This window comes from Cryptomeria japonica, chromosome 2 (genome assembly GCF_030272615.1).
Source record: "Cryptomeria japonica chromosome 2, Sugi_1.0, whole genome shotgun sequence".
Taxonomy (NCBI): domain Eukaryota; kingdom Viridiplantae; phylum Streptophyta; class Pinopsida; order Cupressales; family Cupressaceae; genus Cryptomeria; species Cryptomeria japonica.
The window spans coordinates 262,707,573-262,779,661 of record NC_081406.1 but is presented as its reverse complement, the minus strand read 5'-3'; the positions used below and the strand labels follow the sequence as shown (position 1 = coordinate 262,779,661).

Here is a 72,089-nt window from a genome sequence, read left to right as displayed (position 1 = left end):
TATCAGTCACACTTCTTTACATTAACATGAGGTAACCATATTGTCATATGAGGAAGATCATATAGATTCAAGTCACAAAGGCCATGCAATTGTTCATCATTCCAAGGAGGAATTCAAAGGCAAGGACAAACAAGTTCAAATTAGTCCCTATTTTCTGTGCATGAACAACAATGACATGTCTTCACTCTCTCATGATATGGAAACCTTTAATTATAGAAAAGGAAGTTACATAAGTGTTACTATGGTGGGTACACATGATGGAAGTAGAGGACATGGAAATTTTGATGTTGCATCTCATTTAAGGTCAAATTTTAGGCACTTTGGAGCAGCTGATATGGAGCAGTTCCAAAGATTGATTGATGGATGGCTAGAAATGGAAAAGCAAGACACGTTGTTGGTTCAACAAACCAAGTTCTATCTTCAACACATTATGACATTCAACACTCCATGAAAAATGATAGGCAAAGTATGTCTAATTCTAGAAATTTTGTTGAGGTTGAACATTCTTTTGAGGGTGATGATAATTTTTGTGATGACACTAATAGTGGATCAACCACTCAAGAGTTGTCCTTGGAGGGTAATGAAGGCAGCCACAATCCATCTTTGGATTTGTCACCCATTTCATATGACATGACAACTATCTACCTGTTGGTTGGTGAATTAATCTTCTTAGATTTGTCATTGATTGATGGCTGCCCTACTTGGGTTCCCATTACACATCTTTCTTTGGTATAATTCACATCAGCTATTGAGTTGATACAACGGATTCAGTTAGTGGTATTAGTGCTAGTGTTACAGGAGCTCTTTGGTGATAATAGGGACATTACACATATCTTCCTTTGGGATCCAGGTGGAGTAGAGTTTTCTTTACATCTGAGATTGCTTGGGGACAAGCAATTTTAGGGAGGGCGAATCGTAATGTCCCCATTTTTTGAGGTAGAATAGTTAATTAATTTAATTAATTAAGTTGTCCCAATTAATGATATCTTAATTGATTATTTTAATTAAAAGTATTAAGTTAATTATGTATATTTAGTTATCAAGTAAATAAAAATTAAAAGGTAACTTTATATTTAATTAATTTAATAAAGTGACTTAAATTAATATTATATCATAAAAGTCACTTAAGTGAAATAATATTATTTTAATATTATTTCTAGAAGCTTCTTGAAAGGCTGGAGAAAAAGTATAAAAGAAGGTCAAGTTAAGCTTATAATCATTGGGGATTTGATATTTGATTTGGAGATCTTTGTGTGGAGAAGGAACCAGTTTGGGTTTCTGCCATTATCAAGCCTTTGGGAATGTAAACTCTCATAGGTTAAGCAATGTTGAGGTTGTGAAACTATCAGCTGAGATTATTGTAGATTGGGAAGGATAACTTAGTCCTTTCATTGGAGCTTAATTGGTGGCCAAGGGCCAAATATTGCTAGGGTCTGATTTGGAGAACATTGGAGGCATTTGAGGTGAGGAGTCCTCATCAATTTTACTACCTAAGAGTTGATTGCATCTATCCATTTCCGAGTTCTCATCATAGCTCATTTTCAGACTTTATATCAGTTGGAGGAATACCACAATTTTGTTCATATGGCCTCATTCGGATGTTATTTCTTTGTGGGTATTTGAGTATTCATCTTGGGAGGTCATAGCAATCATTTTGGATTATCTTGGAGGAGCTATTAGCTTTCTGATAATTATTTCCAAGGGCCTGATAAACCATTGCTAGGGCATCACTGGAACATACTTTGTTCATATCTTCACTTGGAGGCATCCTTTGGTTATGGGTATTTGAGGAATCAATTGCTATTGTCTTGGCAATCATTTTTATACCAATTTGAATACCTTTTATTGCTGCATTTATTTATTTATTTAAAAAGTTTCAAGGCAATAACAGGGGCGACATATGTAGAGGCATAATTCGAGCTTAAGGAAGATGTTTGAGGATTGTTTGGTGGCTGCCATATCATCATTAATATAGGCACTACAATAAACTATGTTTTTCATGTTACTTTGCATCCATTTATGATTACATTAAATAGCTATAGTGGCTACCATTTGTACTCAGATTGTAGAAGTTCCTTTCATTGAAAATCCAAGAGTCTTGGTTATTCGAATCAACACATTGGCATCTGAGCTTTTAACCAGTCCATTACATACCAGTATTTCAATTTGAATAAGAAGGATTGAAGCCAATTTTGTATGCCATATGTTTGTCTAAATGCCTACTGGCTATAAGTGACTATTTGCATAGAGTTTTACATGTCATGACAAAGTGTCGTTGTTGTACCTTCCTTTTGGAATTGAGCTCTATATGTGTTATAATAAGTTTGGTATTCAAATTCTAAGATGCAAGTCAATTGTTTGACAAAATGTCAATTAGCTGAATAAGATGATGGTATGCTTTGTTTATTAGTAATCCATTTCAGTTCATTGCATTCATATGATCAAATATCCATAGCCCAAAGAAAACTACACAACATACAAAGTTATACAAAAGTTGTCTAGTGTCAATAACATGCAAGTTATCAGTCTGAAACTTGTTAAAAATAGATTGAAGGTTAATAGATAACTGTTTGTCAATATTTCCTACTGTAGACACCCGAAATTGTCATGTCTAATTAAATAAATATTTTATTTATTTAATTATCTAAGCCTAATTCTTCTATTAATTAAATAAATCTTTATTTATTTAATTAATTCATTTATCCTCTTCTAGCCTTATTTCTCATTTAAATAAATACATTTATTTATTTAAATTATCCCTTTCCTAAATTAAATAAATATTTTATTTATTTAATTGTCCTACTTCTTATATTAATTAAATAAATCTTTATTTATTTAATTAATTCATTATCTTTTTCTACACATGACACATGTCATTCATCTCTTATTTCCTACACTACCTACCCCTTTCATTATTTTGGTATTTCTTATACCTACCCTCTAATCCTAGCCGACCTCCTTTTTACACCTCTCAATCTTAACCCTCCATTTTCTATTGTGTCTTCTATTTAAGGAGATGCTTTCTTCATTACCAAACCCTAACTACTGGATCAATTGACTACACTACAATTCTACTTGCAACCACATTCCGTTCTTTGTTGAGCTCTTGTGCATACAAAAATCTGAGAGCAAGCATATCAAACAAGATCAATGGAGATAGGAAGAATGGAGATCAAAACCCTAGTGGACATGTGATGGTATAATCTTTGTGATTTTTGAGTTATTTTGCATTGTCTTAGGTTATCTTCATATGTTATGGTGGATCTTTGTTCATTGTTAGGCTAGGGTTTGGTGGTTGAATCCATTTTAGTCTTTCAATATTGTTGTTTATTGCTATCCATTTTCACCATACACATTTTGGCATGCCCGGTGGGACCTTTGTCCCTTTGCATTTAACATTTTTGTTGCAGATTTTGCATTTTTGAAGTTGCAGATCGGACGATTTCGACGACATTTTAGGTTTTTTCCGCGTTTGCGAGTGTTCGGATCGCGTTTTTGTATTTCAGAGGCGTCTGTGATATCTTGGATCGCGTCTGTGTTTCTGTCATTTTATATTTTTGCAGGTTTTCGAAAGTCGCGTCTGTGATCCCGAATCGCGTCTGTAATCCCTAATCGCGTCTGTGAACAATCTGATCGCGTCTGCAGAATATAGAGGCGTCTGTGTTCTTAAATCGCGTCTGCGAATCACAGAACCGCGTCTGTGTCGGACAGACGCGTCTGTGTCTGGTATAACAGCGTCTGTGCATTCTGTTTTTGCAAATTTTTTTTAAGTTTTTCGATTCGTCTTTTCGGATTTTGTACTTAGGGTTTCAGATCTGGTTTATTTTTGGCTAACCTTTGCAGATCTAGCTAACCTGGTTTGTGCAGCTTGCTTTGGAGGCAAATACGTTTTTGTTGAAGGCCCCTTTTCACAAAGTCTTTTTGGGTTTTCTTAAAATTTACCTAACTTGTGTGCTTGCAGGAAGGGGTTATCATTTGAAACAACCCAAACTACTAACAATTTTGTTGCAGGGCCTTAGCTAGGGTTTTGTAATTTTATTTGTGTACCTTGTCTTCATAGCTTAGCAAACACTTCAATTGGTGCACTAAAATTGAATCATTGTCTTTTGTGTTTTGAGCAATAGGCTCTTTTTGTTTACTCTTTAGAGGGCCTGTCTTCCCGTGTGGTCATTAGGACTACTAGTGAGAAGAGAACGACCCAAGTGGTAGCAAAAGAAAAGCCATCTTCTTCCAAGCCACTATAATCAAATGTATTCATGGTGAAAACTATGAATAACGTGTGCTGATTAGTTCATACCGACACTATGTCTCCCCATAAACCCGTTTGATCAAATTTATTTGATCATTTGTAGGGCGTAACCCCTACCGGCTGGGAGCCTTCTGTATTTACAAAGCTGAAAGTGCCGCATGTATGGCCACACGAGCGGATGCCCTTACTAGCACCTCATTGTTTTAGATGCCCAAATCCTTCTAGTTGTTGAGGCAGGAGGTCGGACCTCTGGTAGCGGCCCACACACATACGGTTCTTAGTAGAGATACAAAGTTCGCCATGGGGAGTTTTCATGGGGACTGATGCTTGGCTGACCCGAGAAGTGAGTGCCGAGGGTGGAGCCAGTGAGGTCAAGCATCTAAGTATCCGCTCTGAATAGCGTAGCCTCGGGGGTAAAACCCCATGTGGGATCAACAATTATTGTCCTGGCCAGCCATAAGAATTGTGCTTGACTTATGATAAACATTCAAACAATCAAGGCAAAACAGCAAAACATTGTGTCTTTTGTGTCTTCAAGTGTATGCAAAAAACTTTTTTTTACATCAAACAACACACTTTTTGGAGTCTAAACAGTCTGCAAACATTGGGTCATCAACACTGTGTCCTCTTGTCACGAAAAACAGTCGAAAAATCAGATTTGGTCACAGCAAAACAAATTCACAGATAGGAAAGATTGCACTAAGGTTACAGAAACGCGTCTGTGTCTGTTAAAACCGCGTCTGTGTCTGATAAACGCGTCTGTGAAGTATAGAATAGCGTCTGTGTTTTTATCAGTGTCTGTGTCGAACAGAGACACGTCTGTGTCTGGAAATAACGTCTGTGAAGTATACAGGCGCGTCTGTGTCCACAATTGCAAAAACTGTTAGTCTTAGCAAACATCAACAGGAAATCTCAGAATCACGTTTGTGTCAAACAGAATAGCGTCTGTGTCTTCAAACCGCGTCTGTGAAGTATACAGAGGCGTCTGTGTCAGGATTTCAAAAAAGTTTAACAGTCAAGCAAACAAAGAAATCAGTTTCGGCACACTTGAGCTTCCTAGGTTGTCTCTTCAGGTTTCATCTAGCATTCAGCCTGTTCTAAGGTCTTACACAGTCCATCATTGCTTCATACTTCATTTTTACATTCATACTTGTCTAAACTTGAGTCAAAAGGTCACTTGCTTGTCCTCACTATACTTTGTCAACACACTACATACTACAACACTTTGCTAAGTGGTCCCTCATCAAGGTTTCTTACCTTTGGGTCTCATTTGGTCTTACTTAGAGTCAAGGTCAGCTTACCTCATCAAGAGAAACTATCCTCTCTTTGGAAGTCACACCTACTCTACAACATACATACTTGATCTTACACTTTGGACATTGCAAGTAAACTTCAGATTCATTTACACTCCATACAACTCTTGGTCTTACATACTCTTGTCATTTTCGTCTAAGTCTCTCACATATTGGTCCAACACCTAGTTCATGGTTGAAACCCGTCTTCAAAAATCTAGGAGAAAAGCTAAAGAAGCTCAAGGGTCCGTAAACATGAGTTCTTATGAGTATGACAATGATGTCTTCTACAATCCTGAGCACACTACATTACCAGACATGAATGTTTATAGACACAATCCAAATGTGGAAAGCGCAAACGCTATACACAACGCTACACACAATGATAATGTGGACAATTCTTCAATACTATCAGCAGACATACAAGAATCTATAATGGATCCTCAATTCAATAGATTGGTTGAAGAGATAATGAGGAGAGATCGTCAATACTTTCTAAACATGATGGCACAAAGTGGAGCTAAAATACCACATGATTTTGACTTATCTCAACTTATGGAAAGTAGACCTTCACAACAAACTCAACCTAATAGTGGAGGACCAAATAATATGATGCCGGAGTCACCATCAGTTTTGCTTCAGAAACCAGCAATCCCACATACACAAGCTCAAATGCATGATACTTACACTCAAAGAAGGGAACGCTCTGAGGGGCTTGGTTTTCTAAATCCCAAGATTCAAAACAAGAGAACAAAACAGATATGGCGAGTCAAAGTGGCTGAAGTTCAACAAGAGGATAATTATTCCACAGACTCCAATGAGTGGGAATGGGGTTCAGACAAATCCTCCAGCGACTATGAACTTAATGAGACATTTAGAGAGCCAGATGAACCTACAGAGGAGGAGGAGTTTTACAAGAAATTCAGAGTTGGTCAAGAACCGACCCATAAGGATCCCGCACAAGCTTCGTTTCAGGGCCCTAGGTCAGGATCACATAGGATGAGGACACCTGTCCCTGAAGGTGCTACTAGTGATGATAATTTGGACTCACTCACGATCGACACTGATGAGGAGAGTGCCATTGACGACCTCGATGACTACCTTGACATACCTGAATATAACCACATCTTCACTATTAGCCTTGCGGACTCTAAAAACACTAAAGACCTTCCCCTCGTTCACCCCCAACTCATTGACTGGGATCAGGATGGACCACCACAGATTGATACATTTCAAAATGACGAAGCTATTGTTGATTATCTTGGCATTCGCGATGATCTTCCTCTTGGAGACCATAAAGCAGGATACGCCATAGAGCTAAATAACATGGCATACTTTGGTGAGGGTGTCGGGCCTTCTAGTCGCAAAAATGTGAAAATAAAGACAAAACAAGGGTCTTATGGCGAAAACCACACTGTGGCGCTCTCTGACTCTAAAAAAGTAAAAAGAAAGGACGTATCTGAGGGTGAAAACCTCTCTGAGGCGCCCGAAGATGGAAGGCTTGACATTCTCCCAGCATCATACGAGGAAAAATCATCCATGTTGGTAGAAGAGACTATAAAGACAAACATTGGTACAGCAGAGGTTCCACACAATATATTTTTAGCTCAATCATTGACAGAGACCGAGAAAGCAAGGTTCATAAGCTTCTTTAAGGAATGACAAGTCAACTTCGCATGGTCTTATGCTGATATGCCTGGACTAGACCCCGAGTTAGTAATGCATCATTTAACAGTCAAACCGGGGGCAAAACCAGTAAAACAGAAATTGAGGAAAATGCATCCACAGGTGGCATTGCCAGTCAAGGCAGAGCTGGAGAAATTACTAGATGTCAGATTCATACGCCCAATTGATTATCCTGAATGGATTTCCAACTTAGTGCCTGTTAGCAAACCAGATCGCAGCATCCGAATATGTACAGACTTCAGGGATATCAACAAGGCTTGTCCAAAGGACGATTTCCCATTTCCAAACATTGATTTAATTGTTGATCTCACAGCAGGCCATGAGATGTTATCTTTAATGGACGGATTCTCTGGATATAATCAGATCAAGATTGCACTTGAAGATCAACATAAAACATCATTCACTTGTCCATGGGGAACCTTCTGCTGGAATGTCATGCCCTTTGGGCTGAAAAATGCAGGTGCCACGTATCAACGAGCCATGACTACTATCTTCCATGATCTCATGCATGTAAAGGTGGAAGATTATGTCGACGACCTTTTGGTTAAATCAATAGACAGAAATACACACTTGGACATACTTTCAGTTGCTTTTGATAGGCTGGAAAAATACAAGGTAAGATTAAATCCAAAGAAATGTGTCTTTGGAGTAACCTCCGGGAAGCTCCTAGGATTCATTGTGTCTAAAAGAGGAATAGAAGCGGATCCAGCAAAAGTCAAGGCTATCTTGGACATGCCGCCACCCAAGAATATCAGTCAACTTCGGTCTTTACAAGGGAGACTCCAGTCCATACGAAGATTCATAGCACAACTTGCAGATAAGTGTAATCCTTTCCAGCACCTGCTACACAAAAACATTAAGTTCAAATGGGACGAGAACTGTCAACAGGCTTTTCAGGCACTTAAAGACTATCTTTTGAACCCGCCAGTTTTGATGCCACCAATTCCGGATCAACCATTGCTACTTTACATATCAGCTACTCCAACAGCACTGGGGGCACTACTAGCACAGCAAATACCTGACGGCAAGGAAAAAGCAGTCTACTATATCAGTCGCACATTGGTGGGATATGAGCTGAACTACACACCAATTGAGCGTGCATGTCTCGCTGTGGTCTTCGCTTCACAAAAATTACGACATTATATGCTCACTCACAAGACCAAGTTGATTGCCAGAATTGATCCACTAAAATATCTGCTCAACAAAGCTACACTTACTGGGCGACTAGCCAAGTGGGTAATGATTTTGAGTGAATTCGACATTGAATACGTGGACAGAAAAGCCATAAAAGGACAAGCCATTGCAGATCAACTGGCAGACGCTCCCATGATAGATGATGTTCCTCTACAGTCAGAATTTCCAGATGAGTCCATTCTAACAATATCACCTGCAAAGCCATGGCAACTATACTTTGATGGCTCATACACACAACATGGGGCAGGAGCGGGTATACTCTTTATAACTCCCCAAGGTGATTCTATACCAAAGTCATACCGCTTATCATTTCCTTGCACCAACAATATAGCGGAATACGAGGCATTAACAACTGGGTTAAGAATTGCAGTTCAGTGGAAGATCCAAGAACTTCGGGTTTTTGGCGATTCTCAACTTGTCATCCGTCAAGCCACTGATGATTATCAAACAAAAGATGAAAAGCTAATGCCTTACAAACAACTGGTAGATGATCTGAAACAACACTTTGCAAAGATAGAGTTTGAGCAAATACCAAGAGAACAGAATCGCGCTGCTGATGCCATGGCTACAATTGCTTCACTCATTGACCTACCGCAAAATGAGACCTGCTATGAGTTCCTGGTTGACAACCTGCTGATTCTGTCATATGAGATCACTCCTACGGAAATGATATGTGTTGTTGGTCCTGAATCCCAGTTATATGGTTCCATATTCACATACCTTCGCGACAACATCTTACCTCCCGATTTATCGAACAACCAACGCCGCACTTTCATCCGCCAATCCTCCCGATACGTTATCCTAGCTGATATCCTATACCGACGAGGTCTAGATGGCACCCTCCTTAGATGTTTAGAGAGTGACGAAGCTCAGATTGCGTTACGAGAAGTGCACGAAGGGATATGTGGTCCGCATACTAGTGGTCCTACCTTGGCCAAGAAACTCATCAGGACTGGATATTACTGGCCTACTATGGAAAAAGATGCATATCAGTTTGTCAAGAAGTGTAAGCAGTGTCAAATTCATGGAGACCTCATACACGCACCAGCACAAGAACTACAGCCACTTGCATCTCCTTGGCCCTTTTGTCAGTGGGGACTCGATCTCATAGGCAAGATTCACCCTCCTTCTTCCAATGGACATAAATTCATTATCACAGCCACAGAGTATTTCACAAAGTGGATTGAAGCCGTGCCTCTCACGCAAGTTACTGGGAAACAAATTGCTACTTTCATCCTGAACTACATCATTTGCCGATACGGGATCCCTACTTCCATTATTACCGATAACGGGCGTCCTTTCAAGAACCAGGATGTTCGTGAACTCTGTGAGCGCTTCCATATCTCTCATCGTTTCTCCACACCATATTACCCCCAAGGTAATGGCCAAGCTGAGGCGTCTAACAAAACAATTCTCAAAATACTTAAAAAGACAGTCGACGACGCTGGCCGTAACTGGCATGTCCAACTCAATCCCGCACTTTGGGCCTATCGTACCAGTGTCCGCACACCTACAGGGGCTACACCTTACTCACTTGTCTACGGTGCTGAAGCCATCTTGCCTATTGAGGTCGAGTTACCTTCTTTACGGGTCTCCTTGAGAAACATAATCAACGATGAAGACTACAGGGTCTCTCGCTTACAAGAACTAGAACTGCTGGAGGAACGACGACACACTGCTTTTAATCATCTCAAGGCTTACCAACAATGAATGAGTCGCAGTTACAATCACAAGGTCAAGCCTCGCACATTTGAGGTAGGTGACTTAGTCCTCAGAGAGAACCCCAAGAATCAGCAAGAGAGAGAAAAGAAGGGCAAATTTGAACCCAACTGGCTTGGTCCTTACATCATCACAGCAGTATATGGATCTGGGGCATATCAGCTCTCAACTACAGAAGGGGAATCTTTGGAGGATCCTATCAATAGCATGCACCTTCGCAGGTTCTACACATAAGCTCTTTTTGAGTATCCTAATGCAAAAATACAAAAAAAATCAAAAAATGCAAAAATACAAAAAAAATCAAAAAATTCAAAAATACAAAAAAAATTATAAAACAAAAAAACCGTTACTTGGTGAAAACCTGGCAAACAGGCGCCTTGTGACAACAAAAAAAAAATTGCAAAATCCAAAAAAGTAAAGAGAAATAATTTCGTCCAACGGTGAAAACCACTTCGGTGGCGCCCTGGGCAAGTACCATGGTGAAAACTGGGTCACCAGCGCCATGCGTAGGGACTTTGCTCCTCCTTCCTTCAGGACTCTCTTTCATCTTTTTCACTTTGCACACACTCACAACTTATTCGCTCACAATAAACTTACCCGTTCCCATCATGGCTTGTTATTGATCTACCCAAGATTGGTTAGCCATTCATAATAAACCCTCCCTTTTCACTCTCTTTCCATCCATAATAAATCAGATCCTATCTGTGACTACGGCCAATTCCTAAGTCTAGTAATGGGTGTGGAACTAAGAACATCACATGTTTTGAGGAGTACAGTTTCTTTCAGCTCTCTTCAGTCTATCCGCAATAAAGCAGCACTTGCATCACAGATCCGCAATAAAGTTCCACCTTCTCCGCAATAAAGTATCAGTTTCATGGAATCAGTCAGTTTCAGATGAGACACAGCAGCAACAATGGGTTTCAACAAAATCAAATCTTTCAACAGACTCAGACAACATATGGTTCAGTGCTATCTATCCTTTTTGTGAAAGTGAACATTGTGACCACAATCAAAATTTGACTTAAACAAGTGACAAGAGACACAAACTTGAGGACTACAGTGGATGTTGGTGTCGAGTCTTGGTTTTCTTTTGGTTTTATCTTTTTGGTGACATGTCTTTTAGCTTTTCCAGGATGTCTTTGACTAGAGATTTTATCTCCAGGATGTCTTTGACTAGAAAGGCGAGGATGGGGTATCGTCACCTACTTGCATTTGCTGTCTGTGGATTGTCTTTTAGTAATGCTATGACTTGTCCAAGGATATGAGGACACTGTGAGTCTAGTATGAACTGGGGCATTCCTTGTTTGTGACTGTCTTATCTCCATGCAAACAGGTACAATGACTTTCTGGGCCGAACATATGCCTCGATTGTCATAACCTATTCTGCCATAATAAAGCTCAATGATGATAACGCACAAGAAGCTCTTTCACGTTCATATCTTCTGTCTTCCATCCCCCGTTCTTGATTGACTTCCATTGTCCTTCTCGAGTCCGCGTAGCCCGCTATCACATGACTGAGTATAATGACACACCAAAAACATTTGCATTTCATATAGTTGCACCTGCATCACCACATATAAGCATTTCATACCTATAGATATCACAATTGCATCACATCCTGCACACAACACATGTTAGCACATCTCACATTTTCATTATGTAAATAATCATTTGCATTATCATATTCATTTGCATCACATACATTTTCATTTACATCATGCATCACATATACAACATAAAAAAAACAAAAATATATGGCATTGCATCCTATAAGCATCCATATCATAAAACATGCATCACATAAGAACATCTCATCACATAAGGTACACATGCATATAGCTGCCGCAAAAGATGAATCATCTCATATATATAATCAAATGTGTCATAATACAATGATGTCAAAAGAATCATATGGCTACAAAAGAATCACCCGCAGGTGTCTACAATACAACAATGATACATCTACTGATACAATGGGAGCCCACTATAGCTATGAGGAACTCCCTCCCTCGGAGCCGCCTCGCCTCGACGGAGTCTGAGCTATAGATGGACCCGCCCCAGGATCCCCCTGTCCCTCTGGTGGTGGTGGAGGCCCCATAACCCCACCGCTGGATGCCTGTCTCCTGCGGCTCCCTCCTGTAACCGTCGCTGTGCGCGACGATCTCTGGAAGCTCCTCGCCCGCTGCTCTGCTGGCACGGCTGCATAATATAGATCCCTCCAGTAGGCAATCTCCTCTCTGGCTCGCAAAACATATGCGTAGCCTGCCACTGCATCCTCTGGTGCTCGCCTACCTGCCCTCAGAGCTGTCTCGGCCTCGGTATATCTCTGGATGGCCTGATCCCTCTCCCGCTCTATATCTCGGACCCTGATCCTGAGGTGGTTCCTCTCTCGAACCAAATCCTCAATCTCATCTGCCTGGCCCTGGCAGATCTCCCGTAGCCTAAGCACCTCATCCTCCTCAGAGTCTCCGCTCTCCGTCCCTGCCTGTGGCTCCTCCTCTACAGGTGCCTGTCCCTGTGCCTGTATAGGTACCTGTGGCTGTACCTGTCTCTGTCCCTCTGGCTGCACCTGTCTCTGTCCCTCTCTGGGACCCTGTGCTGCTGGCACCTGTAGGGGCAGTCCACCCCGTCCTCTCACCACTAGAGCTGCTCTCTCCTGACCTCCCTCCCTCCGAGGTGCTACCCGTCTCTCTCCCACCACTCCCCTCTGCCTCCGCCGGCCCCTACCTCCATCCCCTCCTCCATCATCATCATCTCCTCCACCCTCTCCATCCAGTGGCTCTGCCGGATCTGTCAACCTAGGAAATGGATGCTCTGCCCAGTACGCAGAGTACTCTGCGTCCATCCCTGCATCATCTACCTCTGGCCACATGTCCCATGGCATCGGCATCATCTCCGCTAGCTGCATCACTGCCTGATCATAGGATAACAGTGGGCCAAACTGCACCTGATCTCTGACCGTACGGGCATACATGCCCGAGCCTCGGGGCATCCTCTAAATCCTGCCATACTGCCTACATACCCTGTCCACCAGCTGTCTCTCTAATATATAGGGCGTCCGCCCAATCAGGTACCTGCTCTGGAAGGTGTAGGGCAGCTCCAGTGCATCGTCCTCCCACTCCTCGCACCCCAGGTACGGCCTCCAGATCACCATGTCAATGTCATCAATGACTCTCCTCCAGTGCTCCAATCTCCCAATCCGAGGCTGGGATGTAATCATCGCATATAGGTGCACAAAACTCTGTCCCTGTCCTCTGCCTCTGAAATGAATAGGCCGTGTGATGGGAAGGTGCTCATAGGCCCACACCTGCAAGAGAGTCACACCACAGCCCAAACCCACTGATCCATGGTATACAAACTGATGCAGCTCATAATACAAATGTGCTAGGACACATGGCCCCCATGCATACCTAGTGTGCTCTGCCATCAGCGTCTCCAAGGCCCCTCCCCAGCCCACTGCCAATCCTCGTGTGGCCCTGTCTGGACACAGATATCCACTGATAACTCCCCCAACAACTGTCGGCAATGCTAATCCTGTGGCAGTCATGGTGTCCCAGGCTACATGGCCTGCTCGCATCTCCAACTCAGGATCCTGAAAGACCCATCTCAAGGCCTCCCTGTCACCGTCACGGTCGTAGGGGATCAACTCTCCATCAATGGGAACATGTAATATCCTGTATACATCCTCCAGTGTCACTGTCATCTCACCCATCGGCAGGTGAAACGTGCATGTCTCTGAGTGCCATCTCTCGGCCAACGCAGTCAGCAACCCCATGTTTGCCCGAAACTCGGGCACATAGAGCATATGTGTGAGGCCCATCTCCTCAACGGAAATCATGTCCTGGATAGACAACTCCGGTCGCAGTCTCTGAGTCGATGGGAATCTCTCCCGTGACTCCAACATCGGCAAATACTCCTGCAGTCACGCAAATCAATCTTGTCAGTTATCGTGGCATTCACTGTTTATCACAAAATGCTACTTGCTACCTAAATGCATATGGCTATCTACCCTAGTGACACTCACTGTTCATCACAAAGTGTTGCTATTTATCCTAGTAGTGCTCCCTGTTCATCACAAAGTACTACGTGTGTGACATTCCCTGTTCATCACAAAGTGTCACTCACATTTGCACTCCCTGTTCATCACAAAGTGCTGTATATCCTGGTGCTCCCTGTTCATCACAAAGTGCCTTGATCTATCCTAATCTTCCTAGAGGACCTGCTTGAGTGTATCCTCTCAGCAGCTTATCCAATCGACAGCGTATGTTCATCACAGAACTGCCGATTTGACCTAAACGACTAAAACCATGCATTTAAACACACAAACGCACTGTTTCAACACACACGCGCTTTTAACTCATAAACGCGCTTATAGACTGCATAAACGCGCCTCTGAAACACAGACGCGCTTTCTGAACACAAACGTGCCTATGCCAGACACAAACGCGACCAGGGAACACAGACGTCCCTACATGACATAAACGCTATTCAAAATCACAGACGCTACTATATTTCACAAACGCGTCCGCATACAACACAAACGCGGTTCCAGGCACAGACGCGCCTGGACCCGACACAGACGCGCCTGTTGGACACAGACGCGCCTAGCGCTGACACAGACGTGGTTGCGCGTTTTTGCACTTTTAAACTATCCTATTTCTAGCGCATTTATTGCTCCTAAACATGCATTTATGACAAAACTTGAAATGCGTGAAAGTACGAGGAGGTTTTCGGGTACTTACCGGCTCTCCTGCATCGGCTGGTCGCTGGAATCGGCGGACACGGTCGAATCTATGAACGAATGCCATCGCTGCTGACTGCTGCTGCTCTTTTCTCGCTCTGCACTGTGATCTCGTAAGGGTGTAGATGACAATGAGGATGTCTTTTGCCCGTGGTCTATCTTATAGCCTAGCCTGGCCCTCGTCTTCATTTCCCGAGTCAGTCTTCCTCATCCCGTGACTTTGTCACTTTATCCAATCGGTCCATTCTATCCCATCTTTCTTATCGAGAGATTGTCTGCAATCTTTCCAGACTTTTTCATCCAATCTCTCGAGGGGGCATATCATTCCCATCCTGGGGCAACTCTGTATCAGTTCATCTTATTTTCTTTGAAACAACGCGACAAGCCGCATTGTCTCAAAGAGGGGCAAAATGTAGACACCCGAAATTGTCATGTCTAATTAAATAAATATTTTATTTATTTAATTATCTAAGCCTAATTCTTCTATTAATTAAATAAATCTTTATTTATTTAATTAATTCATTTATCCTCTTCTAGCCTTATTTCTCATTTAAATAAATACATTTATTTATTTAAATTATCCCTTTCCTAAATTAAATAAATATTTTATTTATTTAATTGTCCTACTTCTTCTATTAATTAAATAAATCTTTATTTATTTAATTAATTCATTATCTTTTTCTACACATGACACATGTCATTCATCTCTTATTTCCTACACTACCTACCCCTTTCATTATTTTGGTATTTCTTATACCTACCCTCTAATCCTAGCCGACCTCCTTTTTACACCTCTCAATCTTAACCCTCCATTTTCTATTGTGTCTTCTATTTAAGGAGATGCTTTCTTCATTACCAAACCCTAACTACTGGATCAATTGACTACACTACAATTCTACTTGCAACCACATTCCGTTCTTTGTTGAGCTCTTGTGCATACAAAAATCTGAGAGCAAGCATATCAAACAAGATCAATGGAGATAGGAAGAATGGAGATCAAAACCCTAGTGGACATGTGATGGTATAATCTTTGTGATTTTTGAGTTATTTTGCATTGTCTTAGGTTATCTTCATATGTTATGGTGGATCTTTGTTCATTGTTAGGCTAGGGTTTGGTGGTTGAATCCATTTTAGTCTTTCAATATTGTTGTTTATTGCTATCCATTTTCACCATACACACCTACGCATTTTAGTCATATAACAATAGGGGCTATTACAGTCTGAAACTCAAACTAGCAAGCTAAATGTTGTATGTGAATTGTTTGACAATATTCCTTGAGCCTATCTTCAACATTTTAAGGCCATAATTAGCAAGGGATATTACACCAAATGTACTTTGCATGATCCACACAATGAATATCCACACTTTACTTCTAATGAACACTATTCTACCTGAAACCCTATATACCAAACCTTTCAATGCACTCAAGAATCATCACCAGAGGCCATAAACCTAGAATAAGGCATATTACACGATCACATTGCTTCTCTGAGATCCACAACACCAAATACTCAACACAACTAAACTGCCAACCAAAATACTATACACTTCCAGATACATTTTTCTATCTCACTGGACCTCAATCTCTCTTCTGGTATAAATGGATCATGAACTACAGATTTGAATATTTGACTCTAGTTTCCATCAATGACAACATTTGAACAACAATGCAATGTCTCTTGCCAACAGAATAGGACTATTATTGTGATGGATAAAAATATATTGAAGGATTTTAACTTGGCTAATGCATATTGGAAAGAAGTTGTACATACTGTTGTTTACATTCTTAATAGTATTCAACTAAGAGTAAATCATACTAAGACATCTTATGAGTTGTGGAATGGAAGACCTCCTACTATGAAGTATTTTAAAATCTTTGGAAGTAAGTGCTATATCATAAGAGATAAAGATAATCTTAGAAAGTTTGATACCAAAGTGGATGAAGCAATATTTATGAGATATGCTACAAACAAAAAGGCTTACCAGTGTTAAAACAAAAGACTAAACAAGATAGAGGACAGTACAAATGTTAAAGTATGTGAATAATGGAATTAGGCTGCCCCTAAAATCGTACACGAGATTGATTTTGAGTTTATCCCAGTCCCTATAAAAGAAAATAAAGATTTGAAAGACAATGAAGAAGAAGAAGTTGATAAATTTACTAATACCTTAGCCATATATATACAAAAGAATAATTCAAAAGATCAGATAATTGGAGATAAAAATAAAAAGTTCAAACAAGAAGAAGAGTTGCAAAACCAAATGAGAAAGAAAACTACTATTTTTTCATTGGTGGAACCAAAATCATATGAGTAAGCAAGCAAAGAAGAGAGTTGGGTAAAAGCAATGAAAGAAGAACTTAATCGGATACAAAAAAATCAGACATGGGAACTGGTACCTAGACCAGTGGATAAAAATGTGATAGGAACTAAGTGTGTGTTCTGAAACAAGCTAAAAGAACAAGGACATGTCACTAGGAAAAAAAAAAAGACCGGTATGTAAAGGTTATTCACAAGTTGAAGGTATTAATTTTGAGGAAACTTTTTCTCTAGTAGCTAGGATGCAAGCTATAAGAATGTTTCTTGCCTTTTCTACCTATAAGAGTTTCAAGGTATATCAAATGGATGTTAAGTCAACTTTTCTAAATGGATAACTCAAGGATGAAATATATATTGAACAACCAGATGGATTCAAATTATCTGAAGATCTGGATATCATTTGAAAATTAAAAAAGACACTTTATGGGCTCAAACAAGAAATTAGAGCTTGGTTTGATAGATTGGATAGATATTTGTTACAATAAAATTTTAGGAAAGGTCTTGCTTTGATAATAATATTTATTTTAAGATTAAAGGTAACAAGCTATTGATTGTTGTTGTCTATTTTCAGAGGAAGTGATGATCTATGTAAAGAGTTTGCAGAAGAGCTCAAAAGCAATTTTAAATATCAATGATTAGTGAGTTGTCATTCTTTTTTGGTCTACAATTTACTTAGTTAGAGGATCAAATTTTTATTTCTCAAGCTAGATATGTCAAAGAGATGGAAAAGAAGTTTGAAATGGAGAATTGTAAACGGGTTTCTATCCCTTTAACTATTGGTTGTAAATTGAGTAGTAATGATGTATCTTCAGAAGTTGATCAGAAAAAGTATAGATCTATGATTGGAGGACTGTTATATATAATTACCTATAAAGTGGATATCATGCAGGTTGTCTATTTAGTTGCAATATTCTAGGATAAACTAAAGTAGTTACATGAGCAAGTTCTAAATAGGATATTCAAGTATTTGAAAGGGACACATAATTTTGGTCTTTGGTATAAGAATAATGAAGACTTTATGTTGAAAACATAAACAGATGTTGATTGGGCCAAAAGTATTGATGACAGGAAAAGTACTAGTGGTGGTGCAATTTTCGTAGGAGATAGGTTGGTTTCTTGGTTAAGTAAGAAGCAAGATTCAATATCTCTATCTACTGCAAAAGCGAAATACATTGCAACAACATCTTGTTGTACTTAGGTTATGTGGATGAAACATACTCTTAGAGATATCAAAGTTGTATATGATGAAGCTATTTCCATTATGTGTGAGAATATTAGTGGTATAAACATTTCAAAGAATCTGGTAATGCATTCAAGAACTAAACTTATCTCAATCCAATGTCATTTCTTAATGGTCAACATTGCAAAAAAGGAAGTCCGATTAGAGTATATTTCTACAAAAGAACAAGTTGTAGACATTTTCACTAAGGCATTGACGAAGGATACTTTTGAGTATTTCAAATAGGAACTAGGGGTTATTGCCCCTCCTTTTTCAAACTAGATGCATAGTAGTGGTGCATCTTTCGAGGGGGAGATTCAAAGCTTATCTATTATCTCCTAGATTGATGTTGTTGTTGCTCTCAGGGGGAGCAGTGGAGTATGTGTTGGATGATTAATAAATTGTGTTTTTCCCTTTGTCTTTGATGTCAAAGGGGGAGAGAAATTGTTGATAGGGAGAGAAATGATTTGATGAGCTCAAGTGTTGCCATCAATGACAAAGGGGGATATTGTTGGAAATATGAGTTTGTATGGTTGTCATTGATGTCAAACTTGGTTGTCTGGATGGATTTTGATTTGGATATGTTCCTGATTTTATCTTGTATTTGGTGTTGCAGTTGAGTTTGATATTTTGGTGTTGGTTGTGGCAATTTGGTTATAGTTTACAAAAGCTAGTCATTTCTATTCTTTGGTAGTAACAGTGTCTATCAAATTGGTATGGAAAGTCTTCAATGGCCTCCAGATATGCTACAGTTTGTGTTGCAGTTTAGTACACACAATTTTGTGGCTTGTGTTGTGTTCTCAATTTGTTTCTCTCATTGTGTTTCTATTCTGCGAGAGAGTTATGTTGACTTGTGGTTGGTATATTTAATTGTGTTTTGGTTTCGTATGTCTAGATAGATTATCTTGATTGGATCATGTTATTTGGTCTGAATATGCATTGGAGAATGAGTTAGAATGTTGTTATGGGTCTCACCATTGTGCATGGAGATCCACGTGGCATAATTTGCATCAGAAGATGTTTTTAAGCTGACTAATTGATGAGTTCTATTGCCTATGTACACATTATTTTTTATGGTGATTTTTGAGGATGTGCTAGCATGTGTAGATCATTGGATTCATCTTGGAAGGATGTGTTATGATATATTTGGGTCCCCTATTTCTCTTGGAGTGGAACACCTTGAGTATTTTTGGTCCAGGTGGCTTATTTTATGCAATATTTATTTATTTTGACTATGAACAACCCTCAGTTAGGTTTTGCTGATCTATCTTATATTTAAGGAGTGTGGTTCTATTAGTTGAGTAATGAAAATGTGTGTGAATTGCTGAGAAGTGTATGAGAATTATATGCAAGAATATTTCAGAATGCAGGTGTGCAAAAGATAATAAAGAGCTTTGAATATGACATATTCTGTGAGATAATACATTGAGATAGTGATAGTGGTCATAGATGTTTGCCATTATGTTGGTCATTTAATACTGATGTTCAAGAACATACCATGTTTAGGAGATCCTTCTCATATTGGTTTTGCTATTTCTTTTGTTTTTAAATGATAGTGGGTCCTTTAGCATCATTTTGTATATTTCCTTGAAGCAGTGTGCTTTAGTTGTGCAAGTCCATGTATCTTTCCCTAAGATAGTGTGCCTTAGATTGCAAGTCCATCAGGTGTTGTTGCTCCTTGGTAGTAAGCCTAAAACATTGTATTAATTTTTATTCATACTGTGAGTTTGATTCTCACCATGTTTTTTCCTTGTTTGGGTTTTCCACGTAAATCTAGTGTTCATGTGTTAATGGTTGATGTGTTTTAGGTATTGTTGTAGAATGGTTAGATGTTATTTATAATTAATTAATTTTGAAGTTTCAACTTGATTCAACCCCCCACCCCCCTCCCTCTCAGTCCTACTATGGGTCCAGTAGTCACAATTTTGTTTGAAATTACCATGACAACATTTTCAAAGTGATGCAACTCTAATAGTGGTTAAAGGACAAACCCATTTAAATGATAGTTGAAACAAGAATATAGTAGAGATCTATAACTTGAAGACATTGTTGTAGCATTGAGGCACAAAATCATTTAAAATAATGTCACTATCATATATGATAGTTGCAAACATGAATAAAGCTTGCATGAGTAGAGACAAAGGAGTTCTAGTATAGAAAAAGTATAAAGTACAAAGGACATCCATCTTCAAAGAAGGTTGTAGAGGCAAAGACAAGATGATATGACAAGAGAGATCCACCAAGAGGCCTAAGTCAATGGAATGATAGTGTATAATATCAACAAAAATAGAAGAAGAGATTTGAAAAAGATATAAGAGAGTCATGCTTTTGTAAATTCAATGAAAAAACAAGATGAAAGTCTCTCCTTTATGGAAAACAGTATTTTTGTGATATTGGGAAGCAAACAAATTGTCATAAGCAAAAGACACAGTTAAGAATCATAATAATATTGAAAACTTTAAGGAACAAAAGGAAAAAGAAAACCTAGAGGATTAAAAACGGTCATAGCAGTGGACTAATTGCATTCAAAGAGAAAAGGTTACTATTCATAGTGCTTGGAAGTTTTCATGGTCGTGAGAAATTATTGCAGTCATTAGAAAAGATACAGTGAACACAAGGTAAACTTAATGACAATAGGAATACTATGTGAAGCCAATTAGTAGACATCATCACATATCTTGAAGACATGTATACGTTGAAATTCCATCTTGAAAGACAATGAAAAAATGAAGAATCAAGAATGAATGTTTAATAATGAAGCAAAGAGAGACACCTAAATGATTCTCACACATACAATCATAATAATCACAACAAATAACCTTTACTCTAGAGTGAAAAGGCAAGCATCACAACTAATATTTAGTCAAGATAGTCATGAAATACCAAAGGACATGATCATGTAATTAAAGGGTCGCCATCAAAATGAAACAATCATAGAAAAGGACAATGTTAAATGCACTATGAAAGAGCTATAAGAGTAGAAATATAGAGGATTGCAGTCTATTGTATAATTTCAAAGACCTATTATGAAGAGTGAGGTTTATCAAGGGATAGTCACAAGATAAGGAACCCACATACAAGACACAGATGTAGTAGTGATTGATAGTAATATGAAGATTAAAAAATGAAGAAATCATTGCCTAAACTGTCAAAAGAATAGGGTTATGAAACCTATAATCTTTGTGCAAGGTGACTCATGACTCAAAGGGCTGCATGGATAAAAGACAGTCACAATAACCTATGTTGAACAAGAACAACTTGAAGGATCATGAAATTAATGCTAGAATAATGGCGTACTGCTAAGATAGTAATAGTCATAAGATTAAATAGAAGACAAATGCATGTCAAAGTTCCTAGGAGCCACAAATGATGATAGAGATCATAATGAGAAGGCAAAACCTAAAATCCAAAAGTCAATGAACTTACCAAAATACCCTAATTACTGCCATAATGACAAAGGTAGAGTAGGTCAACAAAATAATGATCAATGATAAAGATTTTTATCTTGGAACATCAGGAGCCAAATAATGACAGACAAAGAAACAAGAATATAATCTTCATAATGAAACAAATGACAACATCCTTATCATTGAATGCTAAAAGAGAAATGCAATAAAAAAAAGAAACAAATCACCATCATGACACAATCATAAGGAAGGTTATTGAGACAACCAAAGGTACAAAGTAGAGTGATTTTATTAATTATCAAAAGGGCAAGTTTGATACAATTGCAAGAAGAATAGGCCATTCATCATGCATAGTAGTGAATGAGCATGGTAAGGAGCACTTTGTAGTAAACTACATAGATACAACATTTGAGGATCAATGACAATTTTTGTAGCTTTCATATCAGAGATCAAAGGTCAAAAAAATGGAGAAAACAACCTCATAAAGATTAAACATTAGTGGTCTTTGGGTTTTCCATTAAAATCAAATTATAGGATTAAAAATCCACACCTCATAAAGTTTAAGTCAAGTTTCATTGAGATCAAATCACAAAGCCCTTCTAATATACAAATAGGTCCTCATATTATACATCAGTCAAGAGATTAATTTGAGTCTTGAAAAGGTGGAGTTTTAGTTCATACAATAGTTTGAGGCCTAAAAAAGAGGAATTTTACAGCAAATGCATGAGTTTATGGCCAGTTAAGAACCTCATATGGGTGGTACATGAGTTGAGACAAGTTTTGGGCCCACAAACCTTTAGTTTAGGGCAGTTTAAGGCACCTTTTTGCATGATTTTTGATCTCATTTGACACAAAGAGCTAAAGTCATGCAAGTTGGAGATGAAACCAAGGTCAAAGACCACCAATTGTAGTTGAGTGTGAGGATCAAAGAAGCAGTTCAAGCCAAATCATATATTTCAATTGATAAGGGATTCTTTCTAATAAAGCTTCTTCTATTATTCTTTTATTTTTAGATCTTTCTTTTGGCTTGCATACACAAAAAGACTTGAAGTAATATAACTCAATTTTCGGAAAGAATTTTCAATTTTAGAAGTATCTTTTCAATTTGTATTAGCATCTCCTTTCAATATCAATAAAGGGCAACAATTTCCTTCCAAAATCTCCTTTGTTTTGGTGTTGTGGATGAATTATTTGATGTGTTTGTTGTGTTTCTTTTTTGAATCCTCTAAATATGTCTCATTTATGTATTATTAAAGCAAAAGGATTCATTTCAAATATAGTTTATGAGTTGTGTTAGGTTGATTTAGGTAGTTTGAAGTTTTGCAACATGGTTTCCTCCTTGCAAATGCTGAAACAAAAAACCTTCTTATAAAATATTTATGTATTCCATGATTTGATTTAGGTTGTAAATGAACAAGCTTCTTTGATTGAAGCATGATTGTGATTTTGAGCAGCAAGTAAACCTTACAATTTTTTGTGTATCACCTCGTAGTAGTAGTAGTAGTAGTTTTTTTAGTTTAAAGAAATCTCTATAACTTTTCTAAGCAAGTTTCAATATTTGTAGGAGGAATTTTTAAGAGAACCAACGCATAATCTAGAGGTTCATCTTCATTTTAGGTCACCCACAACCTAAATATGTCCCCATTTTTCCCAAGATTATTGAGCTTTAAGGCTTAGCATTTAGCACAATCCTTCGTGACAACAATTTTTGGCAGATTTGGTGGGACCGTTTGGACTATTTCAGTCCAAGTTTTTTCTTACATTATTGATATTGGTGTATATTAGTATGGCGCGAGAGAACCTAGCCTTCATAGACAATTAGGATCTTATGATTATATTCAATATTCAATTCATTTTCTTGTATGCTTTAAGGCTCTATGAAGCCATTGGAAGTCACTAGAAAGTCATCCTTATAAAATGATGAAATATTGTAATGATTGTCAATATTGTATCAAAGAAGGCATGATGTTGCTATGAATGTCAAGTTAGAGTATGGGGTCTAGAAAGATATAATAAGTCATATGAGTTCATTTTGAAGGGTTATGAGTCATTCTATGTCGTTGGAAGGAGTTAAAAGTTGAATGGATAAGAAAAATGCAAAAGTTGCCATTTATGTAAAGTGTTGTCAAAACTGCACAATTAGGAAGTTGAAGGGTCAAGAGTCAGTTTTGATCAGTTGTAACTGATCATTCAAGTTTGTAAGGTTGATATAAAAATACTTTCATCATTTTATGGGAGGGGATTGAAGTAGGGATGTGAAAACAATGAATACAATGTAAAAATTCTATAAATCTCATGTGTTTTCTTATCTCAGTCAATTCATTCCTGCAAAAATTGATGGTTTTGTGGTTGTAATAGTAGATATTATGGCATTATATGGTAGTCAAATGGCCTATAAATGATGGAAGATGTTGGTAAATGTTGTTAACTTTCACTTGAACCCATTTTCAGTAATTTTTATGTCGTAGACAGGAAATTATTGTGATTTCATTGAAGACTACCTGAAACCCTCCTCTAGGGTAAACAATGAGAATATAAAATTGCAAATATTCTATTTCCTCCAATATAAAACCCCAAGATCTTGTAAGATGGTTCAATTTGGTGTCCTCTTTCATATTTTAAGGGTGCAGATTTAATGGTTGAGGTTTTCTTATGAAAGGTTGATGCCTTAGCACTGTTGTTTCCCTATGTCTCAGACTGGTAAAAGCAACAAAAAAGTCTGATTTTGGAATCTTGATTGATGTATGACTTGGAAAATATGGTGTAAGAGAGTTTAGGGGGGTTCTGCAGATCCATTAGAAGGTATTTGAAGCAATGGTAAGGTGAGATGAAATCATGAATAGAGTTTTTTAACAAACCCTCCTAGAAAGTGCCTAAAATGAGGGTTTTCTAATTGGATGTATTAATGAGTGTGTCAGTCCTTAAAAGTGGTTGATTTTGGTCATTTACAACCCAAGGATAAGTTCTGAGTAGAGTTTAGAAGTTAAGGGAAGGTTATGGTGATAGTTTCTTTGAAAAATGACCTAATTGGCCTTATAGGACAGTGTGATAGTCCCTGTTTGGACGTGTTAGTCCAAAGTGACCTATGTTCATTTTGAGATATGTTTTGGAGAGCCTTAATAGGTATATAAAACTCTATTTGGTTTGTGGGAATGATTTGTTCATGGGAAGTTGTGATTAGTTTTGTCTCTGGATAGGGCTACTAGAAAGTAGGACAGGTTATGTGGCAATTGTGACAGTTAAAGGAATATGTGTTTGTGGGAGTTGCTATGGTGTTGAAATGTTGTGGTTTGGATGATCTAAGGTTTTCCTAAAGTATATTGAGTCTTGTGAACATTAAAGCCTTCATTTTCTATTTGTAGCCTATAAGGCAAGGTGTCTTTGTAAAGAGAGGCATGAAGTTGTGAAGTATTGTGGTGATGGGATGTTTGAAATAAACCTTATCAGAATCCTTGTTCATTCAGAAATGTTCTTGTGTCAAGAAGGTTGTCATGGTTGCATAATTGGGTCATTGAGCCCATTGTTGTGAAATATGCCTACATGTTGTTGATTGGAACCCCACCTACTAGATCAATTGGTATCAGAGCTTAGGGAGTATATCTCTTGGAGGAGATAGATTGAATTTTGCATTAGAAGAAGGTTGGAAGTTGAAAGGACAACATGGAAAAAGAGAAGGAGATGTTGCGAAGGAAGGCAATTTTCAGAACCAGATGTAAGTGTAATGGAAAGGTATGCAATGTAATGGTAGATTATGGTAGTTTGGATAATATGGTATCACAAGAGATGGTTGACAAATTGGATTCAGAAAGATTACCTAATGAGAATCCTTATTATGTTTATTGGTTGAATGGTGAACATTCTCTTTTGGTTACTGAGAAAGAATTTGTTGAGTTGCAGATTGGTGGCTATAGAGATAGGTTTATATGTAATGTAGTACCTATGAGTCATGTCATTTGTTGTTAGGTATACCATGGCAATATGAGAGGTATGTCCTGTATGATGGAAGACAAAATACATATCAGATTGAGAAGGATGGGGTTTCTTTTACATTGACTCCATTAGTGGAAACCAAAAAAGGACAGAGTGAAGCAACAAGGGTGCTTATATGTGTGGTAAGAAAGAATTTGTGCAAGTAGAGGATCAAGGAGAGATAGAGGTTGAAGCCACTTTAAGGCTTGAAGATGCCAAGACATCAGTGTTGCAGAATGATGCAATGGTAGATGAGAAATAGGAAAATATGGTGATAAAATCTGAAGTAGAAGAGATCAAGGAAGAACTCCTTATGAAGGTACACGATATGTCAATAAAACATGATGAGAGTGTGCAACAGATAGTGATTTATCCATTGATGGGACAAGAAGTGTGTGAATCTGATAGTACAGAGGTTTGTGGATCAGATGGTACAAAGATCCTTGGGGCAGAGACCCTGACAAGTGGGAAAGGTAGGGTGAGTAAGAGTGTGTTTCTAGAGGAAAGGAAAGATTTCCCTAGAGAGGTCATAGTGGGAGAGATATTATTCCCATTGAATGGACAAGAGAGTGGAAGGAAACAAGGGACTGTCAACATGAAGGATGATTGACCTAATAATGAATAGGTCTTAGTGGCAGAGAAAATGAGGACATAGATCTATAAATCTGATCACACAAGAGCAGAGAGCCTGAGAATAGAAGATGAGGTGATGATGGTAGAAGAAAAATAATACATGAAGGTTGATTCTACTAATAGAGTTGTTGTTGTTGATGAGCTAGTAGTAAGGGATGATAGTGTTGGGGTAGATGATAAGGTTGATCAAGTTGTTTTTGACAAGGAATGACAGATGTCACCAAGATAGTTTGAGAGACAAAACCAAGATTTCATGAATAACATTGTTACTAATCCAATTGTTTTTGTCGATGAATTTGTTATTGTATTTGTCCTAGTGCAGGTATCAAGAAAAGAAGATTGGAAAAGGCAGTAATTTCCCTTTGATAGGTCAAAATACCTAAGCAAGAGAATGGGCAGACTAAGAGTGAAGATGAATTAGAATGTTGGTTCAAGTTAAAGAGATGATACATGTTTTCAATACCTAGTTCATTGGAAGGGTACACTAGGTGAAGGAAGCATTTGGAGTTCAGAGAAGGAGGAGATCAAACATGAATTTGTTGCAGGTCCTCACTCAAGGGACTTGAGTTTATTTTTCATGGGGAGTTTGGTGCAGGAGCAACTAACCTTCACAGACAATCACAATCTTATGATTATATTCAATATTCAAGTCCTGTTCTTGTATGCTTTCAGGGTCTATGAAGCCATTGGAAGTCACTAGGAAATCCTCATTATAAAATGATGAAATATTATAATGATTGTCAATATTGTGTCAAAGAAGACATGATATTGCTATCAATGTCAAGTTAGAGTATGGGGTCTAGAAAGACATAAATATAGCCACAATTCAATTAGGAAAAGGGTTGAAATTTTGATTAGATTTACTTGTTTGTTGGCCACCCTCTTTTGATTTAACATTTGGATTTAAATTGTATGATTTGGGATGAAGCAATGAACAATTGAGATGAAATAGTAATAATAGACTGCTACAAGTACTAGACAAAGCCACAAACATGGATCTAAGTAGAAGAAGAGAATCAAAACCCGTTCCCAAAAGTTTGGGTTAACTTTTCAGGATGGGGAAGGTGTGTCACCCCGATCCTTTAAATCTGAGGTAAACAAGTAGGATACGTTACAGATCAAGGAGATGCATTGGATTCACTATCAGAATCTCAAGTAGAATTATTGGGACTGGGAAGGTAGCTCACTGTGGTCCTTGACTGCTAACTCTATTAAAGTCTAAACCTGTTTTTCATTGTCAACTCTATAAAAATATTTGATTCTATCTCTTGATTCAATTCCCTACACATATAAAGAGAGGGAAAAGGTTGTGGATAGGGGTTTGCCTTGGGTCAAACCCTAGTTTAAGAATTAACCTTTAAATTAAAATGATAATTGTAATGGAAATTGCAGCAAGATGCTTTCCTTTTGAGGGAAAGGCTAAATCTAAAATTGAATGCTTGTAATTGAAATGTATACCTTGATGAAGATTGCTTGAATCCTCATGCAAAGGTTTTAGGATGTCTTGTAGAATGTCTTCATAGAAGGTTGATCATGGATTCCATCTTGAATGCTTGAACTTGAGTAAACTTCTTCTCCAATGATTGATGAATGCTTGATTGTTTGCTCACTTGAATTGAATTTTCTAAAGTGCAATTGATATCATTAGATGACTTAGGAGTTCATTATTTATATTTCAAATGAGAGGGGTTGACCTTCTTTTATACCTAATTGCCCAAAAACTATTTGAATTTTTAGAGTAGGTTCACATGAGATCTAATTTTCGCTCACTTGATGTGACCATTGTGAGGACCAAATTTGGGTCCTAATTGAGAAGACCAGCGTGTTGTGGTGTCATGGTCCTAAGTTAGGACCAAAGCACCCTAGTGCCCTGGTCTTAAGAATCAAGACTCAACTTGGTGAAAATACAGGAGAGATGGTGAAAATATAGGTTTGTGGGGTGGTGTTAGCAGAATCAAAACAATCATCAGGCATCGAAAGATGAAGCACCAAGGTGAGGACAAAATTGTATGTGGATACAATTTATGACACTACAAGATAAGAGAAAATAATTTTTTTCTAGGAGCAATGTTGGAGGTTGTGAGTTTCATTTCTATGTTGTATGAGAGAGATAGAGTCATAAAATAAAAGTTATGCAATGAGGATGCTCTAGCAAGAGTTGTATTTGCATTCATAGTTGCCAAAGTGAACATGAGATAGAGTGTTTTATGAATCTATTGAGAGACAATCACAATATTGTTTGAAATTTACATGAAAACATATTCAAAGTGATGATACTATAACAATGATTAAAGGACAATCCCATCTAAAGAACCGTCCAAACAAGAATGCAATAGACACGGGGGCTTCACTTAGTGAACTTGGGTTATATTACGTGCATTCATGGAATACTAAAGAATCCCCCTATTTTAAAAAAATATTGCCCTAAAATCCTTTATTGTCATCCCCCCAATACACAACCTGAATTAAAAGCCTCCCTATTTTCGCTAGATATTGTTTTTTTTCATAGTTCAAATTAAAACCCCCCCTATTTTCACCGATAGGAAATATATTGTACCCTCATTTTTGGGATATGAAAAACCCCAATATTAATGCACATGATATAATATTGCCTAGCAAGTTAAGCCCCCATAGCAATAGAGAACTACACCCTGCAGATATTGTTGTAGCATTAACCCATGAAATCATTGCAAATACTTTGTCACTATCATATATGAGAGTCTTAAAGATGAATGAAGCTTTCATGAGTAGAGACAAAGGAGTTTCAGTATAGAACAAGGCTAAAGTACAAAGGACATCCATATTCAAAGAAGGTTGTAGAGGCAAAGACAAGATGCTATGACAAGAGAGATTCATGAAGAGGCCTAAATAAATGGAATGATAGTGTATAATGTCAAAGAAAGTAAATAGAAGAAGTGCTTTGGCTGAGATATAAGTGAGCCATTCCTTTGTGGAATTAAATGACAAAACAAAATGAAAGTCTCTCCTTCTTCGAAGACAATGTTTCTATGACACTAGGAAGAAAACAAATCAAGTCATAAGAAAAAGACATAGTCAAGAATCATAATAACAGTGAGAACCTCAAGGAACAAAAGGAAAAAGAAAACCTAGATGGCAAAGAACTATCATAGTAGTGGAATAATTGCATTCAAATAGAAAAGGTTACTATTCATAATGCTTGAAATTTTTCATGATCATGAGAAATTATTGCAGTCATTAGCAAAGATACAATGAGCGCAAGGTCAAGTTAATAACAATAGGAATACTATATGAAGCCAATCAGTAGACATCATCACATATATTGAAGACTTGTATACCCTTGTTAGCAGCAACCAAGAAGGAAGATTGAGAGGGGGGGGGGGTGAATCAGTCTTCACTGGATCAACAAATTTAACTACAAAAACAAATATGATAAACTGCAATAACAACAAAGATAATCAAATTGAAAACACAACACACAACACGAAGATTTTAACGTGGAAAATTCGGTTAAGGGAAAAACCACGGTGGGAACCTACCTATAGTAAGATGATACTCTGTAGTAGTATGTGAAAATATTACAATGGGAAATGCACATGCATTCAGGCACACTGCCTAGAACTCATTGCTCAAATATAATGGCCCAGAAGACTACAACCCTCAAGGAAGTCTCATTGACTTATAATAAGATTCAAACTACAATCCAGAAGAAGTGAACTGAAAGAATAGCATCTCCAAATGCTTGATTACAGTTTCAGCTAAGCACATATGTCTGCTCTGCAACACCAATCTCTCCTTAATTTCAACACCGAAGGATAAATATCTTGTTCGCACATAAACATCTCTCTAATAATGCAGACACAACATCGACACCTAAATTACATGAATATATCACCTATATATATAATTCATCAACCTTGATAACAAGGTCGGCTAAACCCTCAAACCTCAATTGAAAAATTACGTCACACGATACAAAGATCGACCACCAGACCAATATAATGATTTAAATGACATAACATGAACCTAAATCAAATTCCCAAATGCACAACTCCACCAGAAATCACGCCAATAATCGCAACACGCTACACCGCCAGAAATGCCGCATAACACGAAAATCATCACCAGTTCATAGAAACCATCAAAAAATTGCACAACGATCAATGCAGATCGACAAAGAAAATATGACACGACTAGGAAATACCATCAGACACGTTAGAATCATTAGTAACAACTGCATCAATACCACTTATCAAATCTTCATCTGTCAACGTCTGAAAGCTCAAGAACATAACCAATCAACAACTATCATGAAGAAAGATAACTTGCGGAGCATCAAATTACGATCCATTTGAACTAAAGATACACAAGACCATCCCAAACAATATCCCAAAATCTCAACACAAGATCTGATCACACCGGAATATACCGGAGGATATATTGAACTTTGCAAAACAATGATCAACAAAACAACACTGCAAACCGAATCATAAGATTTTCCCAATATGCACACACTGGAGCAATACATAGGAATATATTGACATCAATGACAACAACATATCCTAGCAGCAACAATGACCAACAATATCCAACAACCTTGAAATTCCATCTTGAAAGACAATGACAAAATGCAGAGTCAAGAATGAAAATTAATAAGGAAGCAAAGAGAGACACCTAAATGAAAGTCACACACAATCATAAAGATCACAACAAAGAACCTTTACTTTATAGTGAAAAGGGAAGTATCACATCTAATATAGTCAAGATAACCATGAAACACCAAAGGACGTGATCATAGTTAAGGGGTCATTGTCAAAATGTAGCAAAGTTGGAAAAGGCTAGTGTCGAATACACTGTAAAAGAGCTATATGAGCAAAACTATAGAGGATTGTAGTCCATTGTGCAATTGAAAAGACCTATTGTGAGGAGCGAGGTTTATGAAGGGATAGTCACAAGATAAGAACCCACATTCAAGACACAAATGTAGTGGTGATTGACAATAATATGAAGATTAAACAATGAAGAAATCATTGCCTAAATAGTTGAAATAATAGGGTTATGAAACCTATAACCTTTGTGCAAGGTGAACCATAAGATCAAAGAGTTTGCATGGATACAAGACAGTCACAATGACCTATGTTGAAAAAGAACAACTTTAAGGATCATGAAATATTGCAATAATGGGGGACAAGAACAACTTTAAGGAGCAGTTTGCATTAAACTACATAGATACAACATTTGAGGATCAATGATAGTTTTTGCACCAGTCATATTAGAGAACAAAGGTCAGAAAAATGGAGAAAATGACTCATAAAGATTAAACGTTAGTGGTCATTGAGTTTTCCATTATAAGAAAACAATATGATTAAAAATTCACTCCTCATAAAGTCTACGTCAAGTTTCAAGAATAAATTACAAAGCCCTTCTAATATACATGTTGTCACTAAGGATTGCACCCAAATGCAAAGTTAAAACTTAGCAATCCTATGCAACATGGGAACACTCCTAAGCCTATGGGTTGCTCAAAGGAGTGAACCTCCAGATTTGGGGCTGGTTCCCTTAAGACCCTATGTAACTACTGAACTTGATGGAGTAAAGAGAAGAGAGGTGATTGAAATGAAAACCTACTACTACTAAAAAGGTGATGCACCAAGATTTTGAATATGATAATACTGATCTAGCTCACAAGATTATTCAAAACACTCTTATTTTGCTCACAACTCAATCTAAAGCATGGATTGCATAAACGTTTCATATGAAGGTACTATTTTCAACTGATTGTATGAAGGAAAATGGAATTTCACAACTCCAAACTATTGATAAACAATTGAACACAACATATAACCAGTACTAAACATGCAATCTCTTGCTCAACATTGCTTGAAATGAAGTTGAAAGTAAAGTATTCAACGAAAATCACAATAACTAACTTAAGATCACTCATTCACAATGGAGAACAGATCTGATTGAGAAGGACAATCTGCTACTTTTGGTTAAAATAAAAAAGGACAAAAGATTACGATGCTTAAAAAATTTGATGACAAATTCAAAAATTTGAGTCACAATACTCTTCTTAGTTGTGTTTACAATAAGTGAACAAAAACTAACTTCAAAGAAGATTCGTGATTGTCTTTTATTGAGAACTCTAGCTCTTGATTTCAACTCCAAATCTTTGGCTCTCTTTGCATCTGATGTCTTAGGTACATTTACTAATTAAAGATGAATAGATGTGTCAACTTAGAGAGGAGATGAGGTGGCTTCAAGATTTCCTTCAAATTAGGTGCTTGACTGAAGCAATCTCCTTGAAATCGAGGCCAAATGTCTCTCGAATTTGAAAAAAACCTTCTAGGGTCGTGCAAGATTGAAAATTCCACAAAAAGGGGATTGAAACTACCCCAAAGTGATGGTTGATGGGCCCATAATTTGCCTTGAGTGATAGCTAATCCATATAGGGCCTTAAACTGAAGTATAATTGATGCACTTTCTCCAAAATTTCCTCTCTTCTCTTTTCCTCATCAAGTTTAGTAGTTACATAGGGTCTTAAGGGGAACCAACCTCAAATCTGGAGGTCCACTTATGCTTTAAGCAACCCATAGGCTTAGGAGTGTTCTCATGTTGCTTGGGATTGCTTAGTTTTAATTTTGCATTTGGGCACAATCCTTAGTGACAACAATAAAAATAGGTCCTCATATCATACATCAATCAAGAGATTAATTTGAGACTTGAAAAAGGTGTTCATACAACAATTTGAGGCCCGAAAAAGAGGAATTTTAGAGAAAATGCATGAGTTTATGGTCAGTTAAGAAGATCGCATGGGTGGTAGATGAGTTGAGACAAGTTTTGGGCCCACAAACCTTCAATTTGGAGCAATTTAAGGCGCCTTTTTGCATGATTTTTTATCTCATTTGACCCAAAGAGATAAATTCATGCAAGTTGGAGATGAAACCAAGGTCAAAGACCACCAGTTAGAGCTTAGTTCAAGGATGAAAGAAGCAACTCAAGCTCAGTCACATATTTCAGTTGATAAGGGATTCTTTCTAACAAATCTTCTTCTATTCTTCTTTTCTTTTTGGTTCTTTTGGCTTACATACACAACAAGACTTGAAGCATCTTAACACAATTTTTAGAGAGAGTTTTCAGTTTTAGAAGTATCTTTTCAATTTGTATTAGCATATCCTTTCAATATCAATAAAGAGCAACAATTTCCTTCCAAAATCTCCTTTGTTTTGGTGTTGTGGATGAATGATTTGATGTGCATACTATGTTTCTTTTTGAAACCTCAAAATGTCTCATTTATGTACTATTAAAGAAAAAAGATTCATTTCAAATATAGGTTATGAGTAGTGTTATGTTGATTCAAGTAGTTTGAAATTATGAAACATAGTTTCCTCCATGTAAATGCTGAAACAAAAAACCTTCTTAAATAAAATATTTTTGTATTTCATGAGTTGATTTATGTTGTAAATGAACAAGCTTCTCTGATTGAAGCATGATTGTGAGTTTAAGTAGCAAGTAAACCTTGCAAATTTGGTGTATCACCTCCTTGTAGTAGTAGTATTTTTAGTTCAAAGCAATCTCTATCCCTTTTCCAAGCAAGTTTCAGTATTTTTAGGAGGTATTTTTAAGGGAACCAACCCATAGTTTGGAGGTCCATCTTCGCTTTAAGTCACCCATAACTTGAAGATGTCCCCATGTTGTATGGGATTGCTAAGCTTTAAGAAGTAGGATTGGTGCAATCCTTTGTGACAATAATGTTTCTACGTAAATTTTGTGTTCTCTTATGCATTGTGCTTCATTATTCTATTTTTCATTGTTGTTGATAAGGTTAAAGATAAGTTGACAGTGTTTTTGGGTAATAAAGTTTAAGTTTGGTGATTTAAGGTTGTGACTGATTCATCCTCCCTTCTTAGTCGTAAGGTGTGTTCAACAAATGTTCCCAAGTGTTCAATCTCTTGACAATATTGATTCTATTAGACATTTAATTAGTAGAGGATAGGGTAGTGGATCTACAATCATCAATGTTCATTCACGTCTTATAGTTCCATAACTATGATTCACAAATCTTATCCTTGCAAGGAATCCCATTTAAGTACATAAGCCAAATCTATTTCATGTTGCTTTAAAAGACAAATGAAATGTATTATGGATCTTGCCCAAAGTAGGTGGTAAAATAAATTTCTAATCCCTTTGGTTGATCTTTTTATTATCTTGAATGGTTTGACAAAGTTGGGAGCTAGCTTGGTAGCCTCGATAAATTTTATTGAGCTCTCAAGTGGTTTAAAGCAAGTAAAACTTTGTCTTTGACCACGAACTCTCTAAGAGTGACAATTTATGAACACACTTTTAAATTTTTTTGGACTTCTTTTAATCTAATATCTTATGAATTTAAGCTCTTCAAAATATTTCTATTGATAAAAATTTAAAAAAAAAAAAAAATTTAATATACATGTCAAAAATTATCAAAATGTAAATGATGAATTTTTTATTATTTATTTTTAAAAATAAAATACATTTCATTAAATAGAAAAAGCATATTTAAAAATATTAATAATATTTTTTTAAATATAAAATTAACCTATTAAAAAATAGTTTACACATAAGATCCCTTCAATTAAAAATAAATAAATTTATTTTTCACATATGTATAATCTCATTTACAACAATGGAGGTTTCAACAAGAACTTACATTATCACTATAATCATCATCACCATTATTATATTCTTCATCCTCATCAACATACTCAACCAAAACATCATAGTAGAAACCATTCTTCCCTGCTTTGCTATACTCACTCTCATTGACTTTATCGAAAGGCACAACTCTATTGCTAATGCATAGTTGAGAAAATAAGCTCTACATTATGTGGAGGGTTTTCCTTTACTTGCCTTTCTTCAATCCCATTAAAAATGCCTCCTTTTCATCTCCTGAGTCAAATTTATCATTTGATGGCATCTAGGAGTCAAATCTTGAGAGAATTTCTTTATTAACCATGCACAAATTTTAGACCAAGATCATATAGTAAGATTTTTTTTGGTGACATTGTGTTGGTTTTGTACTTGGCACCATCTACAAGTATCACTATGTCCATTAATTCTTCAAAGATCATTGGGATTGGAAGGGTCATTAGTGATATAATTGGGGTAGTATATTACAAGAAATTCATATTAAACTATAATTTATAATTTTAGGTATATTAAGTGTGTGAGTGAAAATGTGTGCAAATAAAATGATTGAAATACTAAGTTAACAATCTACGCGAAACACAAATAAATCAAACACTCAAGATAATGATGTTTAAGAAGGGAAATTAAACTAAATAAAAAGAAAGTGTTTAAAATGCAAACCAATAACCCTTCGATTTGATGGTCCTTTGATTGGATGTTTGCTCGATCTATGCTTCCAAGGGTGCTTGATTGTGCTCCATGATGGTTGGATATGCAAAAAACTAAGCTAAATTGGATGCAAAGTGTAGACACCTAAAAATGTCTCATTGATCATGTACTAATTATTCCTCTAATTGATTAAATAATTATTTAATTATTTAATTAATTTAATTAATCTTATTCTTCTATTTCATATTTCCTCATAATATTACTAATTATTTCTTATTCTATCATCATTTAATCATTTTAATCATTTTCTAAATATTAATTAAATATTTATTATTTAATTAATTTTGATTAATTCCCCTATTTAAATAATCTTTATTATTTAAATAAATTAATTCTCAATTTCTATCTCTAATCATCTAATTAATCAACCCTCTTCTAAATATTAATTAAATATTTATTATTTAATTAATTGTGATTTTATCCTTTAAATTAAATAATCTTTATTATTTAATTAAGTTCCATTTCTAAATAATTAAATAGTTTCTTTAAATTATTTAATTAACTAATTAATTCTTCTAGTTACATGTGCATGATTTCAAAAACCAAATTGAAAATCAAAGTCAAGTTCTAAATATATTCAAATGCTAAATTGAATTAAAATAAATTCAGTTATTTGAATAAATCTCATGCAAAGATTAAATTGAAAATTTAAGTCAAAGTGCAAGCACATGCTAAATTAATTAATTAAATCAATTATCTCTCCAATCTCTATTTCCATCTTTCAGTTAGCTTTTTCTAAATTAAGCTTTCTTTGTCATCCTCTTTATTTCCTCCAATCATTCTTTTTCTTCCTTCAGTCAGCTTTTTCTCAATCAGTTGACTCAATTAATCTATTCAATCTATTGAGTTCCACTCCTACAATCAGCAGTTCAACTATCAATTTTTATTTGAACTCACCTGAGTTCCACCTCTTGATCAATCTATTCCACCTTTCAATCAATCTTCTCCACAAAAATCTATAAATTGAACATTCAATCTCCATTCTCAATAATCACGAACTTTGAATCTTTGTGTCACTTGCAGGTTACTAGCGCAATATCTGAGAGCCGTCATACCACAGAAAAGAGAAGAGCAATGGAAGCGATATGCAATCTTGGAATAGGGAGTTTGATTTGAACTATTTTAATTCCTATTTGTTTGATATTGCATTATTTCATCGGCTTGTTTGTTAGATTCTTTGATTAGATAGGGATTCGTGATTTCCCTTTGATTCTAATTGATACATTGTTATTAAGATGAATTTTACATGCATACACAAAGTGTATGGATGTGAGTAATTAAATTGGCATTATAATGGTATGATAGCATGAAAGTGGATGGATTGTGAAGGAAAATGAGCAGATTAAATAGGCCAAGGTGGGAGAAGAAGAGGCATGAAAATGAGATGTACTTGACCTTGAGAAGGGCAAGTGTTATGGATGAAAATGACAAGTGTCCTTGAAGGCACATGCCTATTTGGGAAAGAGACACCCAAATAAGAAGGTACCATTCCAAATATAAAGATATTTCCAAATATCAAGGTAATTAGGACATTTCCTCAAATTTTAGGAAATTTCCCTAAATATTAGGATATTCAAGATATTTGGGAATGTGCACACATATGGGGAGGCAGGCCTGAAATTTGACGGCCAACCCTACCTGGTACATGAATTTTTTGTGACGGCTTGGTTCTTTTGATGGCTTTCATTTGATGTTTTTAGAAAAATATTAATTGTCAAAAAAATGAATTTATGACAAAATCTTAAATTTTATGTATTATGACAAGTTTCTAAATTTATCTAGAGGACAACCTTATTAAAAACATGTAAAAAATTAAATTTACTAAGTTTCTAAATTCATATAAGAATATACAAAATATTCTAAAAAATCATATTAAAATATTTTAAAATTGATTCAATTATGTCAAGTTTCCAAATTCATATAAGAAAATAGAAACTATTCTAAAAAATCATATTAAAATATTTTTAAAATTTGAAACAATAATATCTTACCATTTTAAAATATTCTAAATAAATTTGTATTTTTATAAAAAACATTCTAAATAATATATTTCAATATTATGAATTATAATGTCCAAGGGGTTGAGCTTAACTGGTTAAAACACTGGGTTATCATGGTGGAGACCCAAGTTCAACTCCCAATAGGGACATCTAAAGAGGAATTCTAAGCTGCGACTCTTGGCCTTCCATAGGATGGGGAAGGTCTTGGGGTCAATCTAATCAAACAAAATAATAATAATAATTCAAAGATTGGGGATGGGCCCCCCTACTGTGTCCCCACTGGTTCATAGCTCCAGCCAAAAGCTATTCAGGCTTCGGCCAATTACCTATCAAAAAAAAATATTATGAATTATAATACTATATAATATATATTATCTATTATATTTTTTTACGGTTTATTAATTATTTGAAATGTCATATATACGTCTTTAGAAAAATATAGCATGTCAATGCATACAGTCCAATAAATTTTTAAGTTGTCATATATGGTCCAAAAGTGAAAAAACAGCCATCTAGCTTGTCAAATTTTAGGCCCGTGGGGAGGGAAAGAGGATAAGGTTGACTAAAACCTATGGAATAACATGTGTCCTTGATGACGCATGCCTATTTGGGAGAGAGACACCCAAATAGGAGGATTCCATTCCAAATATGAAAATATTTTCAAATATTGGGATGTTTAAGATATTTCCCCAAATTTTAAGAAATTTCCCTAAATTTTAAGAAATTTCCCTATATATTAGGAAATTCAAGATATTTGGGAATGTGCACACATATGGGAAGGGAAAGAGAATAATGTTGACTAAAACCTATGGTTAGCTAGGTGGGTTAAGTTAGAGGAAGAGTTGGATGAGGGTTAAAGTTAGGAGACGTGACGAAATAGAATTAATTTAATTAATTAATTCCATAATGGGAAAAAGGAGGAAAGGGACAAAAGATGAATTAAATAGTCAAATTATGCATGTTGATTTATTTAATAGGAGGTGAATTTAATTAACTAAATGATTTATGATTGTCAAGTAATTAATTAAAAGGGGACTCATTTCCAAATATGAAGATATTTCCCCAAATATTACGATATTTAAGATATTTTGGAATGTGCACATATGGTGAGGAAAAGAGGATAAGGTTGACTAAAACCTATGGTTAGCCAAATGGGTAAGGTTTATAGGAAGGATTAGATGAGGGATAGAGTTAAGAGACATGTGGGGGAAATATAATTAATTAATTAGTTAACTCTATGAGAGAATTAAGAGGAAAGGACAAAATGAATTAAATAGTTAAATTATTCATTTGATTTATTTAATAGGAGGTGGATTTAATCAATTAAATGATTTATGATTGTCAAATAATTAATTAAAGGAAGACTATAGCGTAATTAATAAGATTAATTGGCTAGAAAGAGAGAACACCAATTAATGAAATAATGCATAATTATTTAATTAAAGGCATCCAGGATAGTTAAATTCAATTAATTCAATTAATCAAATTTAGGTGTCTACGTGAACATAAAATGAATCACATACATAAGTTGACCCTTTGATTAAAATCCTATGTATTAGGTGGTTGATGATATATTACATAATGTGTTAGGCGTTGGAGATTTGTAGTATGTGAGCATTTTGATACATCATCATGAGGTATAAGTCACCTAACTTCTAAGTACACGTGGTTTTATATTAAGTTTTTAATACATGTACAAATAAAGTTCTCTACTAGACATTTTCTAACTTTATGTCTGCATGTGTACATAGGTTCCAATGTCAACTCATGCTTCTATTCAAATTCATATCCAACATCCTCTACATGATGCAGGTGGATGTTAGGTAAAGGTCTCATATAAATTTTAAATTAAAAATAAGTTACATTATGTGCATACATTTCCTATTTCTTCTCAATTCTTTAAAAAATATATTAACTTTAAATGGATGTAAAAAATTATAATTTATGTTGTTAATTTAATAACTAATTTAGTACAAATTAGTATTAGATCAAATTTTCTACTCCAATCAAGAATCATATTAAAAACACAAATTCCATTGTAACATGACTTAAATATAAATATAACATGCATGTTTTAAAGAATCTATGAGATTTCATTATAAAATTTAATCATAATCATCATGGAACAATGGTGATAAGATATACATAAATAATATCTTATATAACCATTAAAAGTAAAAATAAGAATGCAGTAAGTCACATCTAGATAACATCTTTTAAACATAAACATGTGATAAGATGATGAGACACACAATATAAAAGGTGAAATAAGAATGGAAAAATAAGGAGATTCAAAAATATGACAAGGAAAACAAATATAACACCTCATCTTCTCTCTATAAGAACTAATACAATTTCATTTATTCAAAATCATAGGTTAACACTATCATCCATCCCACCATTGCTCCTAATAATCCTATCATTCCCCGTGACATTAATCCAATACCCACATCCTTCAATGCTCATCCTCCATTGGAGATAGTCTTATCTTTCACCAAACATATCATATCATTCTCAATGTTTCACATTATATTTCATCAAGTATCCCAAAAAATATTTCCCATGATACTAACTACCCTTACTCTATCCCTTGTGTTATCCCTTTGTGATATATTGATTCTATCATGAAGTCTTTTAATACTTCCCTCATTCGATATACCTTATGAGTTATCATGTTTTCCAATGTATTCTTGTGTGACATACAATCTATCATTTCCCAATAGATATTCCGTATGAAGAGTGAGGCCCTATTATGGCAAAGGGGATTCAGTTGTTTCAGCCATCTTATTGTCATATTCTACCTCCACAACCACCCTTCCCTATATATTCCCATGCCCTTCACCCCTTACCTACCACAAATAACTCTTGATCCTCTTGATAGTAAATTCTAAATGTATTCTACCTCATAATTTACTCATCATGGGACATTACCTCCTTCAAGCACTATTTGTTCTCCTTCATACCGAATTTTGTTCCTCTTTGTGTTATAAATTGGAGGGGTGAGATAACTTTTTTATTATGTCTTGCAATTGAAATAATGTTATGCGATTGAAATACTATCAAATCAAAACATTGGATGGATTTTCATTGTACATAATAATATTTATTTGATTAATATGAGCTCCAAAATTCCTTTAATGGTGAAATTTTTCTTGAAAGAGTTTCTCCATTTCATTCTAATGCTATATAATTCATATTTGTTTATTTATTTTAATTTGCTACTACATGCTTCTTGTTAATCAATGGTTAGTCACAATTTAATTTAAAGGATACATAAAACTTAATCACTATTTGTTTAAGTTATCATTGCAATAGCCTACCTTATTTCTCCACAATGTTCCCAAGTGTTCACTCTCTTGAGAGTATTGATCCTATTAGACCTTACATTACTAGATGGGTTTGTGCATCTACAGTCATCAATATTTATTTTTACGTTTAATAGTTCTTGACTTCAATTCATAAATCTTATCCTTACAAGAAATCATCAATTAAGTACATAAATCAAATCTACTACATGTTACTTTCAAAGTAAAATAAAATATAATATAGATCTTATCCAAAATAGGTGGTAAAGTAAATTAGTATTCTCTCAAATTATCTTTTAATCTGTCTTATTAATTTAACTTCTTCAAAATATTTCTCTGGATAAAAATTAAATATAAATAATAATTTTATTAAAATACCCACAATCAAATTTACAGCAACCAAAATTTCAATTAAAATTTACATTATCATTACAATCATCATCACCACTATCATATTCTTCATCCTGGTCAACATACTCAACCAAATCATCATAGTAGAAACTTATCTTCCCCGCTTCACCATACTCATTCTCATCGACTTTGTTGTCGATAGACACAATTCTATTGCTAATGCATAGTTGAGCAACTAAGCTCTGCAATATGTGGAGGGTTTTCCTTTCCTCACCTTTCTTAACTCCCATTAAAAATGCCTTCTCTTCATCTTGTGATGGCATTCGAGAGTCATATTTTGAGAGCTTTTCTTTTGATGACATCCAGGAGTCAAAATTTGAGATCTTTTCTCCATTAACCACACACACATATATCCAATATCCACCATCATTGCAAAGATTTGTTTGTGTTCGGTCAAGAACCCCCTCGACCATAACCCTGGTCCCATTACAAATGTCGCTCCCTATATGAGGTAACCCATTAAGTATAGCACAAAAGATAAAAGTACTGAGAGAATGTTGGGTTTTATGAAACAAATTGATCATCTCCTCTACTTGTTTCTGTAAGGAAGCAAAGGTGTGCGGAAACACTTCCTACGCTAATCTTGAGAGGACGGTTATGCAACTTTCAACTTAAATATTACTAAGATATCAAGAAATGCATAATAAAGCATAAACAAAATAGCAATGAACACATAATACAGTGATTACCGTGGGGAAACCCTTCTGGGAGAAAAACCCCACCCTCCAAAACTCGCACAATGTATTATCAAATCAAGCTGATTACAATACACTTGCAATGCAAGTTCTTACAAGAGTGCATCACCACAACTCGAACTCAGAGAGACTCCTTCTAGCATCCAGTCTTGCAAAAACTTAATGATCAAACTCCTCCCCAAGCCCTCATTTTATAGTGATTTTACAACCTGGAAACCACTTGTAGTTTTACAAAACCATGGGCTTAACCACCATGCCACATGGTGCCCATTTTTGACATTTACATTTCCAAAATGGAAAAACAACCAGGTTAAAATGGTAATCCCGTCCATAATTTTGTCCCCTAGCTTAGACCCTCTCAAAAGTCACAAAATAAGTCATTAAGGCTCTAAAAATGGCCCACTTATATTCTACTATGGACAAGACTCATTTTTAACAACTCACTAACCATTTTCCAATGCATAAACATGTGGAAAACTACCTCAAACAAATTCTGGAATTTTCCAGAAAAAGACTGCGAGGTTGAGACACATGTTTCTCAACAGTTTCCTACTGATCTTCTCACACTCTATTTCGCAGAAACCATCCGCCATAGACAATGTGTCGCCAATTTTATCTGCATTAAAATGTGCCCTGGGCAAATTCCATGTGAGTACATCTTCATTTACGATTGAATCTGCCATGTTTGATCTCCCCACTAGAATTTTAAGCTCCCATGGCAATCTCTGAAATCACAGCCCTCTCACGAAATTAATTTCAAAACAGAATGTTTAGAAATACTGTATTCAGATGCAACTGTTCCAAAAACTAAAAGAAATTGCAAAGAGTAAATAATAGAGAAACTAATGAGAAAATACACAAATCTGCGTTTAATACCTGCAACCTTTCAATGCAACTTGTTATAGGAGTATCTGCAATAATCATCTCCTTCAATCCTTTCAATTCTTCAATACCCATTAAATTCTGTAACTTCGGACATGCAGTAATGATAATGCTCTCCAGGCATATTAGAAATTCAATGCCTTGTATACTCTGCAGCCTTGTACAACCCCCAATGAAGATTCTCTTCAATCCCTTCAATTCTTTAAAGCAAATTACACCCTGCAGCTTTGTACATTCCTGAATCCAGATTCTCTTCAATCCCTTCAACTGTTCAATAGCTTTTATATTCTTCAACTCTGGACAATACGAAATCCATATCATCTTCAATCCCTTAATTCCTTCAATAGCTGATATATCCTCCAGGTTCCGACAGCGTCGAATATAGATCCTCTTGAGACAACTGGCACGCCCAAAATTTGGCAACTCTCTGATAGCCCAGCAGAATTTTATGCTGAACATTTCAAGCTCTGGCAGATCATTGCCCAATACTTTTCTCAACTTTCCACAATCCAACAGCACCAGACATTCCAGTGTGGTTAACCCTGTTAAATCCACTTCAATTAGATCTACCATAGAATAAAGCTTAAGAGATTTGAGCGTGGGACACAACTGTCCACTAATTGAGACCTTCCTTGTTTTGAATGTACAACACAGAGTTATGGCTTCAAGGTTTCTCATACGAAATTGATCATCAGTTGTCTGTCCCCTGTTGCTCAAAATGAATTCCCCTTCTACATTTAAGGTTGCAAACTCTAAAGTTTTCAGATTGGTGAGTTCTCTTACATGTTTTAGCAAGCAATTCCATTCTAAGATTTGAAATTCAGGTCCAAATTGAAGGTACAGACTTTCCAGATGTTTTAAAATTCCAAACGAACTCACCAGTTCATTTAAGTCTCTCATAAGCATATCTTGGGTGAAGGGTTGAAAAAAATGACCATTAAAGCGGCAAGATAGCTCTTTCAACTTGAGTGGAACCTGGAATTTACAATCACTTCGTTTCAAACTGATAGAAAGTCTTACAAGAACAAACTATTTGTTGATGCCAGCAAAATTTAAACTTTTATCAAGAAAAAGCATATACCTGGTTATCCCTTTGCCACAATTTTGCAGGTGATACTCCTTCCAATCTTAAAGTGTGCAGATTTTGTAGAGGAATCCATTCAGGAATATACTGATGATTGGAATTAGAGTGAAGTTCAAGCCTTGTAAATCGGTTGATGTCTTTGAAGTTTCCAGAAGATATGTCATCTGCTTAGTAGTTTCATTGAAATATCTGAAATTCTTTCTTTTGGACTCCATGAGAATGTTTTGCAGTGAAATCTGAATTCAAATTTTATGGAGTTAGAAACTGTTGATTCTAAGTTATGTATGTAGAAAATAAATCAAATTTCTAGGTTGAAATTTATTAAAATATATTTCAAATTTTGAATTGTTCAGGTGGTTCATCTGAAATTGTATTAATAGATATGTCTTATTAGAAAAAAATTCAAATTAGTACAATTTCAGATGAACCATCTATGCTAGTCAAAGCTTAGAATGTGCTGTTTAAATCAAACCCTTGAAATTAAGACCGCAAAAAACACATACGAGATCTGTATGATGCCACAACTGACAAGGATTGCTCATTTCATTGTCTGCCATTTCTCTTCCCAAGTCGCGGAGGTGGTCATGCATTCTCAAAACAAATGCTGGCTCATATTCGTCTTTGTTCCACTCAGCACAAAGTTGCACTTCAACCAAGCACTTGTCTTTGAGGATCTGAAGTGCATGTTCTGCTCTCCACCTTGAAGCCTTCCATATACTTATGGCCCTGCTCACCTTTTTCCCTATGAAAAAGCATGCTATATCCATAAAGATCTGTTTTTGATCTTCTTCCAGAGCATCATAGCTTAGTTTGAGTGTATGTTTTATGTCTTTGTGTAGTCTTGCCTTAACAGTATCTAATTGTAACTTCCAATAAGCCTTGTCACTGCCAAAAACATCCCCACCCATCACTCGAAGAGCAAGAGGTAAACCTCCACACACTTCGACAAAGCTGTCTACCAAATTCTCAAATCCACTTTTACAAGATTGTCTATGAAACGCATGCCAGCAGAAGAGCTCTCTGCTATGCTCTGGATTCATTTCTTTCATCTTATAACGGATTCTTATTCCAGCCTGTATAAGAAGCCTCTCGTCACGAGTTGTGACAATCACCAAACTGTTGGCATTGAGGGCATCCATAGGTAATAAGGCATCTAACTGCATCTGATTATCAACATCATCTATAACTATAAGGAACCTTGATTCGCGGCTCCTTTGAAGGATATCCTTGACAGCAGCAATTCCATCTTCTATACTAGGAAATCTTTTTCCTATCCGAGGAAACAATTTTTTAAAAAGCTCAGGAAACAATTCTTTAAGAAGATTACACTGCAAAGAACCCATCTCACCTTTGGCATGTTTGTCCCTCACATCAAACAGACTAGTTGATCCGCTGAATTCTGACTGTTTGCGATTGAACAAGTCTTTGGCGAGAGTGGTCTTGCCAGATCCTCCCATTCCAAAGATGCCAATTACTCTATCTTTCATCTGCCCATTTCTCTGGCAATGGCTGTGGAAATCATTCACAAGCTCATCAAGTCCCACAGCATATTTTGCAACTAGGAAAGGAATTTTTCTCTTATGCTTCTCCTTCACCAGGACGGACACGACGTCACAGCACAGCTTATTCAGATCGCTAAAAATAGGAAAGGTAGAAACAAAAAATTGAAGTTAATGAAGTGTCGAAGGTAATTGAGACAATATGCACTCTTAGTAGCATGAATCCTCCACTGTCTGTGTAATTATTTTTTAATTTGATTCTGTAATATTTCTTATCATCAATGTTTCAGATCATATTCTTTTTCCTAGCTCAACCTCATCCTGATCATGAATATGATTCATGACCTGAACATTGATGATTAAAAATATTTCACAATCAAATCCAAATTTTTCCAAATTTTGCTACAATCTTATTTTCCCAACATTTTCTCCCAACATTTTCTGTAATACAAAATATAAAACCTAATATACTAAATACAAAAAGATTTTGACACTGATTGAAGTAGTTTTTAGAAAAGGAAATAGCAAAATATAGCAAAAATGTATGGATAGAAAGCACATGACGATGTCTTACTCATTCTGTCCGTTGAGTTCGTAGCCCATGATCCCTGAAACGTTCTGCAGGCATTCTTTCCACTGTTCAATGTCCTGACTAGGGTATCTGCCCTTCTCTTTGTGTTTGGAAAATGCATCTGCAACTCCATTTCTTATGTAGCGGAAGTCTGAAGGCTGAACATGGTAAAACAGGGGAATGATTCTAGCCCGGGTTTGAAACATTAAAGCTAGCTCAGCTAAGCACCAAGCAGACTCTGCATATCGCGGTGAGAAAATGGCTATGTGCACTGTGGCAGAGAATATGGCATTCTTTATGGTGGAAGAAATTGAGTCTCCCAGTTCAGTCTCTTCCGAATCTAGATACGCCCGGATGTCAGCTTTCTGTAAAGAATCGTAAAGCTGCCGAGCCAGAGTTGTTTTGACATCTGGGCCTCGATGGTTGATGAATACATCAAACTGTTTCACAGACAAGGAGGATTTTATCTTTCTATTGGGAGGTTCAAGTACCAAAAAAGGATCGGCTGCCTGCTCTCCTCGACCAGATGTCGAAGTGGACGCCATTAACAGAAAATTGATGCTCTGGTGAAAAAGCAAATAAATCAAGAAAGGATATGTTACAAACGCCCTGCAGTTGAAAACAAGCAATTCAGTGCTTCAATAGGTAACAAGTATGGCTGATTAAAAAATGAGTAAGTGGGAAGTAGTTGCAGTAGTTGCACGCTATCTTGGTGGTGTCATGACCAATCAAAGAAGACAAAAATGGTGGTGTTCATTACCTTGCAATAACCAATAATGGAGCTTAGTCTTGGCTACAATGCAAGATAAGATGGGGTTGGGTTGGCTCATGGGCTGGTTTTGCCTTAACCAGCACACTCCAAGGGTTGACCCGCGACAGCCCGGCTTAACCGGCACACTCGAGCCTGACAGATTAGATGGCCGGGCCCACATCACACTCGAGCCTGACAGATTAGATGCCCGGGCCCACTTCTTTGAATAAACCTCCGTTTCCGTTTTTGAAGTCATCGTTGCCGTTCTCAATTCCGTTAAGTTGACTGCACCGTTTTTTTGGTTCTCCGTGTTTTCTTATCCCACGTGCTAAGGTTATAACAAGGAAGGGATTATCATAAAGCGCACCGTTATGAGTTTGTTTGTTTCTCCATTCAATGTATAAAACAATATTTGAAAAATATTTTTGTTTTTTTAATATTTAAAACAAGTTTGATCTTTTTGTTTACTTACACTTAAATGTTTTATTATTAAGATTGTAAATTAATATAATAAAAATAACAATTTTTTTCGTTTTTAATTTTTTTATTAAATGATTTGTAAATTATAGTTTATATTTGGTAAGAGTATTTAATATTAAATTCTAATTATTAAAAAATAATTAACTTTATTTTATTTTAATTTTTATAAATAAAATTATTCATAGTCCAAGGGGTTGAGCTTAGTTGGTTAAAGCATTGAGTTCTCAATGTGGAGACCCAAGTTCAATTTCCATGAGGGACACCTTTGTGGAATTCTAAGTTGTGACTCTTGGTCTTCCATTGGTTATATTTGTCACATTGTTTAAAGTGGATTTCCAAGTTGTAATAAATTATAATTGATATTTAGTACAAGTAATTTATATTTTTAATAATAGTGTTTATTTTTTTTTTAATATGAATTTAAATACTTATTTATCATAAATACATTTTGAAAATTTGACATACGTTAGTTATCATCATTTAATATCAATGTATGATTTTATTATCGTTATATCAAATTTCAGGTCTAGTTGTGGGCATATCTAACTTCAAACAAATTTACAATTCTATGAAAATAAATATATAGTAGAAAAAATCAATTGAGAGCAACTTTTATTTAAATTTGATTTTTGATTAATAATTTAATAATATTTACAATTATTTTTTTTTTCTAATAATTGATTTCTTAAATGTCATAGAAACAATTAAAACTAGCAATCACACCCCAAAAAATATTGGTCTATTAGTTGCATAAATTTGTGAAATGCATGAGATTAATTGTTAGGCCATTCAACAAATGATGTTTGTTTGTGCAATAAAAGACTCAATGGAGAAGTGATATCTTTGAATCAATTGTTCATCCTTCTAAATACAATCAAAACAAAATCTTTAAATCAAGAAGATAATGATGCATATTTAAAAGACACATGGTATGAAGAGTGTTTATTATTTATTTTTGTATATATTTTACCTTAGTGTTTAAATTTTATTTTATTTTGCTTAGTTTTATTATGTTTCTTTTCTTGGATTTTATGAATTGTAGGTTTGTTTGATGTTAGATATGCCCCCAATTAGGCCTAGAATTTGATTGTCACCCCTACATATCATGAAAATTTTATAATAAGATTCTAATTAATATACAATTTTATTTAAAAATATAAACATCACTATATCATCTACATTGATATCATATGATTATAACTAATGTATATCACAATTTTAAAGTGTATATATTATAAGTAAGTTTTTAAATTCTTATTATAAAAAAATTACAATTTTTTATTAGAAATGTTTTGAAAATCAAAATTACCGAAATTTTATATTAATATTTGAAACTATTCTAAAAATTAGGAAATTCAATTTCTTAAAATATTAAAATTAATTTATATTTTATAATAAATATTATTAAGTTATATATATAAAAGATGAGCTCTGCTAGGGTTTGAGGTTAAGTACTATTTTTTTTCATACCGCAGTAACGGGATTCTAGAGTTTATTATGGCTCTGGCCAAATTTAGCCCGACAATTAATGTTGGTGCTAGAGTTGCTGTGACAGATCCGCATGGCGCCTCAGAACAAACGCCCTCACAAATTTGTTCCGAAAGTGTTTCACGAGGTATGTCCTCACCTGATGTTGTGCTTCCTATTCAAGATTTTGATAATGCCTGTGAGTGGCTTGAAAAATGCACTTTGATAGGTTATTTTGTGGGTAGGATCCCTCCTGAAAGCATGCTTTGTGATTGGGTCGCCAAAGCCTGGTCTCCTCATGGACTCCGACTTGATGGCGTCCAAAGCCTCACCAAGGGTTTCTTTTTGTTTCACTTCTCAAACCTTTCCCATGTTGAGGCTATCCTCTCTCATGGGCCATGAACCATTCAGTCTTCCCTTCTGGTTTTCCAGCGTTGGTCTCGAGACTTTTTTGTCTCAGATGATAAAAGGTTGAGAGTCCCGGTCTGGGTTGAGTTCCCTAGTCTTCCTTTGCCTTGTTGGCCTTTCATGCAAACTATTGCTCAGTCTGTTGGCAAAGTTATTTGTCTTGAACCAGACCGGTTTTATAATGCTCGCCCTCAAAAGAGGGTTTGCATTAAGGTCAACCTTTCTCGAGACCTGAAAGAAACTGTTGATATTCAAGTGGGTGGCAATACCTTCACCCAAAAGGTGCTTTATTTGAACCTTCCCAACACTTTCTATCGGTGCCAGTCGGCGAAGCACAAAATCAAGGATTGTCCTTTGTCTATACCGAAAATGAAATCCCCTGTTAAGGAGACCGACTCTCGACTTGTGGAGGGAGCTAAGAAGAATGAATGGACCACTATGGTTTACAAATGCAAGAACTCTGTGGCTTCTACCCAAAAGCCACCCATCAGATCAAGTTCTCAGTCGACGACAGAGTCTCCTACTCAGGCACTGTCTACCCAGGTGGTCTCTACATCGTCTGCTTCGGTTTCAAACCCTAGCCAGTAGGGGAAGGATTCTTCTAAGGGTGTCGCTCGACCCCCTTGGGTTCGCACTCCTCAGGCTACGTTTGTGATTTCTGCTCCACACTCTCTGTGTTGCTCTTGCAGCCCTTCTGGGCATGCTGAGATAACATATGGTGGTTCAGAGAAAAGAAGAGTTATTTCCGGTGGGGACTCTCTTCTCGGTCTCAGTTCAATTTTTTTTGTGCAATATCTTCTCCTCTCTTGGGGACAAGGATGACATGCAAGATTTTTCATGAATTACATCTCATGGAATGTTCGAGGTCTCACAGACCTCACTAGAAAGTATTTTGTTAGAGATGTTCATCAACGTGTTTTAGGCCAGGATGTTCTTTGCCTTCGGGAAGTTAAAATTGTTGGTTTCATGCTTATAGCTGCATGTCATGTTATTTCGCCGGATAGCCTAGTTTTTGCTTCCCAACATGAGGCTGGTCGAGGTGGAGTTGCCACTCTCCTTTCACCTCGTTGTTTTTCTGCAGTTATTTCTCACAGTTCTGATCCCATGCAGCGCACTGTATGGGTTTTGCTGTCAATCGATAATCATTATGTTGGAATTGTTAATGTTTATGCTCCCAATGATGTGGTTGATAGATCACACTTATGGCGCTGGATTGCTAATACTCTGCCACCTGCAACTGGGGTCATGTTTGGTGACTTCAATATGGTTGAGGTGGCGACCGATAAGGACAAGATTTTGCCTTTTCGATGGACAACTGGTGAGAGGGAAGCTCGGTACTATATGCATAATAAGTTGGGTCTTTTCGACCCCAATACCAACCGCTGCTGCATAGGTGGGGTCTAGCACACTTGGTCTAATTTCAAAGCTGGCTCGGATAGAATTTTTAAAAGGCTTGATCGTGCTATGATAACTACACAATCTTTTTTCTTTTTTTGAAGATCAAGATCTGCTCGTCTCTCCTCTCGTTGATGTGATGCTGTCCAATCACTTCCCCATAAAGTTTAGCATTGAATGGTAGCCAGCTAGGTCACGTCCTTCCAAGATGCAGTTCTACCTCAACACGTCTCTCTTGCATCATTAAGCCACGATGGCCCACATTCAAAGGGTTTGGAATTTGGAACCAAGGCCTCATCATCACAGTGGTTGGATTGTGTGGTGGAATGATGCCATTACCCACTCTGCGAGGTTTTTGCGCATTTATGGTAGACAACTTGCCATGTACCGCAGGTGATTGTATGACGTGACCACTAAAGATCTATGTGCTGCCACAGAAGCTTTGGCCTCAAATCCTTTTGATTCTAACCTGCAACTTTGGTTAGCCCAGCTCCATCATCAGAAACAAGTTGCAGATAATTACTCTGTCAGAGGAGCTCAAATCAAAGCCAAGTTACACTGGCTTAAGGTGGGTGACAAGGCCTCCAAAGAATTTTTCCTGGCTTTGCACGCCCGTCATACCTCTGTAGGGATTAAGAAAATCAAAGAGGGGCATGTTGATCTCACTGAGCTGCTTGATGTTCTGCAAGCTTTTGTCCGTCATTATGAGAAGGTGTTCACAGCACAGGGAAACTCTCCGGCCAGAGCCCAAGCTTTGCAAGATTGCTTAGCTGTTGTTCCCAAAAGGCTTTCCGAGTCTCAATAGACCTTTTGTGATCTCTTACCGACCATTGATGATCTCAAGGACGCTATTTTTTCTATGGTGGATGATAAAGCCCTAGGGTGTGATGGTTTGTGAGTTCTACAAAGCCCTTTGGCCTTGTGTTGGTCCTGACCTACATAAGGTCTACCTTTAAGCTTTTCATTCCCATTCCTTGGGAAAGATGATTAACCGAGGTAACATCAAGTTTATCCCTAAGGCTGTGGATCTGGAGGACATTTGCAATTGGAGGCCTATTACCTTGCTCAATGTCTTGTATAAGATCATTGCCAAAGCCTTGGCTCTCAAGATTCGTCATCTCCTGCCTTTGATTGTTCGTCCGGAGCAAACTGGATTTATCAAGTCCAAGTTTATTCTTGATAATATTATTGTTGTCTGGGAAGGGATGGAATGGACCCGACGCTCCAAAGAGTAGGCAGTCTTCCTTAAGATTGACTTCGCTAAGGCGTATGATCGCATTGAGTGGCCATTTATTTTGGCTATGCTCAAAGCTCTTGGCTTTGGCCCCAGATTCATTCAGTCTGTCTAGATATTATTTGGAGATTCCTCGACCTGCATCACCATCAATGGCCATCAATCTGAGGCTTTTGGTCTTTTCAGATCCATTCACTAGGGTTGTCCTCTAGCCCCTGCCTTATATGTTCTTGCGACAGAGGGTTTTGGGTACTTTCTTGCTAACGCCATTTCTGTTGGATGTGTCCGTGGAATATCCCTTCCTAAGTCACCTTCTCAACTTGTCAATGGCCATTTTGAAGATGACTCCTTTATCATTCTCATTGAGGAAGAAAATAATGTTTAGGCTGCTCTTCAATGTCTAGACACTTTTTGCTTGGCTTCCGACTCGGCCATTCAATGGCACAAGACACAATGTTATAGGCAGTATTTTCTTCCTACCCCGCCTTGGATACTTCATTATGGCTGGAAATGGCTTCATCATGGCGAATTTTTTCACTTTATAGGCATTCCTTTTGCCTTTCAAGCTTCGTCTGTGGATCTTTGGAATGTTGTTTTAGCTAGGATTGAGCAAAAATTAGCCTATTGGATAACCAAGCCTCTCTCTCTGGTTGAAATTTTTTAAATTTGTTCGAAGGTTTTGGCTGCCACTCATGTCTATTACTCTTCATGTTGGGCTCCTTCCAAGGCCTCTTACATGAAGTTGGAAAGACTTTTGCGGGCTTTTCTTTGGGCCTCTGGTTTTGACCATCAAGGTTTTCATAGAGTTGCTTGGGAGTATTATTGCCTTCCTAAGGAGTCGGGAGGGCTCGACCTTATTTCTACCTAGAAACAAGGGCTTGTTTTATGTGCTAAATGGATCATCAGAGCCTTATCTGGTGACGAGGCTTGGAAAATCCTTCTTCGGAATTGCATTTCTTTGAGTTTTCCTACCGATAGCTTGACTTGGAAGAGGATTGGTTTTCAAACCCTTCTCATTATGAAAGACTCAATTCAGATCTAGGGTACTTTAGTTGTTAAAAGAATCTGGTGTGCTTGGGAAGCTATTAAGCCTTGGCTTTGGTGGGCGGGTGATGGTCTTCATGATGGGATCTTCATGAATCAACACAACCTCTGGTGGTCACCTCTTTTTCAAGTGCAAGGGTTACCGCTGGCCAAAATATAGGGTGTTAGTGCTCTATGATTTCACAAGTGTGGCATTCGAACACCTAAGGACCTGTTTTCCAGAGTTTCTATGAGCCTTCAGTCATGGGATGACCTCCAGGTCCAGTTTTGTCTATCTCGACTTGAACGACAGACTTATGACCTTCTCGTTTCGGCCTTACCCTCACATCTGTTACATAAGATGGCATTCTATCAAACCTTGGTGGAAGGATTGGAAGTGGTATCCTTGGACTCCTTTCACTAGCTACAAACCCAAAATGGGTTATCTCTGGTTGGCGCCCCATTTGCCTATGGTCCATATTCTTAACCATCGGTGGCATTTGTAGTCTTCTCAGAAATCCTGGAGACTCAGGTTTTTTTCTGTTTGGTCCGCCACCACTGAACCCAAGATTGCACACTTTGCTTGGTGTGCTCTTTTTCAAGGGTTGCCTTTGAGTTCCAGACTTAAACATTTGGGGGTCCCTGATCCCTGGTGCCCTTTTTGTGGGCATCCAAAAACTTTTATGCACATTTTTGGTTCTATAGAAGATCTCAACAGTATTGGAGCTGGATCCATGATTTCTTTCAGCCTTTTCGGCCTGAGCCCTTTTCTTGGCATATGGCTCTTCTGGGTGATTCGCCTAGAATCCCCTTCAATTTTTCCCAGATATGGCATGCTTTCAGAATGGAGATCCTATTTACTCTTTGGAAAGCTAGAAATGTTGTTCTTTTCACTCACAACTCTTTGGATACTAATGTCGCGCTCTATGCTAAAACTTGCATTGTAATAATGTATTAATGCAGATTCAGGTACAAGCCAATAAAGTCGCTCTTAAGGTGGGCCACTTACAGGAGCTCCTTCAACATTGGGGCAATGCCCCTTGTGCGGTTGTCAGAGTGCCATCGGATTCTGTTTCTGTCGACTGCACTCCACCCGTGGTCGCAGCTGTGGCCGAAGCTCCTCTGCTCGATTCTCTTAGACCTCGTGGTCCCAGGTTCCTCGCCGCTCCTCTGGTGGGGGAGACGACACGTGGAAGTGTTACTCGGCTTCTCCTCCGCATCATGGCTCTGCCTCGGGGTGGCCTTCTGTTACTCTTGTTACTTTAGCTCCTATTGTCGGTGATGGTTCTAGGTGGCTTGCTGCCACCACCTCTAAATTTCCTCACTTGGCTCTGGCTATTTCGCCTCCCAGGCGGGAAGAAGGAGATGAAGAAAAAGACCTAGAAGATGGATGGTCCGTGCCAGACCTGACTCCTGGCCCCGCTGATGTATGGGGCAAGCAAGATGATCAAGATCCCCCCTCCCCCTCGGTTGCCATTGCTTGAGGATAGCTTTGTTTTTTGGCTCTGGCTTCTTGTCGTTTGACTCTTGCGGGGTGATCTTGTATCTCTCGACCTTTTTCTGTGAATATATACTTTAATATTATTTTGTAATAGATAAGGTCTATTCATTAAAAAAAAAATGTTATATATATTAATAAAAGTTGTAATATAAAGTTTAAAATTGCAAAAACTAGACCTACTCGCAACAATATATTTTTGCAATTAAATTTTTTTATTTAGAATGATTATTAATTATTTAAAAATGTTTAAAACAATTAAATTATTTTTTACTAAATATCTATTATAATTTATAAATAATTTTATTTAAAAAAAATGAAAATAAATAATTTAGTTATTTTTTAATAATATTAACTAAGATTGAATATAAATTATAATTTATAAAGAACTTTTTTTATAGTATTCATATACAATTTTAATAATTTGACTATCAAGTGTAGAAAAGAACGAAGGAAAGAAATTAAAACTAGGGTACCCTTCACGACATTATAATTATAATTCCCTTGCTTATTATTACCTACCATGTAGGATGAAAAACATGGAAATGGACAGACATGATGAATTCAAAAATGTGAACGGAGGTGTTTTGAGAGATGTGGGCCCGGGCACTTAATTTGTCAGGTTAGAGTGTGCCCGTTAAGCTGGGATGCATCTATTCTAGCTTCAAAATGACAGTACGGATTGACTAATATGCGTGTTAGTCGCGCGTTTTACACCGTCGATTTTACAATTAACAGCTGCGATTGACTAACCTATCGCTAACATGCTGTACGAAAGATCCATTTTGAAACCAGAATAGTACATCCGTTAAGCTGGACCCTTAGGTAACTAGTGTGGGCCCAGTCGTGACTCATCTCCTTCAGTTTGCCGTTAACGGAGGCCGTTTGGTGGATGTGCACAGAATTAAATTTTAAACCTTCTTCTCCTTCCCGCCCAACCTCACAACTTATAGTTATTGCACTGCAGAAGGACATATTGTCAGATGTTGCTCCCTCTACAGGCTCTCATCTCTATCCTATTTCCTTCCTTTGTGAAAAATGCCTTGCATAGGAGAAAGAATAACTGCCTCGTGCATATTCGAGCATAGGAAAAGCATGTTGTAATAGACATGTATGCAAAATGTGGAAGCCTTGACAGGCGATGCGAACTGTTTGACAGAATGCTTCAAAGAAACGTGTTCTCATGGAAAGCCCTGCTTGCAGGATACCTAAAAAGAGGATTTGTTGAAAAGGCTTTAGAAACTTGCAAGAAAATGCAATTTGCAGGTCTAAATCCAGGCTCCTCAACCTTTGCCAGCATCCTCAAGCTTTCGAATAGGCTACGCACACCCATCACAGGATAAAAAATTAAAAAAATAGAGATGTTTTGTCGGATGGAGCAGTTGCAACTGCACTGGTAGACATGTATGCAAAATGTGGAAGCATAGACAAAGCACATGAACTGTTTGACAGAATACCCCCAAAAAATGTATTCTCATGGAATGCGCCGGTTGCAGGATATTCACAAAATGGATTTGTTGAAAAGGCTTCAGAAACTTTCAACCAAATGCAATTGCGGGTGTATATCCGAACTTCACAACCTTTGCCAGCAGCGTCGTAGCTAATGCCGAATTCCCAGGAGCTTTGGAACAGGGTATGGATATCCATAAAAGCACATAAGATAAAGGGATTTTGTCAAATGTAGTTGCAAACGCTCTAGTAGACATGTATGCAAAACGTGGAAGAATAGTTGAGACACGCGAACTGTTTGACAATGTGCCTCAGAAATTTGGTCTTGTGGAATGCCATGATTGCAGGATATTGCAGGATATGACCAAAAGGAAATTGTTGAGAAATGTTTAGAAACTTCCAAAATAAATGAAATGGGTAGTTGTAAAGCCAATTCTCTCGTGTGCCAAAATGGGAGTGTTTTTGATTTATTTTGTGTGATTAGGGATTAATCTTTCTTCTAATCTATTTTCTTTTCTTTGATCTTTTTCTCTTTTTATCATGGCTTCTTTGTCTATTTGATCAAGGTTCTTTTTCTACTATTAATATCTATCATGGCTTCTTTGTCTACTTGACCAAGGTCTTTTGTCTTCTTTGTCTTGTTAATTTAACATCCAAGAACTCACTTCGTAATATCTATCACAAATCTCATTCACAATTGCTTTTCCTGATCTATTTAAGAATTACTAATTATTTAAACTCTTTACATACTTCTCTTGATTTTGACAACATGAAATGTGACTCTTTGTCCATGAGGTTCATCTCCTCATAATGTCTTTTTAGCTTGGGGAATGTGTTGGTTGATAAGACATCATTAGTAATTGATTTACCTTTAATTTTCTTTGAGTTTTTTTTTCTTCCTCAACCTAAGAATCACTCTCATCTATCATCTCCAAAGATTCCTAGGAAAACTATGAACATTTGATGACTTCTTTGATTCTATTGCTTATTATTATTTCCTCTTCTTCATCGATTAACAACTTCTTTACTTCATCACTTATTTAATTCCTCTTGAATCTTCTTCCCCATAACAACCACATCTATAACATACCTACCAGTAAGTTCAAACTTCTCTATATTCATTGTTGCCTTATATTCTTCAAATTGCTTTATTATTTTAGTTAATTTTTTCTCCACAATTCTAATTGATGTTATAAACCACTCTATTTATTTGATATTGACAAATGACATGTCCATTGAGGATCTATCCATCTTAATACTAGGGTTTTTTATTAGTTACATCCCACTTGATACACTCTCCTAATGCTTCTTGTGCTTCTAGCCATTTCCTTTATCTTTTCTCTTAGTCTTAGGATCTTTTCAACATTCTTTCTTCTTCCTTATTTTCTATCTCGATCACTAAATTCTCTCCAAAACGTACCTTGATCTCACTAATACATTCCTTTAATCTCTTGTTATCAAAATTTTGCAAAAATATTTAACAGATGTAATTTATCCATGATTATGGTGTTATACGATGCTTTGATGTTATATTGTGAGACTGTCTTCGTGAAAGGGACGATGCCTTATCACTCATTGTGAGCTTGATATGGCGTTGCGATTTTCTTTTCACTTGCCTATATATATATATATATATATATATATATATATATTGGCAAGTTGTTGGAGATGACATAGTTTCCCCTCACACATTCTATGCTTAGGATGCATACCTTGTCAGTTTCGCCATGATGCAAGTTAGTGGTCGATATCTTGTATCATTGTTTGACCCTTTTGACGGGTTGCTTGAGGTGATGTGAGTGTATATTGTATTATTTAGTAATCTTGATTTGTAAAGTATTATTATAGTTTGATTATTTATTTATTTGATCTATTGTTTATTAATTATTTGATTATTGTTTATTGTTTAATTGATTTCTTAATATTTATTTATTGTTTAACTAACTTTCTATTTATTTAATTATTAATTGAGTTTTTATTGATATTTGTTTATTGAGGATTAATGTTATTTTATTTATTTATTTAATTGTGCCCTTTTTGGATTTATTATTGTTATTATCTATTTATTAATATTTATTTAATTATTGTCATTTAATTTATGTTGTGATCAAGGCTTATTATTTTATTGGATGAATAAATAATATTATTACCCATGGATATTATTTAACCTTGGGATTTGACTATTATGTTATTAATTGCTTTTTACCCTTCATGGTTAAATTTTATTTTGATATTATCTACCTACCCTTTTATTTTATTGGCCGAATGGTGGGAGGCAGGTAAATAATATATTTCTTTATAATACACCTCCAATTTATGTTTGGGAAGGTATATTATATAAGTTTTGGATTATTTTGATTGGTCGGCTTTTATTATAGTTTTGAGTTTGATTTTTGAATATATTTGGACTTCCTGTGCATTCACAGGGGTGGGATTTTCAGAGATTTTTGGGAAATTGTTTGAAGATTGTTGCTTGGGATTGGATTGGATTTTGCTTGTGGATTCTTGCTGGATTGGAGTTGCTCTTCTTCGAATTTCCATTCCTTTGCTTCAATTTTTCCAGGTTGGCTTTGAATTCCATATGCTCATATTTTGCTCTAGAAAGATTATTTGTTGTGTCTGCAAAAGATTGTCTTGGGGATAATTTTGGGAGTGAATTAGTTGTTTATCACCAACATGATTGAAAGAAATTGATTGGGAAAGGTTGCATTTCGTATTGAGAACTGATTTATGCATTGTCGGGAATGGGTATGGATAGATTTGTCTGCATTGCATAATCTTTCCGTGATTGATATGTGTATTGGATTTGTGTTGTAAAGGTTTATATTGTCCTTAGGAATCCTATTTCAGGGCCTTACTATGTTATTTAATCCCTTGGTTGATCGGTTTGAAGTTTGAGTGTCCCTGCGAGTGGTTGTGTGTGTGATTTTCCTGATAGATGTTGGGATCTTTGTATAATTTGTCTTGATGACTTAATCAGAGCTTTTTTTTGGTTTGATGTTGGTTTCCCGAGTCTTCTGGGTCATATGTGTGTCATTTTGAGGTCCTGGATCAAAACTGGGCAACTTTGATTTTTGTTAGTTTCGTTTTCATGAATTTTTGCCCCTGTTACAAAAGCGCTAAAACAGAGAACAATAACACCATTTCAAGGAACAAAAGTGCTACTTTGGGCTACAATAGCACCAAAGTACTGACAAAAGCGTTATTCCAGTATCAGTGCATGATTTGGTCAGTTTTTGCCTTTCTCAGCCATCTTTTTTTATTGGTTTTCACTCCAGAGGCTTGGTATTGATGTGTTTTGGGTTTTGAGGCACTGTTCTATCCATTTTTTAGATGTTTGAATCCTTTTGGGCTCCAGCAAGAAGTTTTGCACTTGTTCGTTGAGGTTTTGTATTGTTGCTCTGACAAGTTGAGTGAATCCTAGTTGTTGAGGATGGCTAATTGTAGCTCTAGTGAGAGGTTATGTTGTGCCTCATTGTAGAGGATCATGTGATATCATTGGATTCATGTTTTACCCCTATTTATGTGTAGTTTTTATTCTTGAGACTTACTTTGTTGTTGCATTTTGACATTGTGATCTTATGGATTGATCCTTGATAAGTGGCTCTTGGTTGTATTATGATGGTTGTCATTTATGATTCAGTTGCATTGGATATGTAATGACTTTTTCATTTATTTTTTGTTGATCTCTCATGTTGTTATTGTGATGTCCTTTTGTTTCTAATTTTTCCTATGGTTTTGGTCCATGGTTGGGAGAGTGGGCTCTTGCATGTGTACGACCAAGGTCTTGATCATTAGATCTGTAGGAGGGGTCTAGACCTATGGAACCACATGAAGAGTTTTCTTGTAATTACAATTGATAATCTTAATAATTGATTAGTGAGTTTAGGTATTTAGGAATTCACTAAACAAGATAATAATTAGTTTTGTGGCCCTATCCCATAGCTCTTGAGGGATACTCGTGATGAGTTTGGGAAGACCATTGGAGTGATAAACCGATCTCCCTTGAATGCCTCCAAGGTTGATATGGTTCCACATGTCTATCAGGGTGTGGCTTGGCCCCTTCTATGTGAGGATAGCATGTGATGACACTCTTTCCCTACATGAGTCTATTATCCATATGCCTTGATTTGTTGACTATGCCTCTGAAAGTTTTGTTGTTTGATTTAGCCTTGTGATGTGATATGGATGTTGTATATACGTTGGAGTCTTGTGATGTCTTTTTGTATCCTTCGGTTTTTAGGTGTTAGCCTAGGTCTTGAGTGTGAGTTGGAACCTTATGTCATGTCCTAGCATGGGGGTGGTTCCTTATTGGTTCCACATGGTTAGGTGGTTTGATGCCTTCTTCCATTGGGATGTTCTTCATTGGATGCTAGCGTGCGTGGATATGGATTATTGGATTCATCATTATGTAGATACTCTTTGGAGCTAATTTCTATGTCATTGGAGTAGAAAAAATGTATCACAATGTTATGTATATGTAGAAGAGGATCTTGTATTCTTGTATCATGTATTATCATGCATTTGTGTATAAAGTTGTAATAGGATATGATGAGGAAGTGACAAATAGATTGAATGTAAAGAAAAAGGATGCATTCATTATTTGTACTATGTAGTGAGGTTGATCATTATGTAATGGAGTAATTGAGATTCCATTGTTATGAAATATAGATTTTGATTCCTATGTTAGATTAGAGAAAGGTTTATTGTTTATGTGAATTGGTTGCATTGGAGTTTTTGAGTTAGATATGTGCTATGAAATCTCAAATGGAAACCTAATTAAGAAAGATAGAAACTTATTGTTGTAATTCTCATTTAAGTTTATGATTGGTTATCTAGATGATATCTGAGTGGTATGATGTTGGAAGGGAGTTAGGAACATTTCATTTGGTGATTAAAATGAACCTAGAATTGAGATTAAATGGAGAAGTGTGAACGTATGTAGGTGATGCTTTTTAGTAGTGATGTTAGAATGCTCTAGATAATGGATGTTGCATGGAGTTATGAAATAAGATGTTAATGGTTATGTGTTATTTCCACTTGCATTATATGATGTTTTATTTATGTTCATAATATTATATGTAATATTGTTGATAGTTAATGATGCTTTAGTATATGCTTGTTAGTTATGTGACATTAATGAATGTTTTAAAAAAAAATAATCTCTATTTGTGGTTAGTTTGTGGTAAATTCTCTAGGGTATTTTGGCGGGCATTACATCTGGAATCAGAGCCCATGTTCATACATTGAGTACTCTGGTGTAATATGAGCCCATTGTGCATGTTAGCACATTAGCATGGGGGATCCCAACAGTTTATCCCTGCTTGTTATTATTTTGTATTAGTTACCCTAGATTCTTGCTTATAGTTTCCCTTTGTGTCTCTTGGTTAGTCAAGATGCCTGCTAGAGATAGAGGTTGTGGTCATGGTGGTCATATGGGTACTCGACGAAATCCTCGTCCTGAGGCTTCTGAAGAGTCATGCCATGAGGAGAAGTGGCAGGATCAACAGGTGGAAGGAGTGCAAGGTGGTGATGTGATTTTGTAGTTGGCTAATGCACTTCAGAATCTTCTTGACCATTTGGGACCGGGATAGCATGAGAACCGACAGGAGGAGTCTCACCATTTTGGTCATCAGGAGAGAGAGTGATCACGTTCATCTCATAGGAGGGTCGATAAAGTGCCTGATCCAAATGCAATTGCAGCTAGTCATATGAGAGATCTTCTTAAGTCTCGTCCCCCTACTTTTGATGGTTCTGGCAGTGGATTGGAGGCAGAGACTTGGTTGCTAGATTTGGGTAGGTGTTTTTCAATGCATCCGTATTGTAGTAACACCAAGGCTAGGTGTGTGATTATGCATCTTCAAGATTTTGCTTCTACTTGGTGGCATACAAAGGAGTAGAAGCTTCGTTGGATATTGCGACAGTTTCATGGGAGTTGTTCCTTGAGCGTTTTGGTGCCCATTTCTTGTCAGATCTTTGGAGGCAGGGTAGGGCTGATGAGTTACACTATTTGAGGCAACAGAGCATGACAGTTGAGTAGTATGAGTGTTGGCTCTACAAGCTCAGGTAGTACTCTGGGATAGCGGATGACGATGCAATGCGTGTACAACATTTTGTTAGAGGTCTTAATGACTGCATTGGTGGTGATGTTTGGGTTTTCGAACCCAAGTATATGGAGATAGCTATGGAGAAGGCACAACTAGTTGAGGAGAAGTTATCCTTGACATCGGGAGGTACACCGGGTGTGCAGACTGTTAGTACTCTAGCTTCAGGATTAGTTGTGAGAGGTAATCAGACATAGTTTTTAGGACATGCTAGGAGTCATCCATCTTCTTCCTGAGGTGGTCAACAATTTCGGAAGAAGTACCCTCAGAGTCAAAACTTTGTGCAAGGACCTAGATCACAACAGGATAGAGATCGTGGTAGGCAGCATGACAGGCAGTCTCATCCTTTCTAGCCACCTTAGAGTTCTCAGCAGTAGTCTAGTAGAGGCAGTGTTCAGCAGTCCAGTGTCCCTCTAGTTGCTCGAGGTTTAACTAGAGGGAGTTACTTCACACGTGGACAACAAGGTCACTATGCATCTCAGTGTCCTTAGAGATCCACACAGATGTTAGTGCAGAGACCAATAGCTTCAAAGCCTACAATTGGCGATGTTGGTAGGTCCCATCATATCTTTCTAGCGATTGATAACCGTCAAGTTGAGCATCAAGGCATAGTTGTTGAGACTACAAGTGAGATAGGTGGTATCCCTTGCTCGGTATTATTTGTTTCCGGTTCTTTTGATTCTTTTATTTCTCCTTCTTTAATATAGAGATGTAGGCTTACTATGGCAAAGCAGGCTGGTAGGTGGCAGTTCGAGTTGGCCACGAGGTCCAAGGTGGTTGTGTATTGGAGTTGGGTGTGCTCTCTACCATGGTGGATCTTTGTGTCTTATCTTTGGGATCCTATGGAGTGGTGTTATGTATGGATTGGCTTGAGTCTCATTAGGATAGGATTGGTTATCGGGATAAGAGAGTGCAGTGCTTGGATGATAGCGGGAAGAGTGTAGAGGTAGTAGGTATTCAACAACCTATTTCTCTTCGCATTATTTCCGCGATACAGATGAAGCGTTGTGTGTGTCGGGGTTGCCAGCTATTTGCAGTTAGATTGGATGAGATAGATGAGGGTGAGAGTCGTGATGATGTCCTTGCTCGTCATCCTATTTTGCAAGAGTTCTTAGATGTGTTCCTGAGTGATATTCTAGGTATGTCGCCTAAGCGCAACATTGATTTCAGGATAGATTTGGTTCCGTGAGAAGAGCCTATATCTAAGGCTCCCTATCAGATGACCACTCAGGAGTTGAGTGAGTTGAGATTGCAGGTAGAGGAGTTGTTGGCAAAGGGGTTTATTCGACCTAGTGTTTCGCCTTGGGGAGCGTCGATGTTGTTTGTGAAAAAGAAGGATGGGTCTCTTCGGTTGTGCATTGATTATAGGCAGTTGAATAAGGTGATGGTGAAGAATCATTATTCTTTACCGAGGATTGATGATTTATTTGATCATATTAAATATGCAAAGGTCTTTTCCAAGATAGACCTTAAGTCAAGATATCATCAGTTATGGATTCATGAGGCGGATATTCATCGTACAAATTTTCACATGAGATATGGACATTATGAGTTTATAATGGTGTCTTTTGGGTTGACAAATGTTCCATCTATTTTTATGAGTTTGATGAATGGAGTGTTTAGGACCTATCTCGATAGATTTGTTCTCGTGTTTCTAGATGACATTTTGATTTATTCGAGGATAATGGAGGAGCATATGAGGCAAGTTTTGTAGTGTCTTCATGAGAACCAGTTGTACGCCAATGTGGCAAAATATAAATTCTTCTAGTCAGAGGTGAAATACCTTGGCCATGTTATCTCGGGTGAGGGTATCGCAGTGGATCCCTCTAAGATTCAGGCGATTGTGGATTGGCCAGCACCCACTAATGTGGGTGAGGTTTGTAGCTTCATGGGTCTTGCAAGCTATTATCGTCGGTTTGTTCAGGATTTCTCCAAGATTTCTCATCCTATTACTTCTCTTCAGAGGAAAGGAAAGAGTTCGTTTGGTCAGAGCGGTGTGAGACAACTTTTTGGCTCTTTAAGGAGCCTTTGACCAATGCACCTATTCTAGTAGTTCCAAATCCTTTGGGAGGTTTTGTGGTATGTACATATGCTTCTTTAGAGGGTCTTGGAGAAGTTCTCATGCAAAACGGACATGTGATTGCCTATGGGTTGCGTAAACTCAAAGATTATGAGTTGAACTATCCCACTCACAATTTAGAGTTAGCGATAGTGGTTGGTTAGATGGAGACATTTTCTTCTTGGGCATCAATTCGAGTTGCATAGCAATCATCACAGTTTGCAATACATCTTCACGTAGTCGAATTTGAATGCTAGGCAACGGTGTTGGATGGATTCCTTGTGCGAGTATGACTTCGAGGTTAAGTACATTTAGGGAAAGGAGAATATGATAGTAGATGCATTGAACCGCAGGAGGCATGAGGTGTCAGTAATATCTCTCAATGTTGATTTGAGGAGCCGCATTCTCAGTGCACTTCCATTAGATTCTTAGTATCAGGAGGTCAACACAGAGATTACTTCAGGGAGGCTTTTGGATGGTAGATATGCAAGTTATTCATTGGAGTTTGATGGTCTTCTTCATCATTTGGGGTGTATCTACATTCCACCTTTAATTGATCTTATCAGAGGTTCAACGTGCACCTTACTTGACACATCCAGGTGTCAAGAATATGCACATAGATTTGCGTCAGTTGTATCATTGGGCAGGTATGCAGAGAGATATAGCGGATTTTTTGTCTTGTTTCTTAGAGTTTTAGCATGTGAAGGTAGAACATCAACATCCAACAAGTTTGTTGTAGTCAAACTTGGTTCCAGATTGGAAATGGGACATTATATCTATGAATTTCATTGTTGATTTGCCGATGTTCTCTCATCGACATGATGCTATCATGGTCACCGTTGATTTGTTGACTAAGGTGACACACTTTTCTCCTATCAGATCTTCTTATACGACAACGATAGTGGCTCGATTTTTCTTGGAGGACATAATGAGATTGCATGGTATTCCTCATTGGATTATATCGGATCTTGATCCAGTGTTCAATTCAACATTGTGGATAGCTTTGCAGCATGACTTAGGAGATCGATTGAACTTCAGTTTAGCTTGTCATCAAGACAGATGGTGAGACAGAGAGAGTTAATTGGGTTATTGAGGATATGCTTCAGATGTATGTCATGGATCAACAGTCTAGATGAGAGGATTACATAAATTTGGTTGAGTTTGCATACAATAATGGCTATCATAGTTTGATTGATATGTCTCCTTTTCAGGATTTATATGGTCGTTCGTGTTGTACAACCTTGAGTTGGGACAAATTGGAGGATAGCGTCATCTTGGGTTCAAAGATGTTGCAAGGTATGGAGTAGTAAGTAACCCGTATTCATGAGCACTTGAGAGCAACGCAAGATAGGTAGAAGAAATATGCAGATACTCATCGAGGTTGATCGTCAATTTTCAGTGGGTGACAAGGTGTTCTTAAGGGTGCGTTCATGAAAGAGTCCTATCTGATATGGAAAAGGCTCTAAGTTGGAGCCTCATTTTGTAGGACCATTTGATATTTTGGAGAGGATTGATCTTGTAGCTTATCATCTAGCCTTGCCACCTAGCTTGTCCCGCATCCATGATGTATTTCATGTATCGATTTTGAGACCATATTTCCTTGATGTGACACATGTCTTGGATTGGCATTCATTGTAGGTGGATGGGCAACTTTCTTTGGAGCCCATGCACATTCTTCAGCGTCGAGGGCTATCCTTCAGGGGTCGAGACATAGAGCAGGTAAGGGTCCAATACGACCCAAACAATGATTCTTCTATGACTTGGGAGGATGCAGTGTGCATGAGAGAGTTATACCCCTATTTGTTCTCAATCTTCCAGGAGTAAGCCTAGGCAAAGGGGGGGAGGATCTAGTGTCCCTCCTAGACTCGCATTTTGTTTTATGCATTGATAGACTTATTTAGACATATGGTTGATGCTTAGATGGCTACTTATGACTCTATTGCTATCTTAAATGATATTGATGATGCTAGTCACTTTATGTGGATTTATTTTATTTGATATAACTCATGATGTTTGATGATTTATATGATTGACGATGCTAGACATACTATATGACATGTGGCATTTGATGATTCCTATGGATGTTAGCACTTAGGATCACCATTATGGATGGATTTATATGATTTATGGATCTATATGTGTTTGTTATTCATATGTGGACTATATGACTTATGAGGATTACGATGGTACTAACCCTATTTCATGATTATGGTGTTATGCGATGCATTGATGTTATATTGTGTGATTGTTTTCATGAAAGGGATGATGTCTTATCACTCGTTGTGAGCATGATATGGTGTTGGGATTCTCTTTTCACTTGCCCATGTATCAAGATGTGTGTATATATATGTTGTATATGTATCATATTGTGTGGTTGCAGGACTGCAGGTACAGGACATCGACTCCACCTGGTCTCATAGGTTTGAGCATGTCCTATCCCAATGAAAAGTTGTTGGAGATGACATGGTTTCCCTCATACACTTTACGCTTAGGATGTATACCTTGTCAGTTTCGCCATGATGCAAGTTAGTGGTCGGTGTCTTGTATCTTTGTTTGACCCTTTTGACCGGTTGCTTGATGTGATGTGAGTGTATATTGTATTATTTATTAATCTTAATTTGTAAAGTATTATTATAGTTTGATTATTTATTTATTTGACCTATTGTTTATTAATTATTTGATTATTGTTTATTATTTAATTGATTTCTTAATATTTATTTATTGTTTAACTAACTTTCTATTTATTTATTTATTAATTTAGTTTTTACTGATATTTGTTTATTGAGGATTAATGTTATTTTATTTATTTATTTAATGTGCCCTTTTTGGATTTATTATTGTTATTAGATCTATTTATTAATATTTATTTAATTAGTGTCATTTAATTTATGTTGTGATCAAGGCTTATTATTTTATTGGATGAATAAATAATATTATTACTCATTGATATTATTTAACCTTGGGATTTGATTATTATGTTATTAATTGCCTTTTACCCTTCATGTTTATTTTATTTTGATATTATCTACCTACCCTTTTATTTTATTGGCCGAATGGTGGGAGGCAGGTAAATAATATATTTCTTTATAATACGCCTCCAATTTATGTTTGGGAAGGTATATTATATAAGTTTTGGATTATTTTGATTGGTCAGCTTTTATTATAGTTTTGAGTTTGATTTTTGAATATATTTGGACTTCCTGTGCATTCACGGGGGTGGGATTTTTGGAGATTTTCTGGAAATTGTTTGAAGATTGTTGCTTGGGCTTGGAATGGATTTTGCTTGTGGATTATTGCTGGATTGGAGTTGCTCTTCTTCGAATTCCCATTTCCTTGCTTTGATTTTTCCAGGTTGGCTTCGAATCTCATATGCTCAGATTTTGTTTTTGAAAGATTGTTTGTTGTGTCTGCAAAATATTGTCTTGGGGATAATTTTAGGAGTGAATTAGTTATTTATCACTAGCATGATTGAAAGGAATTGAATGGGAAAGGTTGTATTTCGTATTGGGAATTGATTTATGCATTGTCGGGAATGGGTATGGATAGATTTGTCTGCATTGCATAATCTTTCTATGATTGATATGTGTATTGGATTCGTATTGTAGAGGTTTATATTTTTCTTAGGAATCTTATTCTAGGGCCTTATTGTGTCAATTAATCCCTTGGTTGATTGGTTTGAAGTTTGAGTGTCCTTGCGACTGTCTGTGTGTGTGATTTCACTGGTAGATTTTGGGATCTTTGGATATTATGTCTTGATGACCTAATCAGAGCTTTATTTTGCTTTTATGTCAGTTTCCCAAGTCTTCTGGGTCATGTGTGTGTCATTTTGAGGTCCTATACAAAACTGGGCAAGTTTGATTTCCGTGAGTTCTGTTTTCATTACTTTTTGCCCTTGTTACAAAAGTGCTAAAATAGAGAACAATAACACAATTACATAGAACAAAAGTGCTACTCTAGGCTAAAATAGCACCATAGTGCTGACAAAAGCGCTATTCCCATATTAGTGCATGATTTGGTCATTTTTTATCTTTCTCAGTCATCTTTTCTAATTAGTTTTCACTCTAGAGGCTTCGTATTGATGTGTTTGGGTTATGGGGCACTATTCTATCCATTTTTGAGATGTTTGACTCCTTTTGGGCTTTGGAAATAAGTTTTGCACTTGTCTGTTGAGGTTTTGTATTGTTTCTTTGACAAGTTGAATGAATCCTTGCTGTCGAGGATGGCTAATTGTTGCTCGAGCGAGAGTTTATGTTGTGCATCGTTGTAGAGGATCATGTGATATCATTGGATTCATGTTTAACCCCTATTTATGTGTATTTGTCATTATTGAGACTTACTTTGTTGTTGCATTTTGGCATTGTGATCTTTTGGCTTGATCCTTGATAAGTGGCTCTTGGTTGTATTATGATGGTTGTCATTTATGATTTAGTTGCATAGGATATGTAATGACTTTTGCATGCATTTCTTATTGATCTCTCATGTTGTTATTGTGATGTCCTTTTGTTTCTATTTTTCCCTATGGTTTTGGTCCATGGTTGGGAGAGTGGACTCTTGCATATGTAGGAGCAAGGTCTTGAGCATTAGATCTCTAAGAGGGGGTCTAGACCTATGGAACCACATGCAGAGTTTTTTTGTAATTAGAAGTGATAATATTTATAATTGATTAGTGGGTTTGGGTATTTAGGAATTCAATAAAGAAGATAATAATTGGTTTTGTGGCCCCACCTTAGAGCCCTTGAGGGATACTCGAGATGAGCTTGGGAAGACCGTTGGAGTGGTAAACTGATCTCCCTTGAATGGTTCCAAGGTTGAGATGGTTCCACATGTCTATTAGGGTGTGGCTTGGCCCCTTCTATGTGAGGATAGCATGTGATGACACTCTTTCCCTACATGAGTCCATTATCCATATGCCTTGATTTGTTGACTATGCCTCTGGAAGTTTTGTTGTTTGATTTGTCCTTGTATACATTGGAGTCTTGTGATGTCTTTTTGTATCCTTCAGTTGTTAGGTGTCAGCCTTGGTCTTGAGTGTGAGTTGGAACTTATGTCATCTCCTAGCATGAGGGGTTGTTCCTTATTGGTTCCACATGGTCGGGTGGTTTGATGCCTTCTTCCATTGGGATGTTCTTCATTGGATGCTAGCCTGCATGGATATGGATTTGTGGATTTGTCATTATGTAGATAGTCTTTGGAGCTGATTTATATTTCATTGGAGTAGAAACAATGTATCATTATGTCATGTATGTAGAAGATGATCTTGTATTCTTGTATCATGTATTATTGAATGGACTTCTGTATAAAGTTGTAATAGGATATGATGAGGAAGTGACAAATAGATCATGTAAAGAAAAATGATGCATTCATTATTCGTACTATGTAGTGAGGTTGATCATTATGTAATAGAGTAATTGAGATTCCATTGTTATGAAATAATAGATTATGATTACTATGTTATATTAGAGAAAGGTTTATTGTTTATGTTAATTGGTTGCATTGGAGTTTTTGAGTTTGATACGTGTTATGAAATCTCAAATGGAAACCTAATTTAGAAAGATTAGAACTTATTGTAGTAATTCTCATTTAAGTTTATGATTGGTTATCTAGATGATATGTGAGTGGTATGATATTGGAAGGGAGTTAGGAACATTTCATTCGGTGATTAAAATGAACCTAGAAATGAGATTAAATAGAGAAGTGTGAAAGTATGTAGGTGATGCTTTTTAGTAGTGACGTTGAAATGCTCTATAGAATGGATGTTGCATGGAGTTATGAAATAAGATGTTAATGATTATGTTTTATTTCCACTTGCATTATATGATGTTTTATTTATGTTCATAATATTCTATGCAATATTGTTGATAGTTAATGATGCTTAAGTATATGCTTGTTATGTATATGAGATTAATGGATGTTTTAATTTTTTTTTTATCTCTATTTGTGATTAGTTTGTGGTAAATTCTCTAGGGTATTTTTTTGGGAATTACATCTAAAGCTATTTATGTTGTGAGGGTGTGAAATTGGATAGAGTTTTCTTGGAAATGGATAGAGGTTCATTCAATAGGCACAAAGTTTGATTGGATGTGGAGGCCTTTTAATTGGTCACTTTTTTTAGTTTTAGGAAGGCATTCACAAGGAAATCCTTGGATAGGGAGGTTATTAAGTTTAATCACATCAAAAGGCACTTTCCCGCCTACTTTAGGTGGTTAGGTGCATGTAAGACGTGTCATATTGTGATTAGTCCAAGAAATTAACTAGGTGAAGCACATTAAAATATCACTATCAACTTCAACATTGGCTTGGTTATTAAAGAATTGTCTTGTGATGGGTTTGAATTGGTTGGTTGAATACATACAAGTCTAAGTTGCATTGAGTAGTTGTGAACGAGGGATTAGGCTTACAACATCCTAACTTGCTCTTAACAAAGTTTGTATAAAAAATATTAAAAAGTTTAAAAGGAAAAGATGCAAAGAGGAGAAATGATTAGGGAAAGAGATACTCAATATTGATTGAAGAAGTGGTATCAAGGTGAGGAAATTTTCTATACCACTAAATATTATGGATAAAAAGGTAAAATAAATTGATTAAGGATAAAGGATATAAAGAGCCAAATGCAGTCTTTGGCAAAGAAAAATATATGAACCTAAAAGACTATGACTCAAGAGAAATGGGTTAGAGATAATTAATGTAGAGTGCCTAATTCTAGAAGAAAAAAAACAAGAGAAATAGGGTGGAAAGACTTCAAGGTTTAGAGATTGGTTTTACCACATAGCTTATACCTTTCTGAAATGATGGTATGATTAATCTTGCAAGTATGGGTTCCACAAGGATAAATGGAGATGGAAAGTGGGGTGACAGAAATGAATAGGTAAAATACTAAAAGCCTGAGATTTGAGACAAAGAAAAAGTGAAACCTCAAATTAGGAATTGGGGATCATGAATACTCAATGCTAAAGGAGAGGAAGAAAGGAAAAGAGTAAGTTGAGAATAATTGAGGTTTGTGGATTAGTATTCTATCTTAAGAAGTGCATGAATATATTGAGACATAAAATCCTAGGGAAAAAGAAAAAGATAGAGTAGGGAATGAAAGCATGGGGAAAGCCATGATAAAGTACCTAATTCGAAAATTACTATGGCGTTATTAAAGTCTTTAAATTATTGAATCTTGAAAAGAGCCATAGGATAGTGGTTTCAATTATGGATATTAGAATTTACTTGCAAGAGTTTTGATAATACTTGTTGGCATTGAGTTGTCATTGATGTCAACTAGTATTGCAGGCTACTAGTAGGGTGTGCCAACCCGGTATGAATAAGATTGAATCGACATAAAGAAGAGAAGTATGATTATGTGTTGATAGATGATATCATCGGTATAAGGTGAGATGTAGGAGTGAGTTGGCATGCTTGATTATTAACCGGTAAGGCATGAACTGGTATGAAGGCTGGTTGTTTGTTTGTGATGAAGAGGCAGCATGTTAGATGAATCAAAACAACACCCGGTGAGCTGAACTGAACAAATGGCATGAAGACATACCAGAAGGCTAGATGAACTATCAATATTGTGTAATACTGATAACAGTGGTTGTCCTGTGTATTTTGCATACCGATAAGGGTTTGTATGGTAGAAGGGTTTGTATTGGCAGGGATGTTTAGGGTAGAACTAACTCTTTGTCGGTGAGTTGAAAGTATGTCAATGTGTGCCATGGGGAGTTGAGGTGGCAAACATGCAAAGGTTGATAAAATGTTCATCGACATGGTTGTCTGTGCAGTTGATGGTCATTAAATGATAAATCCAAAAATCATGGGATATTATCTTATTGTTGCAGCTCAAGAAAGAATGGACGATGAAGAATGATTAGGTAGTTGTTGGCATGGTGATTGGGGCACGAAATCTGATTGGAGATTGACCTCTAGTTAGAAACAACTAGATAAAATGAGATTGACCAAGATCAAGGCCGAAAAGCAGGGTAAGGTTTG

At 36.6% G+C, this 72,089-nt stretch overlaps 1 protein-coding gene across 2 annotated transcripts; it reads right to left on the bottom strand.

Annotated features, from left to right (window-relative positions):
* Positions 1 to 41,502: 41,502 nt before the first annotated feature.
* Positions 41,503 to 47,019, bottom strand: LOC131056100 (disease resistance protein L6). Of its 2 annotated transcripts, XM_057990440.2 has the most exons (6): positions 46,251 to 47,019; positions 44,681 to 45,812; positions 44,175 to 44,413; positions 43,973 to 44,068; positions 43,088 to 43,635; positions 41,503 to 42,936 (listed from the first exon to the last, which is right to left on the bottom strand). In XM_057990440.2, exons 1-3 carry the CDS (start codon positions 46,790 to 46,792, stop codon positions 44,222 to 44,224), a joined length of 1,866 nt encoding a protein of 621 aa, XP_057846423.2. In that variant the 5' UTR covers positions 46,793 to 47,019; the 3' UTR covers positions 41,503 to 42,936; positions 43,088 to 43,635; positions 43,973 to 44,068; positions 44,175 to 44,221. The 2 variants fall into 2 exon arrangements, with proteins under 2 accessions (XP_057846423.2, XP_057846422.2); XM_057990439.2 differs by having other exon boundaries at positions 41,505 to 42,936; positions 43,088 to 44,068.
* Positions 47,020 to 72,089: the final 25,070 nt, after the last annotated feature.

Excerpts from the sequence above, each read along its gene's own strand:
- LOC131056100 (XM_057990440.2), bottom strand. The coding sequence starts at position 46,792 with ATGGCGTCCACTTCGACATCTGGTCGAGGAGAGCAGGCAGCCGATCCT. Across the intron at positions 45,813-46,250 it reads GAACTCAACGGACAGAATGA|CGATCTGAATAAGCTGTGCT; the intron begins GTAAGACATCGT and ends TCCTATTTTTAG. Across the intron at positions 44,414-44,680 it reads TGTGGCATCATACAGATCTC|ATTTCACTGCAAAACATTCT; the intron begins GTATGTGTTTTT and ends ATTTGAATTCAG.